This window comes from Rutilus rutilus (genome assembly GCF_951802725.1).
Source record: "Rutilus rutilus genome assembly, chromosome: 2".
NCBI lineage: Eukaryota > Metazoa > Chordata > Actinopteri > Cypriniformes > Leuciscidae > Rutilus > Rutilus rutilus.
This window is the reverse complement of record NC_140210.1, coordinates 11,166,373-11,238,461: the sequence shown is the minus strand read 5'-3', so window position 1 is coordinate 11,238,461 and position 72,089 is coordinate 11,166,373. Positions and strand designations below refer to the sequence as shown.

The following is a 72,089-nucleotide window of genomic DNA, read 5'->3' as shown; positions in this document are numbered from 1 at the left end:
TTCCACATCTACAGAAAGGCCTACAGAAGACTCTGCACAGACAGAGGAGACATAGGCCTACAGGTGGGCAGTGTATAGCCAACTTTTCCTTTTTATTTGTTGCATGAGGCATGTGTCTAATATCTCTTTTTGCAGGCACTTGACCACTGGCTTTTCTTTACAAAGAACAATTGAAATAAAACTCAAGGAACTAAGCATATTTGTCTTTTATTAAACATTTAAAGGAAAGGTTTTTTTTTTTTTTTTTTTGCAATGTTGTGTAATATGGCACATGTAACAATGTCACAGGCCCTGTCAGGTGTGCAACCCTCAGACTTTTCAGACACTGAAATCTTCCCTTTAGTTTGCCAAAGTTCATTTCATTGTGTGCCCTTGTCCTGGCTAGAGCTGCATTGTAACTGGTTTGGGTCAGGGAATGGGGTCATAAAACACCTGTCTGCAGGCAGGAACATGTCATAATCACCTATGAAAAAATGCAGTTCTGTTAGGATCAGCATAAGTGTATGTAATACAGTGAGCTTGATATTTAATTGTGGAACTTTCCTTACCACTTTCAAATAATGTGCATAAATGTGAATCTCTGAAAATTAAGTCATGCACAGATCCTGGCCATTTTGCTTTCACATTTGTGATATGGAAGATTTGTCAACTGCCTTTTTTTTATTTGATATAATATTATTAATCTGGAATATTAAGAATCACAATAGTAACTGGGCTGCACATTTACATTGTGAACCCCCTTTCTGTTCACATAATCCCCTTCATTGAGGCCTTGATGGCAGTCTATGGTCTAGCCTATAAGCCTGAGTGACATATACTGTAATCGGCATGGTCATGCATGATCTTCATAAAAAATTATGATAGCCTAAAAAAAAAAAAACTGCTTAAAAAAAACCGCTTTACAACATTGGGTCTTAAGTGGCTTGCAATGCCACAAAAAAAAAAAAAACTGTTTTTTAAACCTAAAAGCGCCAGGTAAACTCCGAATGACACGACAGACAGCACTTTCCATCAAGTTCTCCGCATCTCCAATAGTGTAAAGGAAAGAGCCACTCGCAAATAATCTTAGGGAAATGCAAACAGTTTGTGCTGTAGTTAAAGCCCGACTCCGACAAGTCGAAAATAAATGTGCGTTTTCCAACAAATTAATAATGTAAACGACAATCTCACGAGTCACGAGAAAAAATATATATCTCAGAAAGTGCACTATCGCGCTGCGCTGGACTTCCCGTATCAGCTCCGCTTATGAAGCCGGGATCTAATCCTGTTTACATGAAATAAGCCTGCTCCCGAGCAGGTTTAAGCTTGCGCACCTGTTGCTATGACAGCAAGTCCAGGATGAGCTTCGAAGAACCAAACAATCCAAGATCATGCCAAATCGTCAACAATCAAATCCAGCTAACTGAGTTAGCGACGTACGAAGAACGGGACCCTGGTTTCACAGACAGGGCTTAGATTAAGCCAGGACTAGACCTTAGTTCAGTTAGGACATTTAAGTAGTTTTTTCTCTTTTTTTTTTCTTCTTTTTTTTTTTCTTTTTTTACATTACTGGTGTGCATCTTGAGAAAAAAAAAGTTGAAAAACAAAATTGTACACCTCCACAAGGCTGGAAAGGGCTACGGGGAAATTGCCAAGCAGCTTGGTGAAAAAAGGTCCACTGTTGGAGCAATCATTAGAAAATGGAAGAAGCTAAACATGACTGTCAATCTCCCTCGGACTGGGGCTCCATGCAATATCTCACCTTGTGGGGTCTTAATGATCCTAAGAAAGGTGAGAAATCAGCCCAGAACTACACGGGAGGAGCTGGTCAATGACCTGAAAAGAGCTGGGACCACCGTTTCCAAGGTTACTGTTGGTAATACACATAGACGTCATGGTTTGAAATCATGCATGGCACGGAAGGTTCCCCTGCTTAAACCAGCACATGTCAAGGCCCGTCTTAAGTTTGCCAATGACCATCTGGATTATCCAGAGGAGTCATGGGAGAAAGTCATGTGGTCAGATGAGACCAAAATAGAACTTTTTGGTCATAATTCCACTAAACGTGTTTGGAGGAAGAAGAATGATGAGTACCATCCCAAGAACACCATCCCTACTGTGAAGCATGGGGGTGGTAGCATCATGCTTTGGGGGTGTTTTTCTGCACATGGGACAGGGCGACTGCACTGTATTAAGGAGAGGATGACCGGGGCCATGTATTGCGAGATTTTGGGGAACAACCTCCTTCCCTCAGTTAGAGAATTGAAGATGGGTTGAGGCTGGGTCTTCCAACATGACAATGACCCGAAGCACACAGCCAGGATAACCAAGGAGTGGCTCTGTAAGAAGCATATCAAGGTTCTGGCGTGGCCTAGCCAGTCTCCAGACCTAAACCCAATAGAGAATCTTTGGAGGGAGCTCAAACTCCGTGTTTCTCAGCAACAGCCCAGAAACCTGACTGATCTAGAGAAGATCTGTGTGGAGGAGTGGGCCAAAATCCCTCCTGCAGTGTGTGCAAACCTGGTGAAAAACTACAGGAAACGTTTGACCTCTGTAATTGCAAACAAAGGCTACTGTACCAAATATTAACATTGATTTTCTCAGGTGTTCAAATACTTATTTGCAGCTGTATCATACAAATAAATAGTTAAAAAATCATACATTGTGATTTCTGGATTTTTTTTTTTTTGATTATGTCTCTCACAGTGGACATGCACCTACGATGACAATTTCAGACCCCTCCATGATTTCTAAGTGGGAGAACTTGCAAAATAGCAGGGTGTTCAAATACTTATTTTCCTCACTGTATGTATATAGCGCAAGTTGCTTTCAGTTAAAACAACTCAAACATGCATTTTAGTCTGGGACTAGGTTTAAGCCTTGTCTGTGAAACCGGGGGATAATCTAATTACAAGTATGTGGCGAGGGGGGCTTGGTTCAGCGAGGTCTGCAGCAGGAGAGAGAGAGGAGACAAGCGGTGTAAGTGGGTCAAGTGCAAAATGACAAACATCTGTGTCTTGTTGCAGTGATTGGCTTAGAAAGAGGATAAAACCACAGAGGAATGGAAAGTGAGCAGAGAGAGATTGGACTGGAGACTCGTGCAGAAGAGCGAGAGACCAACTGTGTTTAGAAACGGAATGCTGATTGCTTTGATCTAAAAAGTTTATACTGTTGATGTGCATACAGCACAGTTTGTTTTTGTTGATTCAATAAACGCACGAGTCCAAGTGTGCCGACCCTGTCTTCTTCCTTCCTTACTCTGGTGCCGAAACCCAGGAAGGAAGAAGAAACGCAGCTGCCGTCATTCATTCGCTTGTGGGACTCCTCCAAGAACACCATCAGGCACGCCCTGACATGAAGGACGATCAGGAGTGACAGTTCCAAGCCTTTGTGCGGGCGCAGCAGGCGGACCGCAAGCTATTCCGGAGCTGGATGGATCGGGAGGTTCGGGCTGGGGGAACTCCAGTCGCTCAGGCCCCGCCCACTCAAAGATGGGTCCTCAGAATGACCCGGAGGCTTTCATCGATCTCTTTGAGAAAGATGCCCCGGGTTTGGCAAATCCCTGCCATCAGTTTCTCTCTCTCTCCCCTCCCCTGTGGTTTTCCACTCTCTCTCTCTCTCCCTCTAAACCTGTTCCTTTCCTTAAGGGTAAATCCCCCTTCTCGAGCCCAACCTTGATGGAGGGATGTCCAGCTTCGGAATCTCCAGCTGGCCAGAGAGGACCACCGATGGGGCTGGCCAGTATGGGCGCAGCGTTCGCTTCCGTTCCTCCACTCTCTCCATGTCAACCCCTTGACCCACTTCCTGGCACTAGGGTGGCATGGAGGTCTGGGCCAGCCTGTTGGCATTGTGGGGACCCGGGACATTTTGTTGACAGGTGTCCAGTGATGGAGGTGGGGACCCTCTTCCGGGTCCCGAACGCACCGCAGGCTGCCCCCGATCTAGCTTGCTTGTACCAAGTACCTGTGAGTATTAAGGGAAAACTTATCAAGCTTTGGTGGATTCAAGATGTAACCAAACCTCAATTCATCAAAGCCTGTTTCAGCCCGAGGCATTGGATAAGAGCTGCATGGTTCAGGTTCGGTGTGTACACAGGGATGTGGTGAAATGTCCAATAATGTCTGCCGTTATTTAATTTCGGGGACAAAAGCATAGAGGTCGCAGTTAGAGGCCTCCGACATCTGCTAATTTTGGGAATGAATTGGCCAGCTTTTAGTCAATTATTAGGGTAGTTGTGGATGTCACTTGTGGGAAGAGAGAGCACAGAAAGAAGGCAGTTGCACAGTTTGGAGAGGCTGAACTTATAAAGGTAATATGATGTCATAAAGAATCGCAGTGGTGTACCCAGTGTATGAGTTACTACGGAGGGTGGACTGATGGTGTGTGTGCCATCAGATGGTGTGTGTGCATGTAAAAGTCCATATTATCAAATATGACTGAAATATGTTGGTGGTGTACAGAAAAGTACACCACTGGGTACACAACATAGCTGTGCAAGACCGGATCCCCACACTACACCTGGATAATGATAGACCGCTGACAGACCTCCTGCACTATGACCTAGGTACGTCTCTCCCAGGGCTGGAGACACAAATGCATATGAGGAGAGAGTTTATTGTCCTAGGAAGCCGGATCCTGACACGTTACCTGGCCGTTTTTTTAACCATTTTCCAAAGTGGTGGTACATCACATACCACACGAGTACTCAGAAGAAATGGCACAACAAAATTGAATTTAAGAATTAAAAACAAAATTCTATTAATGCCTGTATGTGCCACTAATATTGCGTGTTGTAAAATACAATGTTTCATAACATTTCTTCCAATTACAGTACCCATTGGGACAAATTTTCAAAAATGAAAACAAAAGTACAGAGTTGATAGATGTTCTTCGCCACATACAGAACAAGTAAGCATTAATTAGTTTGGCGTAAGCTAGGGGGCCTTACATTAGACCCCCCATTTCCAAACTAAACCGACTACCTTTGAGAGGTCTGACCATGCTCAGCAAGAATGTTAACATTTAAACCGTTAGAGTTTACTACCTGTTGAGGCCTAATGAATAGAATATGTAATATGTTTCATTCTAAGGCCCTCTAGCTCGCAGACAATTTGGCAACACCATCCTTTACTGTTTACATATGAGCTTTTGTAGTATTTGTAAAAAATAATATTTTTTATATTTTATAATACTTTTGTACACAGGAATATTTGTTATTTTCGTGTAATTTATGTACATATATTCCAAAAGGCCCTGAAGGATTGTCCACAATGTTAGTCGGAGGTGACTAACTGAGGCCAATTGCCGAAATTTACAGTGGGCCTTTGCTGACAGGGTCACCAAGGAGAACAGACTGGAAGGGATGGTTAAGTTTGAAGACTGGCATGCCATTAGAGTGTTATTTGAAGTAAGTAATGGAGCACAGTATAATTTCATCCATGAATTGTCAAATTATGAATTTCATTTCCGTTTAATTATTTTACTTGTATTTTATTATTTATAATGAGACAAAACTGTACTGATGTGTACTTAGTTGCTGTGCAGGTAACCATCCTTTTCATTGATTCTATATGTTGTTTTTCTTCTTTTGGCCTTAGATCCACTTCAAGATTTTCTTTAATGATAAGTCTGCAAAGGACCATGGGACACTTTGCACCAACATGTCAAAATTGAGGTACAAATATCTTTTATTGGTTGATACTATAATGACTTTAATGACTATTTGTTAACAGAGATTTAACTCATCTTTGCTGTTTGGCCAACGGACTACTGTCCATACTTTTTTAATGTCCATCATTATTCAACTTGTTAACAATGTTTTTCACAGTTTTTTGGTGATGCTCAAAATCCAGTCAACATGGACATGTCGGGATAACCCATGAATTTATGTTCTCTGTTGTGGGATGGGAAATGCACTCTTGCCGTCATGAAATGCAGAGTCATTTCCAGGGAGGGTATGGTATAGCTTTGTTTTTTTAATAGCTTTTAAACTTAATTAGCTAGTATTTCATATATTTGTGTTGGAACTGTCAGGTGTGATGTGGTGTGAGAGGTTTCAAACAAACTAACGTGTGTGTGCCCCCATGAGGTATAGCTTTGTTTGTATTTTTGCATAGCTTTTAAAGTTAATTCACCAGTATTTCATATTTTTGCTTTAGAACCGTTTTTTTAGATAAAAAAAAAATCCCCTTTGGGAAGGGAAATGAATAAAACCCATCACTGATGTTTGTAAAATATGCTTTTTCTTCCATGTAACTTAGAAATCCCTGATTCATTTGTTCCCGGGGACCTCACTACCGCATCACCTGAAATGAAGAGGGCCTGGTTGCATGAGAAAACATCAGAGGTTGTGGATAAATGCATCATGCTTGGTGATGTCCCAGAAGCTGTGAGCAGCATCCGTGAAGTTCCAGTGACATCTTCTCAAAACAAGCAGTTTCCTTGTCGAGTGGAGGGATGTGGACAGTTGTACACGTACCTCAAGGCAAGAGACAACCACGAACGGAAAAAGCACAACATTGAGATTTCTTCTCAAAAATTGCCTGAGGAAAACACACCCTCAAACAGTGACCACAAAAAAGAGCACACCTTGGCACGGCTCAGCTTTGGGTTCTTTATCTTAATACATGATGGATGCAGTAAAAGAGGGTGATGGTGAGAGACTAATGAGGCTTTACAAGGTTGCCTTGCTTTTTTACAAAGCCTATGTGCACAGCAACTATGCCTACAGCACTTTTCTACTCACACTGCAGGTGAATGCCTCTTTGAGCCCTCGCATGGCTCACAGTGTTACGTGGAACAGGTTTTGGAACAGCAAGGGAGGGAAGGGGAGAAACATCCCCCTAGATCTTCACCTTGAACACATGAACAATTTCCTAAAGTCATTTCTAAAGGGTCTTGGACCAAACCTGTCTGAACAATGACTCTCACTCTCTTTGTACCCCTTGAATTAAACCGTACCATAGTACTGAGACAGCTCTCATTAGAGTAACAAATGATTTGCTCTTATCATCCGATCGTGGTTGTATCTCGCTATTAGTGTTACTCGATCTTAGTGCTGCATTTGACACTATCGACCACAACATTCTTTTAAATAGACTCAAAAATGATGTTCGCATTAGTGGAATTGCATTAGCATGGTTTAAATCTTATCTTAGATTTAAAATGTATCTGACCGTTATCAGTTTGTAGCAGTAAATTAAGAGATGTCTTATCGATCACACGTTCAGTATGGCGTACCACAAGGCTCAGTACTAGGACCACTGCTGTTCACTCTGTACATGCTACCATTAGGAGATATCATTAGGAAGCATGGCATTAGTTTTCACTGTTATGCTGATGATACTCAGTTCTATATTTCTTCACGCCCTGACGAAACTTACCAATTCACAAAATTAACGGAATGCATAGCTGATATAAAAAATTGGATGACTAGTAATTTCCTACTACTTAATTCTGAAAAAACAGAGATTCTAATTATTGGACAAAAAACTTCCTCACGTAATAACCTAGAATACTGTCTAACACTTGATGGCTGCTCTGTTAAGTCTTCATCGTTGGTTAGGAACCTGGGTGTGCTCTTTGATACCAATCTTTCATTTGAAAGTCACGTGTCTAGTATCTGTAAAACCGCATTTTTACATCTTTAAAGTATATCTAAATTATGTCATATGCTCTCATTGACAAATGCGGAACAATTAGTTAATGCGTTCATGACATCAAGGCTAGATTATTGTAATGCTCTAATGGGTGGTTGCCCTGCACGCTTAATAAACAAATTACAGCTGGTCCAAAACGCAGCAGCTCGAGTTCTTACCAGAACCAGGAAGTATGACCATATTAGCCCTGTTCTGTCAACACTGCATTGGCTGCCTATTAAACATTGTATACATTTTCAAATATTGCTGATTACTTACAAAGCACTAAATGGTTTAGCTCCGCAGTACTTGAGTGAGCTCTTAACGCATTATAGTCCTTTACGTCTATTGCGATCTCAAAATTCCGGCCAGTTGATAATACCTAAAATATCAAAATCGACTGCTGGCAGTAGATCCTTCTACTATTTATCACCAAAACTTTGGAACAGTCTTCCTAACATTGTCCGGGAAGCAGACACACTCTGTCAGTTCAAAGCTAGACTAAAAACACATCTCTTTGACTTAGCATACAGATAACACATTATAGACTTCTATAATTCCATATTAGGCCAGCCGGAACCGGGAACACTTCCCATAAATCCTGATGTACTCGTTACATCATAAGAAGAATGGCGTCTACGCTAATATTAGTCTCTCTGTTTATACCGAGGTTTACCGCAGTCCACCGGAAGGACCTGCGCCTGGACACAACGACAACGCAGTACTGAAGTGTCAACCAGTCTCTCCGTTTACTGAAGTGAGGTGGACCCTGGCCGTATCCAGATCAGATGGTGGATCTGCACCTGGACCCATCCATGACGCATCCCTGAAGTGCCAGCCTCATCAGCCCTGTGAAGGCCTCATCAACATGACCAATCTGACTTCTGACCTGTAACGCTGCCTGGATCATAATCATACACTGACTGTTCGCTCGTTGGCCAGAGGAGAACTGGCCCCCGACTGAGCCTGGGTTCTCCCAAGGTTTTTTTCTCCATTCTGTCACCTGATGGAGTTTTGGTTCCTTGCCACTGTTGCCTTGGCTTTTGGCTTGCTTAGTGGGGGACATTTTATATTCAACAATATTATTGATCTGCCTTATCCAAGATCCAAGATCCTAAACGGTGACGAGCGCGTCGGAGCTGTCATGCTGCACGCGGGAACGAACGACATCAGGCTGCGGCAGACGGAGGTTCTGAAGAAGGACTACAGGAGCCTGATCGAGATGGTACGCAGCACATCGCCTGAAACAACGATCATCGTGTCTGGACCGCTTCCCACGTACCGACTAGGACATGAAAGGTTCAGTAGATTATTTGCTCTAAATGAATGGCTAATGACATGGTGTAATGAACAGAGACTGCTCTTTGTAAATAATTGGAATCTGTTCTGGGAGCGACCTAGGCTCTTCCGTGCTGATGGCCTTCACCCAAGCAGAATCGGAGCGGCTCTTCTGTCGGACAACATCTCCAAGGCGTTACACACCATACGACTAGTAAGTCAAAGTCCAAATCACAGTCTTTGCTGTCCCAACTTAATTGATATAAGTACCAATGTAGAACATTATATAGAAACTGTGTCTATTCCTCGTTTAGTGAGGTCAAACATTAAATCTACTGTAGGATCTAGGAAAAATCTAATTGTGATTAAACCAGAAAATCTCAATATTAGTGAACAAAAACAATTTATAAAGCTAGGTCTTCTAAACATTAGATCGCTCACACCTAAGGGGGTTATTGTAAATGAAATGGTCACAGATAATAGTTTCGATGTACTTTGCCTTACTGAAACCTGGCTTAAACCAAATTATTATTTCGGTCTTAATGAGTCTACTCCACCAGGATACTGTTATAAGCATGAGCCCCGTCTGATTAGTCGTGGCGGCGGTGTTGCAACAATCTATAGAGATATTCTTAATGGTACTCAGAAAACAGGTCACAGGTTTAATTTGTTTGAAGTACTTGTGCTAAATATTACGCTCTTAGATGTAAGAAAGAAATCCCTATTATCTCTAGCCTTGGCTACTGTATATAGACCTCCAGGGCCCTATGCTGATTTCCTAAAAGAGTTTGCAGAATTTCTCTCAGATCTATTGGACAATGTCGATAAAGCATTAATTGTTGGAGATTTTAACATACACGTAGATAACACAAATGATGCGTTAGGAGCTGCGTTTACAGATTTATTAAACGTCACTGGTCCCACTCATCGTCTTAATCATACACTAGATTTAATTATATCACATGGAACCAATCCAACCGATATAGATATTATACCGCAAAGTGATGATGTCACTGATCATTACATGGTAACTTGCATACTACGTACTGCTGAAATTTGTCATGTTGCACCACGTTATCGACCAGGCAGAACAATCCCTCCAACCACTATAGATAGATTCTCAAATAGCTTACCTGATCTATCTCAGCTGCTCAGTGAACCCAAACAAACAGATGAACTAGAGGAAATGACTAGCACTATGAGCACCATTTTCTCTAGTACATTAGACATTGTTGCACCAATTAGATTAAAAAAGGTTAGAGAGAAAACTAAAGCACCATGGTATAACAGTGCTACGCATGTTATCAAGAGAGAAACTCGTAATTTAGAGCGTAAATGGAAACAAACTAATTTAGAGGTCTTTAGAATCGCGTGGAAAGACAGTATGTCACATTATAAAAAGGCCCTAAAAGCAGCCAGGGCTGAGCATCTTCGCAAACTAATAGAAAATAACCAAAATAATCCAAGGTTTTTATTTAACAGCGTGGCTAGACTAACAAATAAACAGACATCACCTGAGCAAAATATTCCGTTACAGTGTAGTAGTAATGATTTTATGAATTTCTTCACTGAGAAAATAGAAAGCATCAGAAACACAATTGTAAATGTACAATCTTTAATGATTCAGCCTCAATTATTGCCCCTCAAGAACAACTACACCACTTTACAACTATAGGACAGGAAGAGCTAAATAAACTTATCATTGCATCTAAACCAACAACATGTTTATTAGATCCAATACCCACTAAACTACTGAAAGAAATGTTACCTGTAGTGGAAGAGCCTCTTCTCAATATTATTAACTCGTCTTTATCTTTAGGTCATGTTCCAAGAATATTCAAGTTGGCAGTTATAAAACCTCTCATTAAGAAACCGCAATTATCATAATAACCTAGCAAATTACAGACCCATTTCAAATCTTCCATTTATGTCTAAAATACTAGAAAAAGTTGTGTCCGCTCAATTGTGCTCATTCTTGCAAGAAAATGATATCTATGAAAAATTTCAGTCAGGATTCAGGCCGCATCATAGCACAAAAACTGCGCTCGTTAAAATTACAAATGATTTACTTCTAGCTTCTGACCAAGGCTGTATCTCAATACTAGTTTTACTCGATCTTAGCGCTGCGTTCGACACTATAGATCACAAAATACTCTTAGATCGACTACAAAACTACACTGGTGTTCATGGACAGCCATTGAGCTGGTTTAGATCGTACTTATCAGACCGCTACCATTTTGTCTGTTTAAATGGGGAAAAATCGAAGATAACGTCAGTAAACTATGGAGTGCCGCAAGGATCTGTGTTAGGCCTTCTGCTATTCTCAATATACAGTGGGTACGGAAAGTATTCAGACCCCATAAAATGTTCACTCTTTGTTATATTGCAGCCATTTGCTAAAATCATTTAAGTTCCTTTTTTTTTCCTCATTATTGTACACACAGCACCCCATATTGACAGAAAAACACAGAATTGTTGACATTTTTGCACATTTATTAAAAAAGAAAAACTGAAATATCACATGGTCCTAAGTATTCAGACCCTTTGCTCAGTATTTAGTAGAAGCACCCTTTTGATCTAATACAGCCATGAGTCTTTTTGGGAAAGATGCAACAAGTTTTTCACACCTGGATTTGGGTATCCTCTGCCATTCCTCCTTGCAGATCCTCTCCAGTTCTGTCAGCTTGGATGGTAAACGTTGGTGGACAGCCATTTTCAGGTCTCTCCAGAGATGCTCAATTGGGTTTAAGTCAGGGCTCTGGCTGGGCCATTCAAGAACAGTCACAGAGTTGTTGTGAAGCCACTCCTTCGTTATTTTAGCTGTGTGCTTAGGGTCATTGTCTTCTTGGAAGGTGAACCTTCGGCCCAGTCTGAGGTCCAGAGCACTCTGGAGAAGGTTTTCATCCAGGATATCCCTGTACTTGGCCGCATTCATCTTTCTCTCGATTGCAACCAGTCGTCCTGTCCCTGCAGCTGAAAAACACCCCCACAGCATGATGCTTCCACCACCATGTTTCAGTGTTGAGACTGTATTGGACAGGTGATGAGCAGTGCCTGGTTTTCTCCACACATACCGCTTAGAATTAAGGCCAAAAAGTTCTATCTTGGTCTCATCAGACCAGAGAATCTTATTTATCACCATCTTGGAGTCCTTCAGGTGTGCTTTCATGTGTCTTGCACTGAGGAAAGGCTTCCGTCGGGCCACTCTGCCATAAAGCCCCGACTGGTGGATGGCTGCAGTGATGGTTGACTTACTACAACTTTCTCCCATCTCCCGACTGCATCTCTGGAGCTCAGCCACAGTGATCTTTGGGTTCTTCTTTACCTCTCTCACCAAGGCTCTTCTCCCCCGATAGCTCAGTTTGGCCGGACGGCCAGCTCTAGGAAGGGTTCTGGTCGTCCCAAACGTCTTCCATTTAAGGATTATGGAGGCCACTGTGCTCTTAGGAACCTTAAGTGCAGCAGAATTTTTTTTGTAACCTTGGCCAGATCTGTGCCTTGCCACAATTCTGTCTCTGAGCTCTTCAGGCAGTTCCTTTGACCTCATGATTCTCATTTGCTCTGACATGCACTGTGAGCTGTAAGGTCTTATATAGACAGGTGTGTGGCTTTCCTAATCAAGTCCAATCAGTATAATCAAACACAGCTGGACTCAAATGAAGGTGTAGAACCATCTCAAGGATGATCAGAAGAAATGGACAGCACCTGAGTTAAATATATGAGTGTCACAGCAAAGGGTCTGAATACTTAGGACCATGTGATATTTCAGTTTTTCTTTTTTAATAAATGTGCAAAAATGTCAACAATTCTGTGTTTTTCTGTCAATATGGGGTGCCGTGTGTACAATAATGAGGAAAAAAAATGAACTTAAATGATTTTAGCAAATGGCTGCAATATAACAAAGAGTGAAAAATTTAAGGGGGTCTGAATACTTTCCGTACCCACTGTATATGCTGCCACTTGGTAATATTATAAGAAAACATGGAATTAATTTGCTGATGACACTCAATTATATATTTCATCACGACCAGATGAAAACACTAAATTATCTAAATTGACAGAGTGTGTTAAAGATATAAAATACTGGATGACGTGTAATTTTCTGCTATTAAATTCAGATAAAACGGAGGTATTACTTATTGGCCCAAAAAACTGCCCACAAAACCTCTTACAATACAACTTTAATTTAGAAGGATGTCCTGTTACTTTATCCACTACAGTAAAAGACCTGGGAGTTATATTAGACCGCAACTTGTCTTTCGAAAATCATATTTCATATGTTACAAGAACAGCCTTTTTCCACCTTAGAAACATTGCTAAGCTACGTAACATGCTATCTGTTTCTGATGCAGAAAAGTTAGTTCATGCATTCATGACCTCGAGACTAGATTACTGTAATGCTTTATTAGCTGGTTGTCCTGCATCCTCAATAAACAAGCTACAGTTAAGGCGGACGTACACGGTGCGATTTTTGCTGTTTTTATGAGCTCGCAGATTATTTTTTTCACTCGGGAGAAATCGAGTGGAATCGGTGATGCTCGCATGGTCGCGGCTCGCATATGGCAAGCCGTTTTAACTTTTATTCATTTCCAGGATATGAATCCTTGATATCAACAATTCAATTTTCACTAGTTAAAATGATAATTCTTGATATCAGGAATTAGATTTCTACTAGTAAAAATAACAATTTTTGATATCAGGAATTACATTTCAACTAGTAAAAATGTTCATTCTTGATATCAACAATTGAATTTTAACTAGTAAAAACTATAATTCTTGATATTAACAAATGAATTTCAACTAGTAAAAACTATAATTCTTGATATTAACAATTTATATCCTGGGAATGGCAAAAGGCAAGCCGTTTTGACTTTTAATCATTCACAGGATATGAATCCTTGATATCAACAACTAAATTTTCACTAGTTAAAATGATAGTTATTGATATCATGAATTAGATTTCTACTAGTAACAATGGCTATTTTTGATATCAGAAATTACATTTCCACTAGTAACAATGCTAATTCTTGATATCAGCATTTACATTTTCACTAGTTAAAATGATAATTCTTGATATCAACAATTGAATTTCTACTAGTAAAAACTATAATTGTTGATATCTGTAATTGTATTTTCACTAGTAAAATGTCACCATAGGCTGCCATTCAAAATCAATTGTTGATATCAAGAATTGATTTCTTACTTGTTGAAATTCCAGTTTCACATATCAGAAATACAATTCTTACTAGTAAAAACCTTTATTTTTGATATCAAGAATTCAATTGTCACTAGTTAAAATGTCTATTCTTGATATCAACAATTGAATTGCTACTAGTAACAATGTTCATTTTTTATATCAATAATTCCATTTTCACTAGTGACAATGTTAATTTCTATATAATGAGATTGCACTGAATAGTGAGCTCCACAATGCAGTTGTTACTAGTAGGAATAGCTATTGTAGAGCTCTCTAATTGAATTGTTACTAGTAAGAATTTAATTCGAGAGCTCTATAATTGTAATTCTTACTAGTAACAAATGAATTAGAGAGCTCTCTAATTGAATTGTTACTAGTAATAATTGAATTAAAGAGCTCTGCAATTGCATTCTTACTAGTAAGAATTTAATTAAAGAGCTCTGCAATTGCATTCTTACTAGTAACAACTCAATTGCAGAGCTCTTTAATTCAATTAGAGAGCTCTCTATTTAAATTGTTACTAGTAAGAATGCAATTGCAGAGCTCTTTAATTAAATTCTTACTAGTAAGAATACCAATTAGAGAGCTCTCTAATTCAATTCTTACTAGTAACAACTCAATTGCAGAGCTCTTTAATTCAATTAGAGAGCTCTCTATTTAAATTGTTACTAGTAAGAATGCAATTTCAGAGCTCTTTAATTAAATAATTACTAGTAAGAATACCAATTAGAGAGCTCTCTAATTCAATTATTACTAGTAACAATTCCAATTGGAGAGCTCTCTAATTCAGTTGTTACTAGTAAGAATGCAATTGCAGAGCTCTTTAATTCAATTACAGAGCTCTGCAATTATACATATCTTTAATTCATATTTTTACTAGTAAAAATTCAATTAGAGAGCTCTGTAATTGCATTCTTACTAGTAAGAATTTAATTAGAGAGCTCTCTAATTGTAATTGTTACTAGTAATAATTGAATTAGAGAGCTCTCTAACTGTAATTCTTACTAGTAACAATTCAATTGTAGAGCTCTCTAATTGTAATTCTTACTAGTAACAATTCAATTGTAGAGCTCTCTAATTGTAATTCTTACTAGTAATAATTCAATTGTAGAGCTCCGTAATTAAAAATGAATGGAAGTCAATGGAGACATATGACTAGTAAAAATTCATTTGTAGAGCTCTCTAATTGGAATTGTTACTAGTAAGAACTGAATTAGAGAGCTCTGTAATTGTAATTGTTACTAGTAATAATTGAATTAGAGAGCTCTATAATTGTAATTCTTACTAGTAATAACTGAATTAGAGAGCTCTCTAATTGTAATTGCTACTAGTAAGAATTGAATTGTAGAGCTCTCTAATTGAATTCTTACTAGTAAAAATGCATTTACGACGAGTAACGTTGGGTACAATTAAAGCTAAAACGGCTTGCCATAAATTTCTGATATCATGAATGTGATTGTTACTAGTAAGAAAGCCATTTTAGATATCTGAAATAATATTGATATCAGAAATACATTTTCAGATATCAAAAATTAAAAATTTTACTAGAAGCAATTTAATTGTTACTATCTAAAATAGACATTTTTACTAGTAACGACATAATTCTTGATATCAGGAATTCAAATTTTTACTAGTAACAATGTAATTATTGATATCAACAAAGCAAGTTGATATCTGAAATTGCCCTTGCAACTAGTAAAAATAGAATTACAGATATCTTAAATACTATTTTAACTAGTAAAAATAGTATTACAGATATCTAGAAATGTCATTTTTACAGGTAAGAATAGCTATGGTAATGAATTTATGAATATTAATGAGTAGGGGTGTGACGAGATGTCATGCCACAAGGCAAGCCGTTTTAACTTTTATTCATTTCCAAGATATGAATTCTTGATATCAACAATTCAATTGTTGATATCTGTAATTGTATTTTCACTAGTGAAATGTCACCATAGGCTGCCATTCAAAATCAATTGTTGATATCAAGAATTCATTTCTTTCTAGTAGAAATATAATTTTTGATATGAATAATTACATTGTTACTAGTAAAAAATTTCATTTTTGATATCTGAAAATGTATTTCTGATATCAATATAATATCTAAAATGGCTTTCTTACTAGTAACAATCACATTCATGATATCAGAAATTAACATTGTCACTAGTGACAATTGAATTATTGATATCAGTAATTCGCATTTTTACTAGTAACAATGTAATTATTCATATCAAAAATTATATTTCTACTAGTAAGAAATCAATTCTTGATATCAACAATTGATTTTGAATGGCAGCCTATGGTGACATTTCACTAGTGAAAATATAATTGCAGATATCAAGAATTACATTGTTGATATCAAGAATTACATTTTTGATATCAAGAATTGAATTGTTGATATCAAGAATTACATTGTTGATATCAAGAATTAAATTTTTGATATCAACAATGTAATTCTTGATATCAACAATTTAATTCTTGATATCAACAATTTAATTCTTGATATCAACAATTCAATTCTTGATATCAACAATTCAATTCTTGATATCAACAATAACTGTCAGCGGTTTCCCCATGCTCTCACTTTTCACGCCTGCAAAGCAGTCATTGGAGGAAGATGGAGGAAGAAGCTGCTTCATCAGAGCAGGTAACACTAGATGCGGCAGTTTCTGCCTTTGATAGAATTTTTAATGTCGCAAATAGAGCAAGAATGGAACTTATGCAGAGTTCATCGAACGAGAATTTGCTTGCTGCTACAAGGAGGCTTTTTCGACGGTCTCGAAATCGACATTCAGGTAAGTCTAGGCCTACGTTATATCTTTTGCGAAACATGTTTCTGAGTTTCGAAAAGCTTTTTTTTTTCAGTTACTACCATCAGGGATGCAAACAGAAGTGAGGGACAGAAGAGAAGTCTATTTACATCATTAAATTTAAGTTTACGGAAACTAGTTTTCCCTCCTCTGTGTCTGTCAATCATTCTCCATTCAGTAACGTTATTCAGACAGCGCGCGCGCCTCGTCCGGTTACAGCAGCATACATGCACGGTAAAACTCTCTACAATATGATATATTCACATTATAATACTTGATCTGTAGATAAAAGACTGTGGATTTGCATAAAATTACTTTATTTTGTTGCAGTTTGTTGCTGTTTTTAAACGACTCGCTACCGTGTGCCTGTTAGATCACACACATCACAAGGGCTATGAATCGGCATCTGGAATTTAAAACTGTGAAGAAACAAATTATCAATAAACTGTTGGACAGATATACTCTAGGATTTATCATAGGGATTTGTGCGCTCGACATTTCTTCGCTTTGTGCCGTGAACTTTTAAATGCGCACTTGCAGCGCAGCGCTGCACACGTGACTCCATGTTGCTTTGAGCACATCATTCTGCACCCGCGATGCGCATGTGCATACGCGCTTTGTGCGCTCTGTTTTGAAGCGTTTCATATTATCATTGTTTTGCGCACTGAAAGATTATTTAAAGCCTATATTTTTTTATACCTTGCCAGCACAATACGTTTAAAATAAGCATAATTTAATTGTATATTATTTCTGTGTAGTGTAGTGTAGTGTAGTGTAGGCTATATTAATATATACACTTCTGAATTCTTAACATATAAATATAAAATTGTGAAATGTATGATTGCCTGATTGAATTTTATAAGAGTACTAATAGTAATTTGTTTTTATTAACATATTTATTAAGATTTTATAAAATTACTGTGCAGATTTTTTCAAGAATTACTTTTTGCTGCTGCATACACTCACTCACACGCACAAGTTTAATAAAAATACATAATACAATTATGTAATATTTAAAGGTGTTAACTGTAATCTTACACTGCAAAATGATAACTTACAAAGGATTAAATTCATCACAATTATGTAAGTATCTGGATATTTGCCGCGGGGCAAGGGCTTCGATAACCTCTCTTTTTTGACCATACATGTTTGCATCCCTTTACCATTCATACTCATTTTGATGCATAGCCTAGGGTTTTTTTCCTTTCAATCTCATTACAATTTGATGTTGTTGTTTTTTTGTTGTTGCTGGAGACACTTGAAATAGACCTAAATACTATAATATTAAATGTAGCCTATTATGTCAAGAATTTGGTAATTGATGTGCAAATAAAAATAGTCCCACAATTGTTTGAAAATGATTTTAAAAAATCGGCACGTTGTGAATTCCGAGTGATAGGCTTGACCAGGGGTGCGTTTCCAAAGCATTGCAAAGTTGTACGGGAACACGTCTCATTTCGAAAGCTGTTGCTACGTAGGACGCAGCCTCTGCAGGCTACAGTAAAAGTACAAGTGCCCTGATGAGTCTTCATTGGAGATGATTAGGGCTTTCGAAGCTTCGAACATGCTTCGTGAAGCTTCGAAACCTTTATGAATATTTTTTTTTCAAACAAGTGATTCAGAGCCTGTATCAAACTACCAAAGTCACGTGATTTAAAGGTTGTATCAGTGATTTCAGGCCCAAATATAAATAGTGTTTATGTCGGTGATTGGTTGGAACACTATTTGTTTTGGTTTTGAGTGGTTGGTGAAACCAATTGTTTTTGTGTGCAGATCTCAGAGCCTAGGCTGCCTACAGAGACGCGTTTTTTTTTGACGGCTTGCTTATGGGGCGGGCAGCTACCGGATCGTTTGGAAAGATTAGATGAATGTGATCATTTATGTTTGGGCCTGAAATCGCTGATACAACCTTTAAGTATAAACGATCTCTGAAACCATGAGCCAGTGTCAATTCTATATGATTTTTTTTTATACCTGATCTCGGATTATAAATGTGTAAACATTCGAAGTCAAGACGAAATCTCATTGACCAGTGTTAAACTAAAGAAATAATAATAATTTAAAAAATGAACTGTCTTTCAATTTCTCGTTATTCCTTTTCGAATAAGATATCAAACTGGTAAAATGTACACATTGATCAGAGGGTTCTCTTATTTAATTTATTCAGTCTTTAATGTTCTGTTTTAAAGGTACAGCCGGAAGACGAGAAAACCTTTGTTGGAATGTTTGCCTGTTTTTGCTTCCTGGCCCAACCTTTACAAAGCTACCTACAGTGACAGAACGAAGAAAAATTACACAAACTGGATTTGGTAATGGCACAGTGAATTATGAGATTTTTTTTATTATTATTATTATTTATAACAATTCAGTAATTTTATATCTTTTTCTTTCAAAACATCTTTAGGTAGCCCTGTGGATGACACAGGTAAAGAAAAAGTCTCCCAAATCCAAATGAATTGGAGTTTGGCAGATTTCAAACAATGTATCTGTCAAAGTTTCCCAGATGTCAGCCTGAATTTGATTGGATATGAATTAGCCAAGGCTGACAGAGGAAAGAAATTACAGAAGCTTCTGGTTACTTCTGTCAAAGAATTAAAGCAAGCTCTTGGCCGGAGTAGGCTGTACATTCTGCCATTAGCAGAATTATACCAGGTTTGTAATAATTTTCTTTGATAATGCTTTATGTAAAAGTGTGTTGTGGTGTAAATGACAACAGTTACCCACACAGGAATCACCACCTCCTTTGTGCCAGTCACAAAGTGCACCTGAAGCAGGAGCCAACTCTGAAAATGTGGTGATTGACTCTGAGGAGCCAACTCCATCTGTGGTGATTGACCTTACTGACTTTAGTGGCAACACAGATGACACTGCAGACAGCACAGTGGTAACTAAGAATAGACCTATAACGTTTTAAACCAATATGTACCAGAGTCTGTGTTGATCATTTGTTTCTCATAATATTTAAGTCAGATATTTTTTAATGTGTTTATAGGTCTTGCAGCAGTGGCGATCTTTGCGGCAAGAACAAGACAAAGAATTTGAACAATCTTTAATGGCAGATAGAGAAAAAGTAAGTAACTGTATTATTTTTTTCACTGCAACCCAGCAACCACCTAACATTTTACTTTCTAAATTTGCAAGTTTACATAAAAAAAACATGATAGTAGCATACTGTTAGTCTTGTAATACTTCAGCTAATATGTGTAAATGTCTTTGATTAAGAACATTAAGCTATATATAAACTGCATTACCTGTATGTGTATATATATATATATATATATATATATATATATATATATATATATATAAACTTTTGAATGTTGAGGTCCTCTTTACTAATCTTGGGAAAATCGTGTTTTTGACCAGTTGAGTCCGGTGTGAAAGACATTTTTATTAAGGAAATTTTGATGTATTGTTACATGAACCCATTTAACCTTTAGTACATTTTCTGAATTGACATTAAGGTCTGGATGGTATAAGATGGTTGTAATACAAAAGAAACTATTTATTTGAGAGTATGGACATTAAACTGCTCTGTAATGTTTTTCTATGAACATACTAGTTCGAAGGTATATTAATAGGTGTAATATACATTTCTATTTAAATAGAATCCACAAATTCTTTATATTATAAATAGGAAATGAGACGACAATGTTTAGAGGCACAGGAGAAGAGTCGACTACAGGTAAATGTTATTTTAAAAAATATAACTCATGATTTATTTGTTTGAAGTAAAAAAAAAAAGTACTGCATTCATGTAACCTTGGTTGCATAATAGGCAATTGAAGACAGACGGAAGAGGATTGCGAATTACGAGGAACCCATTGATGCTGTGCCCATCAAATTCAAGTTTCCTAATGGAGTGGAAAAAATTCGAAAATTCATCTTGTCAGACACAATTCAAGTAAATGACTGCTGATTTTTAATAAAAGGATAAACAATAAGCATAGAAAACAGTCATGATTTAAAATGTGTTTGGGAAATAATATAGTAATTAGCCTTGATGAAGAAGGATAATTGTATAATAATGTCACTAAGTGTAATCTACCTATGTTTCATGTACTTCTTTTCAGATCTTATTTGACTTTGTTGGTCAGGATGACCTGTCCAGTGAAGTGTTCTATGTTCAAGATGCGATCTCATCTACACCTCTTGAAAATAACCTTTCAGGAACACTTAATGATTACAACATCCAGGGTCATTCAACTCTTTATGTTGTTTGGGGTTCACCAATGGATGCACACGTGAGTAACCCTTCTATTTATAGTCTCTAAAACTATTTTAGGTGTATATAGTTTTTTTTCTTCTTTTTTTTTAAATATATTTTTTATTTAAAATATTGGTCTGTATGTACAGGAAAGTCAAGATAAACAGAACGAAGCAAGCATTCAAGTGAATTCTGGTGAAGTTCATTTTACCTCGTCCTTTTCCAACCAGTCGCTTGCATCATCATCACATGAACCGATTACTTCTTTGCCACTGAATGATTGTCATTCCCCAACACCCCCAAACTGGTCACCTGCTCCTTCACCTGCACACTGGTCACCTGCTCCTTCACCTTCACACACATATCATCAGTGGTCACCTGAACGCTCTCTTCCCACTCAACCATCCTCTGTAACAACTGACAACTGTGAAATTATTTCAGATCAGTATGTTATGTTATACTTTAAAGGAATTTAAAGAACTAAACTTTTTCAGACACATGAAAGCAAACTTATTTTACCCCTTTGTGTTTTAGAGTTGATCTACAGATGATTTTGAAGAAGCTTCATAGCAGAGTTGATCTCTCATGTTGTCCCACAAGCAATCAAATCAATGTAAGTCGAGACAACATATTACAAGGTAGCCTGCACGCTTTCAAACGAAGGCGCTTCAATCCAGAAGCAAGACTGGATGTGATTTTTGTGGACTCTGATGGGGTTGGAGAAGGAGCTATAGATGATGGTGGACCAACCAGGGAATACCTACGCTTGTTGATGAGGGAAATCCAGATATCAAAAATATCAAATCATTTTCAGCATCATTACTCCAGTATTCAGTGTTACATGATCCTTCAGAAATCACTCTAATATGAGGATTTGATGCTCAAGAAACATTTCTCATTATTATCAATGTTGAAAACAGTTGTGTACAATTTTTTTTTCAAAATTCTTTGATGAATAGAAAGTTCAAAAGAATATAATTTATCTGAAATCTAAAGCTTTTGTAACATTAAACACTACAGTTCAAAAGTTTGGGGTCAGTAAGAATTTTAATTTTATTTTTGGGGGAAAGAAATAAAATAAATCAATACTTTTATTCATCAAGGATGAATTAAACTGATCAAAAGTTACAGTAAAGACATTTATAATGTTAGAAAATATTCTATTTTAAATAAATGCTGTTCTTTTGACCTTTCTATTCATCAAATCATTTTGAAAAAAATTGTACACAACTGTGTTCAACATTGATAATAATAATGAATGTTTCTTGAGCATCAAATCATCATATTAGAATGATTTCTGAAGGATCATGTGACACTGAAGACTGGAGTAATGATGCTAAAAATTCAGCTTTGATCACAGGAATAAATTACAGTTTAAAATATATTAAAATAGAAACCAGTCATTTTAAATTGTCATAATATTTCACATTATTACTGTTTTTTTATTGTTTTTTTTTTATCAAATAAATGCAGGCTTGGTGAGCAGAAGATACTTCTTTGTTTTTCAAGTTTTTGTCTTCTTTTTTAAAAACCATTAAAAATCTTACTGACCCCAAACTTTTGAACGGTAGTGTGTGTGTGTGTATGTAGACCGATGTAGACATACCTGTTCGTATGAGCGGGGCAGTGGTGGAAAGGACTTGCTGATGCCTCGATGTGATGGCTGTTCGTAATACCCGTAGACTGTCAAGGAGATCATTGTATTTTTCCAAATCATCTTGGCTTATTCTCTGTATATTGTTAAGCAACGAGTCGATCACACTTAAATCATAAAGCGTACAGTTCCCACGAATAAAATTTCGTTTGATAGATAAAATCTTTCTTCTGACTGCATTAATCACGGATAACGCCTCCATTTATGTTCTCTGTTCAACGTAATGGGCGCGGCACCGGTTATAAATGCGTGACCTGAGAAAAAAATTCAAAAGTGACGCGAATGCGTCTTTGAAAGAACATAGGTTATACCAGGCAGCAGGCACATACCGGCATAGATATCATATATAAAGGCTAGATGTCTCGTGCGCACTGCTGGCCAATGGAGGTCGACGTCCGCACGTGGCGGCCATCTTGCCACAGTGTACTCGCTCACTACTTCAATGGTGCATGTACTTTTAAATAACCATAACTTGCTCATTTTTCTACCGATTTTCAAACGGTTTGGTTTGTTATAAACGTCAGAGATGTAGTTATGACACTGCATACATACACTGCATACATATGAAAAATTATAACATACATGTTCAAGCATTCGGAATTATAGCCACGTTAATAACGTTTGTAAGAAACCAAACCGTTTGTAAATCCGTCAAGATTTCAGCGAGATAAGAGGATCATTCACCTTAATGCACAGAGCACTGTCACAAGATGGCCGAACGATGATGCCGGAAGTGACTGCGCCATAACACATCTAGTGTTTATATATGATATCTATGCATACCGGTATATGTTTTCCAATTAAAAACATGGTTGAAGATGTTGGCTCCTATCCCTCAATAAAGTAGGCTACATCTCAGTCGTCATCATAATGTAACAGTAATATGAATGCAATTTTTTATATAATATGGTAATATCTAACCACGCCTAAAAGGGCTTTTATTTTGAAAAGTAGGAAATGGGTGTAATCTGTTTTGCATCTAATGAATACAAGTTTTTACTAGTAATAATTGCATTAAAGAGCTCTCTAATTGTAATTCTTACTAAGAATTGAATTGTAGAGCTCTCTAATTCAGTTTTTACTACGATGTAATTGAATTAGAGAGCTCTGCAATTGCATTCTTACTAGTAACAATTCAATTAGAGAGCTCTTTAATGCAATTATTACTAGTAAAAACTGATTTAGAGAGCTCTCTAATTGAATTACTACTAGTAAGAATGCAATTTCAGAGCTCTGTAATTACATTAGAGAGCTCTGCAATTGCATTCTTACTAGTAACAATTCAATTAGAGAGCTCTCTAATTGTAATTCTTACTAGTAAAAACTGATTTAGAGAGCTCTCTAATTGAATACTTACTAGTAAGAATGCAATTGCAGAGCTCTCTAATGTAATTACAGAGCTCTACAATTGCATTCTTACTAGTAATAATTGAATTAGAGAGCTCTATAATTGTAATTCTTACTAGTAGTAATTGAATTAGAGAGCTCTCTAATTGTAATTGCTACTAGTAAGAATAGAATTGTAGAGCTCTCTAATTGAATTCTTACTAGTAAAAATGCAATTACGACGAGTAACGCTGGGTACAATTAAAGCTAAAACGGCTTGCCATACTATGGTGAGATTTCACTAGTGAAAATATAATTACAGATATCAAGAATTCAATTGTTGATATCAAAAATTAAATTGTTGATATCAAGAATTACATTTTTGATATCAAAAAATGTAATTGTTGATATCAAAAATGTAATTCTTGATATCAACAATTCATATCCTGGAAATGAATAAAAGTTAAAACGGCTTGCCATAGCTCGCAGCGTGTGAGAGGAATTACGAGCCGAGCCGAGCCGAGCACGTTATGAGCACCTCCCCGACCTTCCGATAATTTTTAAACATGTTTAAAAAATTCGGGGAGTCGGTCCGATTTTCACCAGCTGTCCCCTATTGCCAAATCATACACAACCACGTCGATGGGGCTATATCAGTGGCAGCAACCATACAGCGTGCGCATACACTGTCTCTCTCTCTCTCTCTCACACACACACACACACACATACCTCTCTCTCTCTCTCTCTCTCTCTCTCTCTCTCTCTCAAGTTTTTATGTTGAAAGGAATGGCTGTTCTCTGCTTTTCAACAAATCATTTGCACACACATTTCTGTCATTTACTGTCACTCCTCCCTTACTGCAGCTGCCTATTCTCGCCTAAATTTCAGGCGAGGAGCATCTCAAACGAGCCTAATGTCACGCTAACCAAAGGACGCCTAAATAGCGACGTAGTCAGACCGTACCATGTTTGCTGGGTAATTACATGCACGCGGTCACCATCCCTCTCGTTATACTCTGCGTGGTCCTTTCTGATTGTCAAGTTATTTAGAGGGTCAGGGGGAGAGTAGGCTAGTCTGAGGAAACGCTGCACAGATCCAACAGGGATAAAACACTTAAGCGTAACGTTGTGGTTATGTGAAACATATCCTTGCGTTTAGAAGGAAATGTGCGCTAAATTAAGTCATCTGGAGTTCTGATGGATTAACTTGTCAAGAGACGAAAGGACTTTCTCTCGATTTTCTCTTTACGAATAACTTGCGAAGGGTACCAATATTGCAACCAATATTATCGTGAAGAGACTATTGCCATTGGTTTATTAAAGCCTCTGTAATTCTAGGACCAGACCTTTGGCTACCTGTCAATCTAATGATTAAATTAATAACAGTTTTACCATAGTGTGTATTTACCATAGGCTACATTTCATATAAACGATGGACACGAGATGCGTTGTTTGTTTGCTCATTCTCCTGTCTGGACACCTCGTCTTAATAAGTGCTCAAGGGAAGGATTTTAATCAGAGGCAATTTTCCACGGGACCCGTGTCTCCAACTCTCAAATCTGCACTTGGAAAAGACAATGTGGTCAATGAGTCCATGCCTCGACGACCAAGAGTTTTACCGCCTATGTGCACTGGTCCCACGGAAATCAGGGATACTTTCAAGTATATTAACACCGTGGCTTCATGCCTTGTGTTTGTTGTTGGGATAATCGGAAACTCTACGCTGCTCAGAATCATTTATAAAAATAAATGCATGCGTAACGGTCCTAATATCCTCATTGCAAGTCTTGCGCTCGGGGACCTGTTGCATATCGTGATAGACATACCCATCAACGTGTATAAGGTAAGCACAGTTTGCAGGACAGCTTTTATTTATTTAGTCTTTCATTAAAAAAAAACACCTTTCGTTTTCTCTTTTAAAACCCTTTTTCCATTTTATGACAGATGTTAACTTGTAAACTCAGTTTACTTGGTTGCAACGTTAATAAACGGTACCTCACAGTTTTGAAATCTGAAACAGGTCAATGACATTTTATGAGCACTGCAATATTCAACCAATTATGTAGATAAATTCACACATCCTTCTAATTTAACTTTGGGAAGGCTTGAGACATGGGTCCACAATGTAAAAAAAAAAAAAAAAACTATGTACAATTCAAATAGCAGTTTCTAACAACAGTCTATTTAATTTAAAATGTCATTGTCAAGACAGCTAAATGTTGATTTACATTTAACAATGAACTACAATTTGTTGTGCTTTCATCTTTATGTAGATGTTCAAACCCTTCTATATGAAATTTGCATTATTTGCCTTTTAAAGGGGAACATATACATCTGAAAGTTGAAATGAGATCCTACTGTACCTGTCAAAAGTTTGGAAACATTACTATTTGTATGTTTTTGAGTCGCTTCTGCTCACCAAGGTGGCATTTATTTGATCAACAATGCATGCAGAATTTGTTTTTACTATTGTGAAATATTCAATAATCCAGTTTAAAATAATGGTTTTCTATTTTAATATAGGCCTACTTTAAAAAAACAATTTATTTATGTTAAGCAAAGCTGAATTTTCAGCATCATTACTCCTGTCTTCAGTGTCACATGATCTTTCAGAAATATGCTGATGTATTATCAATGTTGGAAACAGTTGTTCTGCTTTTTTTTTTTTTTTTTTATATATATATATAACAATATTTTTTTAGGATTCTTTGATTAATAAAAAAGTAAAAAAAAGAAAAAAAAAACAGCATTTATTTAAAATAGAAATATTTCGTAACAATATATGGGCCGTTCTACAGAATTGGAGCAAACTGCTGTCCCACAACCAAAAAAAAAAAAAAAAAAACATTTAAAAAGCAAGTATTCAAATTGTAGATGTTTAACCTTCTATTATCTATTGAATCCCACAATAATATTTCAAATATCAGTAAGCTTAATATAAAATCATAATGTATTGGGTACTTTCAATTGGGAGGTGGCTGTCCCGAACCCTAACCCCTAAATTTCAACTTGTGAAAATGATAATGATATTGAAAAAAGTATCTAAAATTGTCACTACCGATACAGTCACTACCGAAACGTGGTAAAGTTCGAGTGTTATTCGATACAATTTAGTTTTTGTGTGTGTACAACTGTTCAGAACTGTACTAGTTAACCATGTGCTGACTACCATCTTTGAGTTAGGCTCAAAAGTATCTAAAATTGTCACTACCAAAACAGTCATGACCGAAACATGTCATCATTGTTTTGGTAGTGACAAAAGGGAACACATAATCATTTATTTGGGGGAAATAATCAACATTTTAGTACAGTTATGCAAATCATTAGTATCTTAGTATGTTTTAGTTGTGTTTTAGTATGCGAGTTAAAATTCTGTAATGTGATGTGGCCGCTACCAAAACATTACTGTCACTACCGAAAATGTGCCTTCACGAACGAAACATGCATTCGTGCAAAATAAAGTTTAGTTGCATTATCAACTAAGATGTTATTATAGTGTTTGGTTCAATGTATATTCAAACTAATGAATCCTTAACTTTGAAATCAGTATGATTACCTTAATGCCTTTTACAAAGAAAGATTGGATTCAAAATACAACAAATCTTATAAATTACACTGGAATTATTGTTAAAATTGTATTGATTTACCTGTGATTTTTTTTTTTTTTTTTTATGGCAAAAAAAATATTAATAGGTCAATAAAAGCCTTCTTATTAAATTATTTATTATTGTGTTTCGGTAGTGACAAATTTGGGGAGAGGAAAAAAAAAACTTTATGAAAATACAATATGATAATTAACTGCACAGTTACTAGAAATGTGTACCTTGGATATCATACAATTTGCATACATACAAAATTTGTGGAAAAAGACCAAAAAAATCAAGACGTTTCCAACTTATAATACCTAATAACTGGGTATCAAATCAGCATATTAGAATTAGTTCTGAAGGATCATGTGACACTGAAGACTGGAGTAATGCAAATTCAGCTTTGCATCACAGAAATAAATTATATTGTAAAGTATATTAAAATAGAAACCCATTATTTTAAATTGTAATAATATTTCACAATATTACTGTTTTTTTTCTATATTTTTGATCAAATAAATGCAGGCTTGAAGAGCATAAGATACCCCTTTTAAAAACATTAAAAATAGTAATCTGTCCACACTTTTGACTGTTCCTGTACATCTCAAGACAAAAATCGAACATGCTGTTGATCAACAAATGTGATGCAGCATTAAAAAGGGAGAATATAAGATTAATATAAAGATTAAATCGAATTTCATATTTAACAATAAAAAAGAACGGTTATGCTTTACTTAATGCCTTTATTTATAATGCATTATAATGGTATCCATAATGTATGTTATAATGCATTATATCTTTTCATAAATAACTGTAACCAAAGTTAAAATGCATTCAATTTGCACATTCCTTGTTACATCTGAAATTGTTTGTCTGTCATGTGTTTCAATGCAATATACTTTCTAAAGGTGTGTTCAATTAATAGATAAGTATTATAATGTATTATAACTGTGGTTACAATTATTCATGAGACCATACAATGCATTATAAGGTGCATTACAAAGTCAAGTCAAGTCATCTTCATTTACAGCGCTCTTAACAATGTAGATTGTTTCAAAGCAGCTTTACAGAGATAAGCGTATAATTTAAGGTAACAGAGATTGTTTTGGCTTTATAGCGGTTCTTTAATAAAGTTATTTTCCAGCTAAAGTTAGTTTTGATTGATTCGCTTCCGTCGCAACGATCAGTAAATTAGGGGCCGCTAAGACGACACCATTCTCTCTACACAGACTTTAAACGCGAACCTGTGATAAACGCTGATGGCGTTCACATGCGCATTAAGAATTGGTTCTATTAGGGCTCGAGACCGTTTTTCTATGGTCTCGGACTTGTCTCGGACTCGCTGGTATTCGGACTCGGACGTCTCGGTCTCGGCCACTGGTCTTGCCAAATATGGCTTTTGGTCTCGACCGAGTCCAGGTTTCTTTATTATGTTCCCAGTAAGCACACATACAAAAAAAAAAAACGTTTTAACTTGCTGAAAGTCCACCGCTAGTGCAACGTGAATATTCACATTTTTAATTGTCCATAACAACCCGAAAACTTGCCTGCTTGCCTTGCACATCTAATTAATGGGCGGCGTCCTCCAATAGTGCTGACAGCTGGGCTCATAGCTTGCAGGTTTGCTTAGTGGCAAACTTTTTTTATTTGATTGGTTCAACTGCCACCCGCCCGAATTTAATTAAAATATTATTTTTCGTCATGTCATCCGCCCGATCCGCGGTTTATCCGCATCTCTAGTGTCTGTTTGTATGTTTGTGTGTGAGTTGGCTCGGCCCTCCCTCATGCAGTTTAATTGGTTGACATCGCGTGTATGACTGACAGGAACAGAATGTGAGGCTGATCAGACATTCGAAACGAATGTATGTGCGCCTTTAGGCCTATATATATATATATATATATATATATATATATATATATATATATATATATATATATATATATATATATTTTTTGTTCTTTGAATTAGTCAGTTATTTTAAATAAAATGAAAATCATTCATTATTTCATTATTACATAATGATTTAATTTCTATTGGCTATATTTTCTAAAAATAGAGTCGACTCTTTGACACTGTTTTTGCTTTTAGATCAACAAATAATAGCCCAAAATGATTGTCTTGATAATGTCATGCATAAGACTTTTTTTTTCCTGTACTGGACTCGGTCTTGACTCGGACTCGAACCTTTTTGGACTCGGTCTTGTCTTGGACTCGAACCTCTTTGGACTTGGTCTTGACTTGGACTTGACTAGTCCTGGTCTTGGACTCGACAAAGGTGGTCTTGACTACAGCCCTAGGTTCTATAGTTATGTGCGTTTGAATATATGTGCGCAGGTTTGTAATTCCCTACAAACCAAGCCTAAACAAAGTACTGGTCTTTCCTTATAAATTTTGATACAGAACTTTATTTTATTTTGTCACTTCGGGGTAGGTACGCGAAACGAATTTTCCCGACAACGCTTTATCTGTAGAGTGGTAAAGGGATCCTCCATAGGGAGAGACTAGTTGGCACTTCAGCACTGCGTTGTCACCGGGTCCAGGCGAAGGTCCTTTGTCAGATCTGGATACAGCCCGGATCCGGCAGGCTGCAGGAAAACCTTGGCATAAACAAAGACACTAAAATTAGCGTAGATGCCATTCTTCTTATGATCAGGATTCATCAGGATTTATGGGAAGTGTTCCCGGTTCCGGCTGACCTAATCTATGCAGCCTAACATTGAATTATAGAAGTCTATAATGTATTATGTGAATGCTAGGTCAAAGAGATGTGTCTTTAATCTAGCTTTGAACTGACAGAGTGTGTCTGCTTCCCAGACAATGTTAGGAAGACGGAATCCCAGAATTTTGAGATCGCAATAGACGTGAAGGATTATAATGCGTTAAGAGCTCGCTCAACAGGGTTTTTCCTGGCTCAAAATGAGGCGGAGGTGGTAAAATCCTAATAATGAATTTTAATAATAAGGTAATTAAATGTTTTTTGTTTTTTTTTGCATAGATCATCATATAGCCTAATGTGTTTCCGACATTATTTTTGTGGGTGGAGTCTTGTACCTCTAGGGGTGTTTTTGTACATTTTAAAGATAAATTCATTAATCTGGTGCACTTTGAGTCACCCGAATCCACTGTTAAAAAAAAAATAATCCACCAGCAAACCGCCCATATTCTTTGATTTAGATATCTGCATCTGATCATCACATTACAATTATTCAAATTCTCAGTGTTAAGCATGATAATATGGTAACATATCACACTGAGGTTGGCTAATTAAAAATTAACATTTATTTAAAATAAAAGTTCTTCTTTTGGCAAAATTACATTTCCTTAATAGCCTTAACAGAGGCTTTACTCCCTTCAAACTTAACTTGTCAATGTTTCATTACATCACTGTTTGAAAACACTCAGAATAATTTTTTGTACCTTTTATAAAGGGCATTTTTTCCCTTATTTTATTAAATGTTTGCTCCATCTTTCATTTCAAATTCTTAAATTTGATCAATATATTCAATTAAAATAATAAGACACTTGGCTGTTACCAATCAAATTAAATAATTTACATTGAAAAATTATAACTGTATTAAATGAGATTATTTTAAATATTTTTGAATATACAAATAAGGAATGTTGAAAAGAATGATACTTTGAAACTAAACCGCCAGTAGGAGGCGGCAGGCGGCCGTCTTAATGAGCGAGTCATTGAGTCATTCATTCAAACGATTCGTTCAAAAGGCTGATTCATTCAGAATGAGGCAGTTTATGAATAGGTAATTGAATCTTTGACTCAACCAACCGATTCGATCAAAACGCTGAATCATTCATTAATGAAACATGGCTGAGTGTTGCTGTGAGATGCGCTATGGTTCTGCTGTGATCATTGTGTGGAACTATTTTCGCTGTACAAACAGAACAAAAACAGTCATGCGTCTAAAATGTCAGACTGATCTCATGAAATGGCGTATGTATGACACGCCAATTCATATTTCCATTTTTGGCGTGCTATCAACACGCATAATCGCTTTTCAGCGTGTTTATCAACGCCGTTGACTTAATGTTACATTACTCTCTATATAAATATAGATGACTTACCCCAACCCCGTCCCTAAACCTACCCGTCACTGGGGTTAATACCATTTATGAGTCTTCCCCTACCATCCTAGTAAAAAAATATCGCTCCCAAGATGTAGATATACATTTTGCTTCGTTTCGCTCGGACATTTAACGGCGTAGACATACACGCGGAATCACTCGGACATTTAACGCGTAGACATACACGCGGAAGATGACGGCGTGGACATACACGCGGATAGCTCAAAATGCGTATAGATAACACGCCACTTTCCAGTCAAGTTTGTTTACGCAAAGTCATGATGTCATGTTGAAAATGTAAGTGATTTAATTTTAACTATTTGTTTATTGAACTGTTATGAAATCAGTCTCGGTTTCAATCTTGATGGCATTCAGGAAAACAGGTCTTGTCACAGTGTCTGGTTTGTGTTCCCTGGTTACCACTAGATGTCCTCCTTCCCCACGGTGTCTGTCACATTCTGAACTACATTCCCCACGATCCTTGTTTCCTCATTGCACTCAGCTGTCCCTTGTCACTAATCATTGCACTCAGCCTATTCTCCATTAGCATTGTCATTTCCCTGTGTATATAAGCCTGTCTGTTTTAATGTTTGTCACAGAGTCGTTATTATATGTCACAACACTTCTGTTCTGCGTTTCTGGTCTGTTCTTGTTTGTTTCTTTTGTATTTGGACTGCTATGATGGATTTTGACCCTTGCATGGACGACTATGAGTTGGATTGCCCTGATATTAAAAATACTGTTCATGGATCTCTCTGTTTCCCAAGTGTGTTCCGTGACAGGTCTCTGGTCATGTGTAGCCTAGGTTATATTTTGTTTCTTAACTATAATATGTTATAAATAACAGCGCGAGCCTCAACAGCGCAACTTTGTTACCGTCAGTACATTAGGTAGGCCTATATTATTATCAACTATAGGCTATAAATCGCCACTTACATTAAATGAAATAAAACAGAATCATCCTCACGTTGTCGGTGATTCCCTAGTTTTTTATTTTTATATTAAAAATAGTTTTAATCAGGGCATTTGTCTGGATGGGCTACAATTCATTTTCACTTTTCCCTTCAAAAAAACCCACACAAAAAAAAACCCACACACGTGTCCCGGACACAGTATATGGTCCCAGACAAGCGTTATTGTCGAGTCCTGATATGTTTTCCTTGATTGGTTTTCCCTGAAGAGAATAGGCCTACGTTGTTGAAAACGAAAGTAGAGTGACGCACGTTCATTGCGTTTTACCGTGATGAGAGTTCCGTGTCTTTATTAAACTCAACACATTATAATGATTTATCTGTCATCCACCCTCGATTAATTGGAATGGAATGTTTGTATTACTTGACCCGCCTGACCCGCGGATTATCCGTGCAGCACTATACGGATTGAGAATGGACACAAGCGGTAACAGCAACAGAACCGTCACGATGGAAAAAGTGTATCTGACCATGTGAGAGCTGGAGGCGGCACGAAATTTGACGGAGGCCGCCTCATAATTCTCTATGCAGGAAAAACCCTGCTCAAGTACTGCGGAGCTAAACCATTTAGTGCTTTGTAAGTAATCAGCAATATTTTAAAATTGATGCGATGTTTAATAGGCAGCCAATGCAGTGTTGACAGAACCGGGCTAATATGGTCATACTTCCTGGTTCTGCTAAGAACTTGAGCTGCTGCATTTTGAACTAGCTGTAGTTTGTTTATTAAGCGTGCAGGGCAACCACGCAGTAGAGCATTACAATAATCGAGCCTTGAGGTCATGAACGCATGAACTAATTGTTCCGTATTTGTCAATAAGAGCATATGGCGTAATTTAGATATATTTTTAAGATGTAAAAATGCGGTTTTACAGATACTAGACACGTGATTTTCAAATGAAAGATTGGTATCAAAGAGCACACCCAGGTTCCTAACCGACGACGAAGACTTAACAGAGCAGCCATCAAGTGTTAGACAGTATTCTAGGTTATTACGTGTGGGAGTTTTTTGTCCAATAATTAGAATCTCTGTTTTTTTCAGAATTTAGAAGTAGGAAATTACTAGTCATCCAATTTTTTATATCAGCTATGCATTCCGTTAATTTTGTGAATTGGTAAGTTTCGTTAGGTTTTGAAGAAATATACAGCTGAGTATCGTCAGCATAACAGTGAAAGCTAATTCCATGTTTCCTAATGATATCTCCTAACGGTAGCATGTACAGAGTGAACAGCAGCGGTCCTAGTACTGAGCCTTGTGGTACGCCATACTGAACTTGTAATCGATATGTCATCTCTTCATTTACTGCTACAAACTGATAACGGTCAGATAAGTATGATTTAAACCATGCTAGTGCAATTCCACAAATGCCAACATAATGTTCGAGTCTATTTAAAAGAATGTTGTGGTCAATGGTGTCAAATGCAGCACTAAGATCAAGTAACACTAATAGAGAGATACAACCACGATCAGATGATAAGAGCAAATCATTTGTGACTCTAACGAGAGCTGTCTCGGTACTATGGTACGGTCTAAATCCAGACTGAAAATCCTCGCAGATATAATTTCTTTCAAGAAAGGAACACAGTTGTGAAGATACTGCTTTTTCTAATATCTTTGACAGAAAAGGCAGATTCGAGATCGGCCTGTAATTGACTAATTCTGTAGGATCAAGTTGCGTTTTTTTAACAAGCGGTTTAATCATAGCCAGCTTAAAGGTTTTTGGTACGTATCCTAGAGACAAAGACAAATGAATGAAAGTAAGAAGAGGATCTATGACCACTGGGAGCATCTCTTTCAGTAGGTTAGTCGGTATAGGGTCTAACATACATGTTGTCGATTTAGATGAATTAACGAGTTTGCAAAATTCTTCCTCTCCTATAGCAATAAATGAATCAAATTTTTCCTCAGGGAGACTAAAATGCACTGCCTGATGTGATACTGTAGTAGACGGTTGCATAGTTATAATTTTGTCACTGATATTATCAATCTTATAAGTGAAGAAGTTCATAAAGTCATTACTGCTGTGTTGCTTGGAAACTTCTGGGCTTGAAGCTTTCTTTTTAGTTAGTTTAGCCACTGTTTCAAATAAATACCTAGGATTATGTTTATTTTCTTCTAATAGGGTTGAAAAATAAGCAGATCTAGCAGCTTTTAAAGCCTCTCTGTAAGTAATCGAGCTCTCCTTCCATGAAATCCGAAATACCTCTAGTTTTGTTTTCTTCCAGTTGTGCTCCATTTTTCTGGCTGCTCTCTTAAGGGCCCGAGTGTGCTTGTTGTACCACGGCGTTGGTACCCGGACCTTACAGAATAACCGACCACATCATGAGCTGGGAGCTCACTGGACAGATCGCGGCTAGAGACAAAGACAAATTAATGCTATTTTCCCGGGATAGCCACGATCTGTTCCAATTCACCTGGGGTTTTGTTCCTCTGGCAGCCTCCTGCTCGCTGAGCGATGAATCGATCAAGGCGTGTTTCCGGATTGGGACCAAGGTGGTCGATCCGAGGGAGCTTCCAGATCTCTCCGGTCTGGACTGGAGAGATGCACTCTCCAGTTGTCTGGAGAGCTTCCTCCCGTGGCACGCCATGTCACCGTCTGCACTTCACGCCAGTCCAGCCGAGCCTGCACTTCACGCCAGTCCAGCCGAGCCTGCACTTCACGCCATTCCAGCCGCGCTTGCACTTCACGCCAGTCCAGCCGAGCCTGCACTTCACGCCAGTCCAGCCGCGCTTGCACTTCACGCCAGTCCAGCCGAGCCTGCACTTCACGCCAGTCCAGCCGAGCCTGCACTTAACGTCAGATCTGCCGAAGCCAAGGCAGTTCGCATCATGCCCGCCGAGTCTGAGACTGAGAGCGTCATGTCCGCCGATCCAGAGCCAGTCGTTGGCCCAGAAGGGCCAGATCCAGTTCCGAGTCTAGCCGAGCCCGCACTTCACGCCAGATCTGCCGAAGCCAAGGCAGTTCGTGTCATGCCCGCCGAGCCTGAGACTGAGAGTGTCATGTCCGCCGATCCAGAGCCAGTCGTTGCCCAGAAGGGCCAGATCCAGTTCCGAGTCCAGCCGAGCCCGCACTTCACGCTAGATCTGCCGAAGCCAAGGCAGTTCGCGTCATGCCCGCCGCGCCTGAGACTGAGAGCGTCATGCCCGCCGAGCCTGAGCCAATTGTTGGCCCAGAGCAGCCAGATCCAGTTTCCGAGTCCAGTTCCGAGTCCAGCCGAGCCCGCACTTCACGCCAGATCTGCCGACGCCAAGGCAGTTCGCGTCATGCCCGCCGCGCCTGAGACTGAGAGCGTCATGCCCGCCGAGCCTGAGCCAGTTGTTGGCCCAGAGCAGCCAGATCCAGTTCCGAGTCCAGCCGAGCCCGCACTTCACGCCAGATCTGCCGAAGCCAAGGCAGTTCGCGTCATGCCCGCCGAGCCTGAGACAGTTGTTGGCCCAGAGGAGCCAGATCCAGTTCCAAGTCCAGTTCCGAGTCCAGTTCCGAGTCCAGAAGTTGCCTGCCCTGTCGAGCGAGAGCCAGTCTTCGAGCAAGAGCCAGAGCCAGTCTTCCCAAAGGCGTTTTCACCGCTGGTCCCGTCCAGCTCAGAGCCCTCTTATGCGCTGGTCCTGCCCAGCTCAGAGCCCTCAGAGCCGCTGATCCTGCCCAGTTCAGAACCCTCTTCGCCGCTGGTCCTGCCCAGCTCAAAGACTTCTTCACCCCTGGTCCTGTCCAGCCCAGTGCCGCCTTCGCCCCCCGTCTCATCCAGCCTTGAACCAGAGCCTGATAATTTCCCCAAGAAAATTTGGGGGGGGGGCTATAAATCCTCTGGGGGGACCGTGGAGGCCTCACCGACACGGTTCCCAATGCCGTCCTGGCCACCTGTAGGGTCTTCTCCGCCATGGCCGCCCGAAGGGTCCTCACCGCCATGGTCACCTGAAGGGTCTTCACCGCCATGGCCGCCCGAAGGGTCCTCACCGCCAGGGTCACCTGAAGGGTCTTCACCGCCATGGCCGTCCGAAGGGCCTGCTTCGCCATGGCCACCTCCTCGTCCTGCACCACCGTGGCGGCGATACCATCCTGGAGTCTCCTGTCTGTCATCTCTCTGTTCACCCTTCGGTCACAGACTCCAGGATGCCCACCCCCCCTCCCGTATTCTGCCTTCTACGGCGTGGGTCGCGCCTAGCGGGAGGGGGGAGTAATGTCACATTCACCGTCTGTCTTTGTCCTGTTGTCTCCACACCTGAACTCACTCCCTCAATTACCCACCTGCTCATCGTTACCATCATCTGCATCACCTGTCTTGTGTTCATCTGTGTGTGTATTTAAGTTCCTGGTCTTCACTCATTTTGTGTCGGTTATTGTTTGTGCACCAGCACACTGTTTCTTGTTTGTTTTGAGTTATCTCCTATAAATAAACCTTTGTTATTTTTGTACTTCGCTTGGCTGGTCTTCTTCCTCAACCCGGACCTTACACTTCTAAGCTATCCGGGATGCTGAGATGATGAAACTGATTAGGAAGATTATTGATAAAGCAATCTTTAGTGGCAGAAGTGATAGGTCTAACATATTTATAACACGGAGTCGGCTTTGCAGCCTTGGCTAAATGTAATTTACATGAGACTAGATAATGATCTGAGATGTCATCGCTCTGCTGCAGAATTTCAATGGCATCAACATCTATTCCATGTGATAATATTAGATCTAGAGTATGATTACGAAAATGAGTAGGTCCTGTCTAACTCCAATTGAGTTTACAATGTCTTTAAATGCCAATCCCAATGCATCTTTTTCATTATCTATGTGTATATTAAAATCACCAACAATTAGTACTTTATCTGCAGTCAATATTAATTCTGATAGAAAGTCCGCAAATTCTTTGATAAAATCTTTATGGTGCCCTGGTGGCCTGTATACAGTAGCCAGCACAAATCTCAAACGTGATTTATCGTTTACACTATATATTTTTACATTAAGCACCAACACTTCAAAAGAAGTATATTTAAAACTAGATTTCTTAGTGGTTTTGAAAATATTACTATAAATTACAGCAACACCTCCCCCTTTGCGTTTCAGACGAGGTTCATGTTTATAACTGTAATCTTGTGGGGTTGACTCATTTAAAGTAATGTAATCGTTTGGTTTTAGCCAGGTTTCTGTCAAACATAGCACATCTAGGTTATTATCTGAAATCATATCATTAAGTATCATGTATGTTTTATATAACCTGTGGAGTTCTTTCTGTGTGTTTAACTTTTATTACAGCCTATTCGTAGGGTTTTCTACCTCAGTTATAGGAACTAATCACCAGAAGTTGCCTCATACATGTGTATCCTCTGTATTATGTATGCTTTATATTACTCAAGTTAATTTTGTGTGTTAAACACTTATCACAGCTAAATCCTTATTTACTTCCACCTGAACTATGGGAAATATATGAATTTTGGTACCTACTTGATGGGTAAATGATTTCTAGAATTTTGATATAAAGTAGATGTGTGTAGGATGCACCATATTTAAACTATTAAGTTGGCTTATTAAAGCGTTTAACTAAACTCTCAGGAGTATGGGCACACGCACGTGGACATTACGCTAATGACATGCAAGAACCGGAGAATGGGGCGTAGGTCCCGCCCAAGACGATATCTGATTGGCTGTCACACTCGGAAGGACGGGTCGAATGGACACGCTTATAACCCAATGACAAGCAGCTATGCGTTGCTTTTTGCCTTGCTTTTGCAGTGACTTTTGCTCTTGCTTATGTTTGTGCTGACATTTCCATCGTCCAGCGTGTATGCTTACATACTCTTCAAACCACCAAGAGCTCACTCAAAACTCATCAACTCTTCCGTAAGATCCTTCTTTGAACTTCGTCAAAGAAAACCCTCTCAGAAGGTGTGTTCGACATCGGCTGCGGCTGGATGCAACCGATCGGCGAGAGTAGCCGCGTGCAGGCGGGGAGGAGCTGCAAACGGAGACGTGAAGTCGGACACTTTCTGGTTCCCGTAGTGACCGCTCACGTGGTGTTTGCATACTTTACCACAGCTGAAGTGAAATAAATGCAATATTTGCCTAATAATGCACAGATGTTTCAGAGACATTTTCATTCAATACTTTATGTACTGCTTCATACAGCGTCTGTTTGAACAAGAATAAAGTTCAACATAAGCTACTATCAATGAAGTGGAGTCTACGTTTTTTAATCAGTTTTAATTTGATAAACATGACACAATATAACATCGCAACTACATGAAAAGAGTGTTTACTGTTATAAAAAACTGATTTGTGAGCTTTAGAGGAACCAAAGGTGTTCGAAAAAACACGAAACACACGTGATCGTTGTCATGCGGTGAATCCGGCCAATCATGGAACAGCTGTGTCGTCATCAGAGCTCGAGCAGCCGCTCTTGAGAAGCTGTGCTGGCTGAGTTCTCCGGCTACTCTCAAATCGCTCTCGCGGTACTTTGATGGCACACGTCACAGTCACGTGGCGTCGTCGCTGCATCAAGTCGGACAACATTTCTAACCGGCATTCACTGCTTCAAGTCAGCCGCCGATCGGTCTGCGCAGAGCTGCATGAATTCGAACAAGCCTAAAGCAATCAAAATAAACAAAATTCATCATCAAAATCAGAAACAACGCAGAATACATCGACAGAAATGACAGAAATAAAGTGGCACACTTTACCACCAATTCAAAAAGCATCCACAATGCTAAATTATTTTGCTCACAACACGCGTACACACACACACACACACACACACACATATAGAGGAATACATTTTTGATGGTTCAGTACAAAAAAATGCTAAACTTTGACAAAAATATTTTATTTTTGTTATAATTGTGATTTTATAATATTTAGATATGAATCCAACTGAATCCAACTTGTGAAAAGATATCTTTCAGGTAGTCAAATAGCAAATAGCATATAGTGGAGCTCTATAGCCATCTAGTGGTTAAAGTGATTTTTTTTTTTTTTAAACGGCATTTTCCAAAAAATGGGCATAAATGTTACATTAAACCATTTAAAATAATCCATGTTATCCCCATGAATGAAAGTTAGAAAACTGGGTCTTTTATAAAGTGAATTTTACATCAAATGCTGTTTTTTTGTAAAAAGCTTATTTAAATAAATATTTATTTATTTATTTATAGAAATTTAAAATATATCATAAATTCTCCAAAAACTGCACAAATGTTGAGTAAAAACATTAACAAACAGAATAAAATTACATTTGTAAAAAAAAAAAAACTATTATCTTGTTACAAAATTAAATGTTATTGTCTGGGGTCTCTGGAGACCCCAAAGACCACGAGTGTAGACAAAAATAAAGACCATCAGAGGGTTGAGAAAACGAACTAAGATTAAAGTGCTAGTAGATTGATTCTCTCAGGTTGCGGTCAAGAAATAGTGTCGAACGCTAGATATTCGGGACTCCATTCACCCTCCGTTAATAACATCACTTTTCTCTATCACTGTTTGAATAAATGTTTGTGTGTTTTCGTTAGTTTAGTGTGTGTGTATTAGAGTAGTTCAATAAAGTTTTGGTTGATTTTACATACAAGCGACTTGTGCTGTGTGCTTACAAGTTACTGCCTTAAACTGTAGATTTTGTTACCTTGCTCATAATCAGTTATCATCATTTTATGATATTATTACCGTAGGCCACGGGATAATATTCTGTCCAGAATTGATAAAATACCCTAATCTCAATTTATAGGTGGACGAATAGTTGATAAAGTGTTAAATATTAATTCTGAATAATTTGCATATTCGGTTCGATTATTCACTGTAATTCAGTCCCCTTTGAGTTATTTTGATCTTAATTCCCTTAGTAATCTTACAGAATCACCGATTACTAGGGCACAATCAACAGAATTCTCAGTGGGTGTTTCACTGAGCGGGGAAAATCGATTTGTTATGGTAATCGGAATGGAAGAGTGTTTTTTTGATCTGCGACTAGAGCGATCCCTCACTGTCACCCATTTGCCTTGCTGCGCAGGCACTAATTCAGCCAGAACCGAATCATGTAAAGAGTTCACTATGCTAGGCGCATCCAAAATAGTATCTAAAACTCTAGCACTCTTACTATCCTCAATTAAAGTTTGGATGCGTGTCTCTAGTTCTGAAATCTTCTCCGTCAGCCTAGCTGTCTCCTTGCATTTATCACATATAAATCCTAATATTGCCGACAGAGAAGGCTATGATAAACATGTGTCATGAAGTGCAGGTGACAATAACAGGACAAGACATTACTCACCTTGTTTGTTGACTGATTCTTATTCACCTGGGGCCCGTTCTTCGTACGTCGCTAACTCAGTTAGCTGGATTTGATTGTTGGCGATTTGGCATGATCTTGGATTGTTTGGTTCTTCAACGCTCATCCTGGACTTGCTGTCATAGCAACATGTGCGCAAACTTAAACCTGCTCGGGAGCAGGCTTATTTCATGTTAACAGGATTAGATCCCGGCTTCATAAGCGGAGCTGATACGGGAAGTCCAGCGCAGCGCGATAGTGCACTTTCTTTCTGAGATATATATTTTTTCTCGTGATTCGTGAGATTGTCGGTTTTTGTCGCTTTTATGTTTAAAAAACAGTTTTAGTTTTTTTTGTGTGGCATTTCCAAGCCACTTAAGACCCAATGTTGGAGGCTAAAGCAGTTTTTTTTTTTTTTTTTTTTTTTGGCTATCATAATTTTTTATGAAGATCATACAATCATGACCATGCCGATTAAAGATATGTCACTCAGGCTTCACTAACGTGATTGGTAGGCTACCATAGACTATAGGCTACCATAGACTGCCATCAAGGCCTCAATGAAGGGGATTATGTGAACAGAAAGGGGATTCACAATGTAAATGTGCAGCCCAGTTACACTGAAAAAATATTTTCATTCATCCAATTAAAAATTTTTAGGGTAATGGTTCACATCTATATTTTATAACTTGAGCCAATGAAAAATAAATAACTTGCCCTTACCAATATTTTCTATGTCAATGAAAACTATTTTATAACACTTGGCACAAAGCATATTTTTCTTGTTGAAAAAAATCAATTAATTTAAATTCTATTTTTGATCTAAACAAAAATATATCGATTTAATCAAAACAAAAATTGTCATTTAATAAATATGTATTAGAAATTATTTGTTTTCTCCAATTAAATAGATATTGATTTAATAATACAATTATTTCTCATTTTTAAAAATACAAGTTAATAGAAATTATTTATTTTAAACAAACAAAAAGATATGGATCCAATAAAACATATTTCCCATTAAGGAACATTAATTAATCTTGTCCAAAATCAAATAAAAAAGACACATAATTTTTATTAAATCGATATTTATTGAATTATTATATACAGTACATTACTTCCACACATCCACAATTTCGTGTCAGATTTTCAACATTTGCGACAGACAGCAAGTCCCTCAGAACCTCTTGACCCTCAAGTATGATTCCACTGTTTGTGGGTATACAGCTTGTGCATCTCTGATGACAAAGATTTCCATGGTTTCTGCTGAAGAGTTTTTCAGCCTTTTCCTTCTCCAACACCTGGAAAAGAATTTAGGAAGGAGAAAAGAAAAAGAAAAAAAGAATAAGGAATCAATACATCTTGGGTTTCCCCCAAATTAGTTTACATAATACTAATACTTCTAACTAATTATAAAATTTACTCCAATTTGTTGTTGACATAAATATAAGTTGCACAAACTTTCCAGCACATGGGACTCTGATTTTAGCTGAAAGTAATTGTTTCTATATTTGAAATTAGCCTTCAGACTGTTTTCAGACATATATCTGAACATAGTCTGATGGCTAATTTTGAAGTGGACAGCCATATCTAGCGTTTTCACATCTCTAAAGTAATCTGGCCTTACCAGGAAATCTTTGATGAGGGTCCTCCACTGTTTCTCCCATGTAAAGGATGAGATATTTAAGTGCTCTTTGTAGCGGTGTCAGTATCCTGCATCAAGATAGTACAAATTTGGCATGAGGGTACATTATGGTCAACAAACTTTAGCACAATATATGTTATCAGTTGATATAATAATCATTACAATATATGATTCAATAGTGTGTCAATCCTATTACTAACGCCACGAAAAAATGTCTGCCCCCCAGTGTCCTCTGGCTAGTACTACACTTTTTTGAAAACCAACTGACATCAACCGATTGGCGCCAATGCAGCAATACTTCCATACATAAAAAGCATACAATCCATAAATAAATGACCATTGTGAGTGTCGACAGTCATAAGTTTTAGTTAACGTTACCATTAATCACAAGTGAACGCCAGTCCTTTTACATGTAAGTAAACGTTAGCTCCTTAGTTGTTGATCAGGTTTCTACGGTTTTAACCAGAGAACGTCATTCTTATGACGCTGCATCGAGATAACGTTATGTTCAATGATTAAACGTTCACGTTAATTACCATTGTAAAATCAAAATAAGCCAGGGGTAAACGTATATGTTCCCTTTTACAATCGGTCAGGAATTGATTAACGTCGACACATTAACGTTAACTTGCCTAGTGTAAACTAAGCTAGCTAACACATTTTTAAACTAATGTAAGTTACATAACGATATCTACCAGATAAATTCGGCAGAGCAACATGTCTTGTACAGGCTACTAAATATACAGCAGCACATTTAAATGGTTGTTTGTTTCACTTACTTCAGTTTATCCGCGATGAAATCTGATTCTCTCTGGAGCAGCAAAGTGACCCACGGAACGTAGAAGAGCGGTTACATCGGTCTGCTGACTGGTCGTGGTCGTCGAGAAGATTTGTGTTTAATGCCCATGCGCAAACCTGTGTGTAACCTTGAAATTGTACATTCGTCGAAACAAATATTTCTTATTTGAGCTCTTAATGAAAAATATTTATATTTAACTATGTTTTGAACGAAAAAAATATTATTTGAAAAGTAAAACAAATAATGGTAAACTGAATTGAAAGACAAATTATTAATTGGATGAAATACTGCTTGAAAACCTTTTTACAGTGTACTATTGTGATTCTTAATATTCCAGATTAGTAATATTATATCAAATAAAAAAAAAGGCAGTTGACTAAAATCTTCCATATCACAAATGTGAAAGCAAAATGGCCAGGATCTGTGCATGACTTAAGAATTTTCAGAGATTCACATTTATGCACATTATTTGAAAGTGGTAAGAAAAGTTCCACAATTAAATATCAAGCTCATTGTATTACACTTATGCTGATCTTAACAGAACTGCATTTTTTCATAGGTGATTATGACATGTTCCTGCCTGCAGACAGGTGTTTTATGACCCCATTCCCTGACCCAAACCAGTTACAATGCAGCTCCAGGACAAGGGCACACAATGAAATGAACTTTGGCTAACTAAAGGGAAGATTTCAGTGTCTGAAAAGTCTGAGGATTGCACACCTGACAGGGCCTGTGACATTGTTGCATGTGCCATATTACCAACATTGCCAAAAAAAAACACTTTTCATTAAATGTTTAATAAAAGACAAATATGCTTAGTTCCTTGAGTTTTATTTCAATTGTTCGTTGTAAAGAAAAGCCAGTGGTCAAGTGATATTAGACACATGCCTCATGCAACAAATAAAAAGGAAAAGTTGGCTATACACTGCCCACCTGTAGGCCTATGTCTCCTCTGTCTGTGCAGACTCTTCTGTAGGCCTTTCTGTAGATGTGGAATCCTGCAACTTATATTGCAGCCATAAAGCATACAAGTATAAATTAAGTAAAGTTATTTATGCACTTGCAGGTAGGCTAGTTCCTCCATATGACAGTTATCTGAGAGGGTTTATTCACTGTCCAGTGCAATGGAAACAAATGGACATTACAAGGTCTTATACTTTCTTTCTTTTAGAAAGTTAGAAAATGTCCACTTACTGCACATATTTCAGCCACCACTTTCTTGGGAACAGATACAAATGTTGGTGTATTATGTAAAAGTGCACAAAAGAGGAAGACACAATGTCATTACAATGAACTACACTCGGGAAAAATGTGATCAATAACTCATGGCAAAATATTTTTACATTAACATAAGTTTATCAGTTTTCACTTTCACAAGTCAAAGCAATTCATCATTACTCAAGATTTAACAGTTGAAATGACTATACAGCCTTAATTTAATGCAGCAAAAATTATTTTACAGTGTAGGCTACTAAGATCTTTTCTTTTTTTTTCTCAGCCTTTTTCTTGGTTGCTTTTATAAACAGACAACCATTTATTTAACAGTGCCTTTTATAAAAGAGACTATATAACTAAAAATTACCATTATGTAGAATATTTTTGTACTTCACTTTTATTTGTTCCCATGTTCTAGTGTGGTGACTCTGACATTACAATGAACAAAGTAATTATGCAATTATTAAAATACAAAAATATAGGCTAATAAGTGATAAAAACATCTAACATGGCCACTTCTAACGGATTTAAATTGTCTGCTACTTTTTGCCAGCCCTCTCTCCTGGCTTTTGCAGACTTTGAGGTGTTCCCTGGCGTTTTGATTAAACATTAAAATTCCGAATAAACTTCGACTATTAGTTCTTGCTGAGGAGAAAAACTGTGCGCGCTCTTTGGCCACGCTGAGCAGCCAATAGCAGCGTTGCTGATCAATGTTTCTACTATCGATACATATCCCCTTTTAAACTTCGCATGAACGCGCAATTATCTCAGATAACTCAATTCAGCTATACTAATCATATCCGGCAAGTGTGTTCGAAGAACCTAATTAGCCAGATCATGATTAGCACGATGATATCATCTTGGATGTCTCATTTGGGGCCTATACCATGAAGCCGGTTTAGGTGGCTAGCCAGCTATGTTTCAGTTTAGTTTCCGCCAACCCTGGGTTTTAGGTACTATGAAAGTAGCTTGGCTTTAATCGGTGTTCGTCGCCATGGTATCTTACGCTGCACGGCTAACCTGCTCCGGGGCAGGTTATGTTCTGGATTCGAGATCTCAGACTGAAGTTTGACCAATCAGCTGAGAGCAAAGAAACATATAGGTGACGTAACTTATTCCCAGTGTCTGTTGCAATGACTTCACCTTTTCTTCCAAATCCTGTGACATCTCAGCGCAAATTATTAGACGAGCACTTCGTAAAGAAAGAGTTTTTAGCATGACAAAATCCCCTTGCCTTTCCTGATAGTTATTTGTATGAAAGATACAGATTTTCCGCGGAAGGAATGTCTTATCTTTGCGAACTTCTTGAGCCGCACATAAAGAATTTAACACGTCGAATTCCGGTACCGCAAATATTGCGTTGCGTTTTTTTGCAAGTGGTACATACTTGCACGGTGGGTGACGCACAGAAGCTAGGGGAAAACATATGTTTGTCGAACCATTCGCAAGGTGGTCCTCGCTCTGCAGGAGTACAGAATAGTTTAATTAATAGAGTTCCCCGGACATTTATCGACCATGTCCATAAAAGAGGGCTTTTATAAAATTGCCGGTAAGATATATTGATAGGGTGACATCACATGAACACTTTAAAAAAAAAAGAAGCAAATTTCACAAATGTATTATACAATACATGTTAAGAATTATTTTAAATCTTTTTTATTATTATTCTGTTAATCTTATGATATGATTCCCTAGAGTCATTGCAACATGTATGCAGTCTATTGCAGTTCAGCTAGAGATGATGTGAATATGTGAGATGATTATTTTCTGTGAGATGAATCTTTAAATTAATAGTAACATTAACAGATATAACAATGATCTACTAAACATTTCATCTACAGACGACTTGTGGTGGTCATGAACGTATGATCACAAGTTTGTATGCCAAATGGCCTGGCTCCAGTGCTTGACTCACGAATTTTCTGTGAGTCTTTGTTGTGTCAGCGCTTTGAGGAAAGCAAGTTAAATTTGGTACAGTACAAAACACTTAATTTGAACTGAGATAGAAAAACCTACACAATAACCCCCTATCATGACCCTCAGACAGGGCCACAGCACTGCTTCAATGTGGCCCTCAGTAAAACCAGAGTGAAGATAGAGATGACCTTTGGCCTCCTAAAGGCACGTTTCAACTGTGTTCGGCGCTTCAGAGTCACCAGAGCGGACCACCCAGCTGGTGCAGATGTAGATGCAATCACCATGCAATATTACACTTAATAAAAGCACATTGAAACTGCAGATAGGTCTCAAACTGTTTTATTGGTTTTGTGGGGAGGGAGAAAGAGAGCAAGACAAATTTGCATTAATAAATATTCATACTAAAGTGTTACTTGGTTAAATAAGTTCACATAGTGAGATCCGTTTTATCCAGCTGTTTGATCTCCAATTTTTTTTTTTTTTTTTTTTTGGAGCCTCCTCAGCTCACAGTCCAGCTCCTTTAGTGAACAGTCTAGTTCAAGTCTCCTTTAGTGAACAGTCTAGTTCAAGTCTCCTTTAGTGTGCAGTCTAGTTCAAGACTCCTTTTGTACAGGGCCCTGACTGAGTCTGTTTCCACCTGAAACATAATTCCACCACAAACATGATCATTACAAGTTTTCTGGAGGCTCATCAGATCACAAAAAGTTCCTTGACTTCCTACAAACACAGGACTGACTGTAATTTATGTCAAGGGTTTTAAATCCTTACACATTTCTTCTGAAGCCCATTGAGGTAGAGGCCTCAGTTTCTGGGGCAGGTTGTGAAAAATCCTACAATAAAAGAGATGTGTAAGGGCCAGTCCCTTTTTTATGCCACAAATTCAAATGTTTGCCATAATAAAAAGCCCAGTGCATTCACATCAGCAACTGTCTGAGAACACACAGACAGAGTGTCTTCATCATTTCCTCCACCCTAATAAATAAAAATAGGCCAATGTAAAGCATAACTGTTGTAAAGCAGGTTATGTTTGGTGTTCTGTCTGCTGCATACTGACCTCTGTGTGGGAGACTGTGTGTATGTGTGCTGGCTTCAACAGGGACACTGTCCCTCTACTGCAGAACATACAGTCAGCCTGGCCAGATTTAAAACTTAAAAAAGTAGTAATGTATTGCACACGTACCCAGTGTTACTTGCTTTAACGGAGCCAGCACCAGGGTCAGATTGTACAGCACCTGTAATCACATCCATAATCGGTCCTCCCTTATTGCCCACTCAGAGCCAACTCCTCCGCCAGTGTATTCTGGTTTTCTGAATTTAACTCTTTATTTCTGTTTGCTGCAAACAAGTGTTTGTGATAAAACGTTCACAAAAATAATAAAAGGTTGTGGTAAATACTCATCACTTTGAATTATATTTTTATATTTTGTCTTTATCTGCTGCCAAGCACATTTGGAGTTGGGGTTGCATCTAAAAATCATTGAATATTAATCTTTCTTAGTACATGCACATTTTTATATATTATAAAAGTAGGCTATAGGTTATATTACACGTATAGGCTACACATACATATATACATAATTTTACATAAATATAGAACGTATTAGTTTAACTTACACATTAACAATCAGCAATCTTTCTCCAACAGTCTTCTCTTGCTTTGGCAGCAGAGACCGTATTGTTTCGAGCTTGAAATACATATTTAAATTCATCGTAATTCGGAATGATTATCTCTTGCTCCTCCGCGGAAAAATATATCGCTCTCGCTCTACCCGCGATTGGTTGTTCAGTGTCGACATCACTCTTTTATGTGCACGCGCGCGTGGAGTAATCATAGCTTAAGGATCAAAGCCTGAGTTGACAGAGAAAGTTTATGAGCTGCATCATGGTACCAATAAAGCCTGATTGCATCGGTTTGGTTTTGTCAACTCAAAACTAATCCTGTAACCCAGAGTTTGTTCAGCTACCTTCATGGTACAGGCCCCTGATCTCGGATGTTTTAAGCAACGTACGAAGAACGGGCCCCTGGGCTTTTTATGAACTCAAAGGCGCGGGCGCGCGTGAAAAATTAAAAGAAAAAAATAACTGAGCGCACGGGTGGCGCGTTAACAGGCTAGCGAATTACTAGCGCGTTGTGCTAATAATAACGGAAGCTAGCGATGTCAGGTTAATCTGAGATGTTGGGTAAGCTGTATTTAGTAATATAAACAACTAGAAATGATAGTAAATGATGGTTCAAAACAGAAAGAAATACGAGGCTAAGAGGGAGCTTACAGCACCGAAGCAAACAAACGCAGCAGGCAGCGAGGCAGACAGGAGCAATCGATCAGCGATCCAAGCAATCAGCAAAAGCCCATAATTATGCATTTTTTATGGGCTTTTAATTATGCACAACAAAGCATAATTATGCATTAAAAATGCTTTTCTAACCGGTCCTACTTGAACCGGCGTCTCCGCCATGGTAGGCGTGCGCCCTAACAAGGACGCTAAAGAAAGTAGTCTCTAGCGTCGGCCATTATTGTGCCTCTTGAGGCCAGGGGAGTGAGGTTTACATGCACAGCTCTTACTAGCTTGCTTCTGTTACACTTTTATAATGCATTATATATAAAGGCTTTAAGTAGTGTTACCAAAAATAACCCACCAAAGTCCACCAATATTTTCTCTTATGGGTTGTGGCCCAGCTTTTAAGCCCTTTATAAAGTATGTAGAACAATCTGAGAAAAAATGACAGCTCCAGCTCATCAAAACATCCATGATCTAACTCCATGAAACACAAAAAGATTTTTTACAAACTAGGAAGTCCCACATCCTCTTCAACACTGGGCTTTTAACAATTGGCTCACTAAAAACAAGGTATAATTGTGTAGTCATAACAGCTCTTCTGGAAATATTTGGTTGAATTTTTTTTCTCCCCTGTGTAATTTTCTGTTGGCACTTATTGACACAAAAGTAACTGTCTTTCAGCTTCTGGCGGAAGATTGGCCATTTGGTGTTGGACTTTGCAAACTGGTTCCTTTTATACAAAAGGCGTCAGTTGGCATCACAGTGCTGAGTTTGTGTGCACTGAGCATAGACAGGTATCTGTATTTTGTTGTATTTGTTTGCTCTTAGCTCTTAGATAATATCTAGTAACACTAATTAATTTTGCTTCTGGCACTGATCATTGTCCCAAGGTTTCGAGCAGTGGCATCATGGAACCGCATTAAAGGCATCGGTGTCCCCAAATGGACCGCTATTGAAATAATTCTGATATGGATGCTGTCCATTATACTTGCAGTGCCAGAGGCCATTGGCTTTGATATGATCACAATGAACTACAAAGGAGAGTTGCTTAGAATTTGCTTGCTCCACCCTTTGCAGAAAAACGAGTTCATGCAGGTCAGTTTGCATGTCATACAATAAGTTGGATCAACTATATTTTGGACATGACACATAATAATTGGACAACCTTGAATATGATAATAATTACTTGTCAGTGGTAATTTGTATATTTGTTCATTTCCAGTTTTATAAGTCAGCCAAAGATTGGTGGCTTTTTAGTTTCTACTTCTGCATGCCGCTGATGTGTACTGCCATCTTCTACACTCTTATGACCTGTGAAATGCTTCGAAAGAAGAATGGAGTCCAAATTGCACTTAATGATCACCTAAAACAGGTCAGAGCACTCTGTCCTCTATGACTTTTGAAAGTGCACTGTATATTCTTTTAAGAGAGACCATACACTCCCTATACAAAATAAAGACGTAATTTTATACTGCCAATGGGACGTAAAAAGCTTGTTCACTTTAATAAATTGTCCCAAAGTTTGTTACTCTGGGGATAGTTTACTTGTCATTATGTCTTAATCCACTATGATTGTCTCTAAATCAAAATAAATAGGCAAAAGACATGATTGTGCTCTACAGAGGCGTGAGGTGGCTAAAACCGTGTTCTGTCTGGTGCTAGTCTTTGCACTGTGCTGGCTTCCACTGCACCTCAGCCGTATTCTAAAGCTTACCATTTATGACGAAAGAGACCCTAATCGCTGTGAGCTTTTGAGGTAAGATCACATCAACTATCTTCAAAGGCTTCTCTTGTTAAAACACTGCAATGTTTTTCTAAACATTTAAATTTGGCTTTCAGAAGACAACAGTTCTGCCATGTAATCTAGAAACAAATAATCTCTCTATTTTTGGTAAATCATAGTCTTAATAATAATGAGCCTGTTTGTTTGTTTGTTTGTTTGTTTGTTTGTTTGTTTGTTTGTTTGTTTGTTTGTTTGTTTGTGTTTTTGTTTACCTGTAGTTTCTTCCTGGTTCTTGATCATATTGGGATCAACATGGCATCAGTGAACTCATGCATAAACCCAATCGCTTTGTACATGGTTAGCAAACGCTTCAAGAGCTGCTTCAGAGTAAGAACAGACTGACAGACAATGATGTACTGCTATGATGTAAAAATATAAAAAATATAGTAATAATATATTGGCAAATTTAGGTCAAATAAAAACTCCTATGGCCATGTACTAAATAATGTAGATATATGGCTACCATTTATATGTTGTCAGTGAAAACAAAAATATAAAAATTTCTCATCACTGAAATGAAAGTCTCTGCATATGATAATAATGTGATAATATCTGCATATGATAATACAAATGTTTAATACATAGGGCCACTTCCCACAGAACTTGTTTTTGCATCCCTCTGCACTACTTTTTGTTTTTCTGTATAATATGCATTAGATGGGTGTCTTGCTAGCTTTCAACATGAAATGTTGTTTTGAAACATTCATTGCGTGTGAAAGCCACATTTTATGATGCCATGTCATGTTATAAAATGTTTAACGTAAAAAAAAAACATGTTTTAAGATTGTGCATTCATTATTTTCAGTGTAAACGATTTTCAAAGATTTCAATATTTAGTTTGTTCACCTGTATATTTCAAGGCCTTATTCAGTTAATCTTAATTTTCTTGCAAGTGTGAGCTATAGACATCATTCAGTAATTTATATGATAAATAATACTTTTCTTCCTCTGTTCCCTTACAGTCATGTCTGTGTTGCTGGTGCCTGCCTCCTGAAATGTTAGCTATGGATGACAAGCAGTCCTGCATGAAGCTTAAGGTGACAGAGCGAGGATCCGAACAAAGCAACAGCCGTGCCTCCAACAAATACACGTCAACTTAGGCACTGATCTGCATACAGGTATCGGTGGCCGACCAATTGCATTTAACATTTAGCTAATACCATGAAACCTAACTCTGAGTCAGCTGGAGGGATACTCATAACAAGTGAATGTGGTGCTACAGTATGAAAGTTCTATAAAATCTAGTTTTTTTTTTTTTGTTAGAGAAGGTAAAAAGGTATTGTAATGTATCTTTAAGTCCCAGTTAAATGTATCTTTAAGTCCCAGTTTTTACTCACTCCTGATTGGCATAATTTTACATGTAGTGTTTGGAACTGCTTTAAGTTTTATTTAACATTGGCATCCAGAATTTTTTATATTATGATAATGTTTAAGATGCTGTAAAAAAAAAGAGAAAAAAAAAAAGGTCAAATTCAACTGACTGATTTAACACTGATTCAAAATCTCAGCATTGACACTGTCACACACTCTGAACAACACTGCTCACAAGTTTTGCCCAACCTTCATATATTCATGCTTCACAGAAATATTAAGACCAAACTCGAATGTGACTTCACATGCTATCTGTAGTTCCCTGTACATTTAAAGATTTTCCAAATGTTATAAAGCAATTGATTGTAAGAACAAGGGTGGGTTTGTTTTTGGTGCACATGTTTTTGTATGGAATTCCCCTGCAGCCTTTTTCATGGCAGAAATTTAATTAACCCTAATGCAGAAGAGTATATTACTAATGTTACTGATATTATTATTAGCTTTGAAATGTTATACTTTTGTGTGTGTGTGTGTGGGGTGGGGTGGGGGGGACATGTGATGTGGTTTCACAATTCATTATGTATCTTTAAGTATAGTGTATTTGTCAGTGTTTGTCAATTTTGTACATGCTTGCAAATTTAGACTGTGATTATCTCATCTGTTTTATAATGGAAACGCAAGATTCACATTAGATCTAGAGTTTTCTTTGAACCTTTACACAGGTTGTATGATTAATATCCAACATGACCCAAGGCCTCAAACATTTTACTAATCACTTCATCATATTATAATTCCTGCTGTCTCTGTTCACTTCCTGTTTTTTTGTAGTTCTTCTTTCTAATGTTTATGTATTTCTTTGTTGTATTGTCCATCTATTAGGTAAGACATTTTTTCTTAAATTTATTGCTATGCAAATCTTAAGACAATAAAGACATTTGCAGTTGACTGTGGTATCAATGTGCAATAAAGTCGGAGTAGTTAAAATTAGCAATAGAAGTTTACTAATATTAACCAATGAAAGTGTTCCCTTAATTATTTTGCTAAGGCAGATGAACTCAGGGCTTTAAAATCACATCAAGTCAGTGGAGCACAATCTTTCTCCTCAAGGTATTTGTTCGAAAAGTAAAACACGTCTACAAGCTTGTCAATTTTTATTTTAACGATAGCCTGCACCATTAGTACACTGAATTATTAACATCATGGAGACAAGACATCAGGAATAGGAAGTCAACTAAATAGTGATCAAAAACGTATGCGTTTGGACATGTCCTTGTCTGCAATGTTGGAAAATAATGGGTACACTGTAAACAACAAAATGTGAAATCTACAGTAATTTACTGTGTTTGTGCACAGGAAATTACTGTATACCCGTTCACAGTAGAATACTCTGAAAAAATCACAGTAACTTCAAATGTACTGTAGAACACACAATAATTAATTATGTCCTGTAGAAAATTACAGTAACCAACAATGTGCTGAAGAACACAAAATAATCAATGATTCCCTGTAGAAAATCACAGTAACTTCCAACTGTAGAAAACACAATAATCAATTATGTACTGTAGAAAATTACAGTAACCAAAATGCACTGTAGAACACACAATAATCAATAATGTACTGTAGAAAATCGCAGTAACCAACAATCTGCTGTAGAAAATCACAGTAAACAATGATGTACTATATAGAGAAGGCAAACACAGTACACTGGCAGCTAGGTTGCCAGCCAATTACTGCATTTAAACTGACCTTATTGTAATTCAATATATATATATAATTTTTTTTTTTTTTTTTTTTACTGTGAATAGAGAATACAGGACACTAATATATTCTTTAATAAAACTTCAAAAGATGTCAAAAATCACAGAGGGTTTTCAACTACATTAGCCATGTTGCCCTTATCTTGTGACCTACCAGCGTCGGTTACGTTGCTTCACTGCCATTCACAAATCCTCTCCTGTGGCCTCATGAGATAATAAAGTGTCCATCGTATGCACTCTTCAGAATCTTGTCAGAAGAAGTAGGTCATCCGGGTACTTTTTGCCTACTCTTTTATGAGTAATGTGAATTTGGACATACTTCTTTTGTCACTGTTTTTTGCCTACTCTATAGTAGGGAAGTATGTGGTTCCGGCTGAAGCTAAAGTCAACAAATAATGACAGGGTAAATAGGAACAGAACCAAACCAAAACAGAATATACACATTACTGTTTTTTGCCTACTTTATAGTAGGGAAGTATGTGATTTCGGCTGCAGCCAAAGTAAATTTTTCTAATTTTGCTGTTGTAGAACATGGACAGTACCAGCTAAATGTTTAAACCAACCCTTACATTCACTTGAATGAGAAAGTGTGTCCAACTTTTCACTGGTACAGTACATTATGTAATGGGCACATAGTGGTGGTTATGTTTATGATTATTTGTGTATGAAAATAAAGAATAGCATAATAATCATAGCAGCATGATTTAAAGTGAGGCATGACTTTCCAGCAAGGAAAGACTTAAAGGGGTCATATAATGCCATTTTTGTACAAGCTAATATGATTCTTTAGGGTCTAAATTAAAAGTTTGCAATATACTTTAATTAAAAATTCTCATTAGTATTGTAAGAAAACACTCATTTTACCTGGTCAAAAACAGCTCTGTTTTCAGCACGCCGTTTAAGTGCATGTGTCTTTAAATGATAATGAGCTTTGCTCACCCCGCCCCTCTGTTCTGTGCGTACACAGTTTGTAACACAATAACACAATAACCATAACGCGTTGTTCATTATAAACGTGGGATTATGAATTATATTGAGAACGTCGTACATAGAAAACATGCTGCAACATAATGTACCCTGAGTGTAAACCTTAGCTGCATTCATCGTGAAGCGTGCTAGCGATTTGCAAAGATTAATATAAATATTAATATAAAGGTTAATAAAATGTTACACTCACTTCAGTTCTTCTGGAGGTGCAGCAGGAACACGGATAGTTGGTACCGATCCTTTTTTCAGGAGCAGCTTCTTAGCAAAACCAGCTTTATACTGACCCTCGTTTATAAAGCAGTCTGGTGTGTGAAATGATTCTCGCAAACATGAAAGCATTGACATTGATCGTGGGGAATATTCCCTTCGAAAACAAAACTCAGCCACTGCGTCTTCAGCAGTTCGGATTTAGGAAAATCAAAATGACTGCTGTGTTCCTTATTACACCCAAGAACAGAACACCACAATTGCTTAGACGCCATTCTGCTCATAGACAGTGCTCCAGCGTATCAACAATGACCGCACGGACTATGATTGACAGCTCACTCACGAGCAAGGGCGGGTCTGTGTTGAAACGCTGCTGTCAATCAACAATCGTGGGAGGGGCGCCGATTTTGTGACGATTACACCCAAGAACAGAACACCACAATTGCTTAGACGCCATTCTGCTCATAGACAGTGCTCCAGCGTATCAACAATGACCGCACGGACTATGATTGACAGCTCACTCACGAGCAAGGGCGGGTCTGTGTTGAAACGCTGCTGTCAATCAACAATCGTGGGAGGGGCGCCGATTTTGTGACGTCACAAAATCGAACGGCTTGATTTGAGACAGGGGAAAACATATAAAAAGATTTTTTTAAAAACCCTGGATGGATTTTTATAATTTTATGATGGTTGTGTACAGGCACTGCCAACACACATTTCAGTACAATCAACTTGTAAAAGTGCATGTACCATTATATGACCCCTTTAACACCTACTTCAGTATTGCTGTAAAGCTGCAATACTTCATTGCATGAGGCAAATTGACCTATACTTACACAAGTTGTTGGTCAAAATGAATATCCTACTGGCCAAGCAAATTGATTAATCAGTCAGTATTTATGCCCTCCTGCCCACTCAGACTGAGCCAACTCAGGACTGAGTATTATGTCTCTGGGGGAGAGTACATAGCTTGCCCTGCTGTTTATTAGGCTTGCTAATGCTAATGCTACCAGCAGCTCTGTGTGAGAGGAATAAGCTGAGGCTACAGTTAGCCAGTGCTCTGATATTTATAATTGGCCTGTTAGCTGTTATGAATTATACCTCTGAGTCTAGCCTATAATGTCACAAATAGGGAGGGGCAGAGAATTTGGCTGAACAGTATTTTCAAATCCAAGCTGACAGATTACACTTTGGATTGTGGTGCTATGATATTAGGTTTTAGTTTGAATAAACATAAGTAATCACAAATGTAACCACTAGTATGTGCCCATTGCATATGTTTAACAATATCCTACAGCAGCAAAATGAGAAACAATGGTTTGTCTATGCTCAGCTGCAACACAAAGTGTTACATTTTATTCATAAACTTCCTAGCCTCAATAGGAGTAGGTCTCGGCTGGGAGAAAACATCAATCCTGAGTACTTCCACCTGCTCACCTTCCAAACATGGAACCACCCACAGCTGTGGCCAATGATAGCCTATGAAGATCACTATAAAACCAGGAACCCTGTTGCTCTCAAGGTTGGTATGTTCTAGGAACAGATGGCCTAGGCCTAGTATGACCTCTGTGAAGTTGGCACACCATAAAACAAAATAATTTCCAAAACTATGCCATTCGTTTGTGCTGAGTTGTGCCGCAAAAACGAACGTTTGTACTGGTTTGGTGTTTGAGATATTGAACATAATTTTTTTGCTTGTGTGACGTCACTCTCCACCCCATGTTGTTCAAATCGCTCCAAACCGGTGTCATTCGTTTGTGCTCGGTTTGTGCCGTTAAAACAAACACTTTCCTTTCGCAGATATAACTAATTTAATTCGGGAGCTGCGACGTCACTCTCCACCCCATTTCGTCTAAATCGCACAAAAACTGTGTCGTTCGTTTGTGCTCGATTTGTGCCGTTAAAAATAGCATTGTATCTATATCACCTCTTTTAGAAATAACAAATATAATTCGGGGCAGAGATGTCACTCTCCACCCCATCTCATCTAAATCGCACCAAACCAGTGTTTGTGCCGATTTGTGCCGGTTTGTGCCGTTGAAAGAAACATTGCAACTACGATCCCCTCTTAAACATAAAAAAAAAAAACTTTTTAAGTACAGTTACGGTCCACCCCATATGGTCCAAATCATTGCAAAACTGTGCCGCTCGTTTGTGCTCGATTTGTGCCGGTTTGTGTCGTAGAAAGAACCATCATAAATTATTCCATTCTTTAGACATCACAAAATCTTTGGAGGAGTAGTGACGTCACACAAGCAAGCCGCGCTCTCCATCTATCTCGTCAACAAACCTGTCTGGTTTGTTTGTGCTCGCACAGGGCCGCTGCTGTCATTGTTCTTTTCTTTAGATATGGGAATGTTTTATTTTAGATTTGTGCTAGATATTGACAATTGGTCTTTATATAATCACCAATGCACTATGATATGTAATGTAGCCTACTATGATATGTAATGTACTGTCACTACTCTGGCTGTAAGCTACGTGTGACTGATGCTTAATTTTGTATTAAAATAAAATAACCAATAAAACAAATTTGTAGTGTCTTAAGTTTTCTGAATAACAGAACACAGAAAACAACAGAAAAATAACAGAAAACAGCTTACAGTCATTTAAAGTCAATCTGCCCCCTTAAAAATATTTGTTTACCCTAAGCACTGCATAGTGGGAAAACAAAACAGGAAAGGGCATCTGGCTGTGAAAAAGGTAAGCATGTGCTCTGAGATAAAATACTAAAGTACTAAAATCATGTGTGCAGGTCAATACAATTTACAGGATCATTTTAACAAATAAGAAATTGATAGACACGTCAAAGATGTGAAACTTTTTATTAATTTTGGGCATTTAGGTAAATGTATCATGTCCAAATGATCGTCCATTGGTCACATTAATAAGAGTAGACCTTCTTATGCCATGCCATAAAATACATTAAGTTATTAGTTTTGTACAGCAATGTACATTTCATGGCAAAAAGCTTGAAATGCAATGCAGAGGAAATGACAGAAAGCAATATACAAGTGGAATATGTGTTCCATTTAATCCTCTGAAGTCATATAATTAACTTTACAATGTGAACAGACTAAAATTTAACTAATTCACAGAAAATATTGTCACCCATCCTGTACTGGCCAAGTTCAGTTATTGCTACTTTTCTTATAACTGGAAAATGTGTTGTCTTTTCGAGCTCTTTTGTAATGAATTAGTTGATTTAGTTCACAAAAGGATTCTTAGTAAATCTTAATCTGACTCATATATTTGTTTATTTTTTTCTGAAATCATTGACTTGGTGATCCATATCACTGGAATGAAAGATTAACAGAAAACAATGACTTTGAGATGAGATTTTTACTGAAATATTGAAAATTCAGTCTGTTCTTTTAAGCCACCAAATGACGGATTCTCTAGTCATAAAAAAGTAGCAATATCTAAACACGGCCAATATAGGATGGATGACAAGATTTTCTGAGGTAAATCTAACTGAATGACCACAGAACAATTGGACTATAGTGCATATAAGTTGTATAGCCCACATGCTTTTATTTCAGCCATCATTTACTTGAACTGATTTGGAAAAAAAATATGCAGTTTAAGTGAATGGCGACTAAGTATATCACTCCCTATAATTTTGCCCAACATCTCGATTCCATGGAAGAAAGTATGTATATATATACATATACACACACACACACACGCTCGTTACCAACAGGTTACATGCTTATTCAAACCACAATTATATATATAACCATGGTATGAATAAGCCTGTAACCTGTTGGTAACGAGTTAATTCATTTGGCTCAACTACTTTATTAAAAACTACATTAAAAATAATTCCTGTTTTGACCAGATGCCTAGGAAACCAGCCTGTGGACGTGATGACATCATCAAAGTCATCAGTGCTGCAAAGGAACAGATTATGACAGGAACAAACATAGCAGTTCCCACAGAAAAGGTGTGGGCAGATTTAAGCAAACAACTAAATAACAAAGTTTCACCAAAGAACCTTTATACTATTGTGAAGACAAACAGGCACAATATATGGCAAATCCTTGAGCTATGCAAAATAGACACAGATATCCAAGATCAAGGTCCAAACAGTGACAGCTCACAAGAAAGCTCAGCTGATTTTCATTCAGCAGTGTCAAAGGCAGACACAAATCAGCAAAGTCAATGCTATGACATTAAATTTGAGATCAGTCTCTCTCATCAGAGATGGGTAGAAATCTGGCCTGAAAAGGTTGATTACAATGACAAATCACTCAACACATGTAAAAGAGAATACACCATCCTGAAACGTGGTGCATGGACACACGTCCTGTATGAGGAGATATGGAAAATTATCAAGACCTCATGCACTCTTAGATTCAGGAGGGCAACATTTTTTCCAAATGTTGCATCTCAGGGCACTGCACAGAGTGTGACGCACAATTGTCTATAACAGCAACTGGCAAAGCAAAACGGAAGTTATCAGGGGATCTAAAGAACTCTGTGAAGGCCGAAAACCAGCACATGTATGGCGAGCAACTGAGGCTTACAAAATGATGGATGTTGGTGACCCAGAGCCTAGCCACCTGCCAAATCTGGCAACATTAAGAAAAGCCAAACAAGAGATGGGTGACAAAGAGCTCGGAGACAAAGACCCAATCATGTCATTGCATCTACTAATATACAGTGTACCCCACAATGGAAGCATTCATGACATAGGCCTTGATAAGTTTTTTTGCCATTACTGGACCCCATCTCAGATGCAAGTTTATCAAATGAAATCCAAGTACTCTGGCTCATTTGTGAATTTTGATGCAACAGGTACAGTTGTGAAAAGACTGAGAAGACACTGTGGCAATTCTGGACATGTCTTCATGTATCAACGAGTTTTGTGTTCACAGGGAGATCATATTCCAGTACTGCAAGTGCTATCAGAGAGCCAGACCATCAATTCTATTGCCAACTGGCTCACTGAATGGCAACGAGCAGGTGCTGCTGTGCCCAAAGAGGCGGTCTGTGATTTCTCCTTGGCTTTGCAGGTCAATGCGGATTGCAATGTTGCTAACATTATCGCATCAACAATGAAACAAATGCCAAGTGCAACACTTACAGCTCAGTGCTCTTCTCCATACTGCAGCCGAAATACAAAATCTTCAAGGACCATCTATCTCCCACCAGTCAACGTAGATATTCTACAAACTGGTGGACTGAAAAGCCTCCAAGCAGCACTGGAAGATGGGCTACACCTCAACAGGTCCAAGTGTCTGAAGCCACTTAAATCACCCCAAGAGTGTCCAGATAACTGGAAAATTAAGGATGATCCATCAATGAAATTCCTCTGCAATAGCTCTGTCACACACATATGCATACCTGGACAACTATTGTGTATTGAAACAAGTGTGGATAATAACCATCCACTGTCTGAAATCCCTGTCGACATGGAGCTGGACAATCAGCTGTTCACTTTGCGAGGGGTTGTTGCATTCATTCCAGGACCAACAAGGGAATCTCTTGGACATTATGTGGCTTACTGCAGAAGAAACTCTTTTACCTGGGAGAAATACGATAACCTGTGTGACCATGTCACAACAGTCTCAGCAAAAACCAAAATACAACCCCATGTTATGTTGTTCACAAAGGAGGACTAAAACCATTGATAAATGAATTTCTTGGACTGGTCTCTGCAGAAATTAGTTAATAATCAATAAGAGAATAGTCTATATTGTTTTTCTATTGTTGTTAAAGGGTTAGTTCACCCAAAAATGAAAATTCTGTCAGTAATTACTCACCCTCATGTTGTTCCAACCATGTAAGTCTTTCGTTCATCTTCGGAACACAAATTAAGATATTTTTGATGAAATCTGACAGAATTTTGACTCCTCCATAGGCTTCCAGTGTGACCGAAACTCACCGGCCCAGAATAGTTATTAAAACATCGTTAAAATAGTCCAAGTAACTACAGTGGCACTACATTAAGTTTATCATGCGACGAGAATACTTTTTGTGCACAAAAACAAACAAAAATAACGACTTTATTCCACTTTTCATTTCCTTCTCTCTGGGCCTCGTAGTGTTTTTGCGCTGCGCGTCTGTGTTGCACGTCATCACGCAACACACACATGACCGGCGTCGACCAATAGTGAGCCTACGTGGTGACGTGTAACACAGACGCGCTGCGCAAAAACACTACGCGAACCAACTAGAGGTCGAGAGAGAAGGAAATGAATAGTGGAATAAAGTCGTTATTTTTGTTTGTTTTTGCGCACAAAAAGTATTCTCGTCGCTTGATATACTTAAGATTGAGCCACTGGAGTCACTTGGACTATATTAACGATCTCTTTAATAACTTTTCTGGGCCAGCAAGTTTCGGTCACATAGAAGCCTATGGAGGAGTGAAACATGGCTCAGATTTCATCAAAAATAGCTTAATTTGTGTTCCGAAGATGAACGAAGGTCTTACGCGGTTGGAACAACATGAGGGTGAGTAATTACTGACAGAATTTTAATTTTTGGGTGAACTAACCCTTTAATCTACATTATTCACTTTATGCCTTTTTTAACAGTTCCATTATTTTTTTAAGAGAAGTTCTATTTTTATTTAGTAATTGTTCTGTTCTGTTATTTGTACCCAGATCTATTCATTTGAACACTTCTCTTACATGAAGTCAACATTTTTTTGTAGTTATCTTATTTTATGGTTCTTTAAAAAAATATTTGTAAATTCTCCACAGAAATTGCTCTGTTATTTTTACATTTATCTTTGCATTTAAAAGGAAACAAGTTTGGGATATGTTGTCTGTTCAGCTGAGAGAGAGTGAGAGAGAGAAAAACTTTAACCAGGTGGTTTGCTGGTCTTAAAGGAATACTTCACCCAACAATGAATAAAATCTTTATGACTTTCTTTGTTTGGACAAGAACGAAATGACAGAATCCTAAACTGGTCAAAAGTGGGAAGACCAAGCTAAGAACAGCAAACTTAACAAGTTACAGTCCTCAATTAGTTGCTTTAAAAATATTTTAAACAAACAGAAACACTGCTCACCTGTCCTTGGTTCACTTTCTCCTTCAGAGAAAGATAAAATGCTCAGATTATTTTATCATCTAATATAAGCCTATATAATGCAATAGCCTGCACATTTAAAACAAACTACACAGCAGCCTAAACTTTCATTTGATAAATTAACCTCGATTTGAATAAAAAACATAATAATAAAAAAGGAGATTAGGCGATGGACAAGAACACAAACAAACGACGGGCGTGCGTCGCAATGTTCCGACATGCTACAAAGTTTTCAAAAAGCTATTTTTATATATACACACAACCTGAATTTTTAAACAAGTGATAGGCTACGCTTCAATCAATCACATACCGTTTTTTTTTGTTTTTTTTACCTGGAGCTTGATGAAGTCACTGGCAATAAAACATTCCCATATCTAAAGAAAAGAACAATGACAGCAGCGGCCCTGTGCGAGCACAAACGAACCAGACAGGTTTGTAGACGAGATAGATGGAGAGCGCGGCCTGCTTGCGTGACGTCACTACTCCTCCAAAGATTTTGTGATGTCTAAAGAATAGAATAATTTATGATGGTTCTTTCTACGGCACAAAACAGCACAAACCTATGGAAGGCCAAAAGGGCCAAAACGTGTGAAACTGTCGTGTAAACACGTAATTACGCGTTAACGCGCAATTTACGTGTTAACACGTCATTACGTGTTAATGCGTAAATGACATGTTAACAAGTAAATTGCGTGTTAACGCGTAAATTGCGTGTTAACGCGTAAATTGCATGCTGGCACATTGGAAACCATGGAACTTTACTGGCTGGTATGGCTAAGCACAAATAACAAACAAATCCTGTAAATTGCTGGATTAAATCTAAAATAAAATTTGAACAATGTCTTTAAAAATGAACAACACACAACATTTAAAACAATACATATCCTAACACAATAAAAAGCATGCAACTGTGTGAATCAGAAAGTGGGAGGGGGGTTAATACCACTTACTGATATTTAGTTTTTCCTCAATCAAACTTCTTTAAATGAATAGTTGCTTTAAAATCAATTAACACAACATACAAAAAACACCCTTCTGTTGATGAAACAGTTCAGTATTCACTGCACAATGAAGCACTGCAGTCTATTAATGCATTTATTAAAAGCAGCCTAAATGTATATCATCAGAGCTATTCTCTTTGATTTTATAACATATTCAGCTATAGACACACAAATACACTAATGAAATACATGTTTTTATATTTTTAATAATTAATAGTGCATATTGTTTTTCTAAATGGAACCATCCCTACACCCAAAGAGCACAAAGAGGTACACCCCGTGCAGCACTTTTTGCATTCCTTGTATTAATGAAAATGCATGTTGTGAGAAAGCCCTGAGTGTTTGGTATTATACAGCGATCAGCCAGGTGTGGACATGCAAAATCGGCAGCTAAGTTACAAATCAGACCGACTGGTCTGTTATCCAACCACGTATATGTTTTTTCTCAGTGCGTAATGAATAGGGGTGAGTTTTTCGTATATATTTCGCCTTTGTTATTGATATTGTTCTGAATGTCGAGATTTGCTCGTAAAATGAACGCATTTTAAACTGCGTCACAAAGTGAAACCAAACCGTTTTCATATCAGACTTTGAGCTCGAAAATGATTGTAATTAGATTAGATTATAAGATATTCTCTACCTAGTTTCAGATCAACTGGTGTGTTCAATATTGTTTGAAAATGTTGAATTTAATGACATTTTATGTTTGCTACTGTAATATTGAGCATATTTGCGATCGTGCAACGTTGCGATCGTGCAATCTGCATGTCATTGTTTACTTTATTATGTTAATAATATAATCACGCCGCACGCGGTTTACCCAAGTATGTTAATTTATATAGGCCTATTACTTAATAATTGAATGTTTGTATCATTTACTGATATGCTTAACTGCATGTTTGCATAATTTACTGATATACTTATACAACTGTTTTCTTTGTTTATATTCTGTTTATTGCAGACCACACATTTGTGAATTAACATATACAAACTCCTTTGAATAAATAAGTTCAACTGGGATTCCCTCTCGTGTTTCTCTTACCGGAAACACACACCACCATCTCAACTGCATTAATCCTGAACCCTTGAGCGTCCCATATGCTCGAATACATGTTTTTCATAAAGTTTTTCAATTAAGGGTTTTTGTTATAAGTTTAACCCCTCTACCCCAAAGAATAACATAGCCAATTATTCCATTCTTTAGACATCACAAATAGTCAGTGTATTTAATTATCTTGTAAATACCAAATGTCATCTCTAAAAAAAAAAAAAAAAAAAGAGAAATGGGTTAAGACACGACATTTACTTAGCCAAATGTAACATAGCTATAACTCTCTGTTAATAGACATGGGGGGATAATTCGAAGTCGAAGATAATTCATAACTCTGAAACAACATTCCAACTGCAACGGTATTTTGATTTATTGCATATAATGGCAGGCTTTCGCGCTAATCGCGAAGCAACAAACTCATGACAAACTTAAATAAAGTAAAAAACAACTATTTTCAACATATACAACCCACCGTGATAAGTTTAACAGTGTTTATTAAAACCGAAAGTAGCTTTGTGCTGTTTGTTTTCACGTCTGCGCATCACGGGCGCGCACCCAACTGAAGATGCCAGGTGACGTAGGCTCATCGTATCCATTAGGTAAGCGCTCCTTCACAATCTCATGAATAAATACAATACAACGAAGGTGTGCATCACCACATTAATAGTCATGAGAATGATTACAAACAGTTACGACAGGCAGTGTCAACGTGACACAACACCTTTATTTTATTTGAATTATTCATGATAGAGTGACGCAAGCACTACGCTGAGCATACCTCATCAGCCATCATCAGCCATCATAAGACAACGACAGTGACGGAAGGGTAACTTGCAGGAAACTCGAGTGTAATCTCCAAATCTATCCAACATATTGGCGAGAATATAGCATAATCTCTTGTTCTGTGTAGTATTCTTACTATATATTTTAATAATTGTTGGTCTTATATTCACTGATTTCACATTTGAATATGCATTGTAAAATGCCATTTTACGGCAGGAGTTCTGTCTCATTTCAATTATTAATAATTCTAGCCACTCTTGTTTTAGATTATTATTATGACATACGAATGTGTGTGTGTGTGTGTGTGTGTGTGTGTGTGTGTGTGTAATGTAGTATAATGTGTAAAGTGTAGTGTGCGTGTTCTAATATAAATAACTTTGTGATATATGTTTGTGTGTGTAATGTAATATAATGTGTAAAGTGTAGTGTGTGTGTTGTAATATAAATAACTTTGTAATATATTCACTTCGAAAAACACTGCAAAACAATGCACTATCTCAGATTCATAAGGCTTAATAGAAGGGCCTCTCTAACAAATAATGCATAGAGGTTAAATTATAAAAAGATGCTTTAGAAATATGCTACAGTATAAGTGTACATGAAAATACTGTTTGGAGAAATGTGTTATTATCCTTACACAATTTCTATTGTGATTGTGAAAACGGTCATGACTTTCAGGGCTTAATTAGTTATAGTTAACTGTCTAAATATGCCCATTTAAAATGTAGTTGTAGCCTATATTCTGAAAAGACATTGTTCAACATGTATTTTCACATTAAAAACTGCTTTTTCCAAGCCTAATCTAATTAGGTTCTGTGTGTTTGAGTAAGAGCACCAAACCAGTAGGTGGTGCTAATGTCCAATATTTTACGTGTTAACACGTAAATTGCGCGTTAACGCGTAACTACGTGTTTACACGACAGTTTCACATATTTGGCCCTTTTGGCCTTCCATACAAACCGAGCACAAACGAACGACACAGTTTTTGTGCGATTTAGACGAAATGGGGTGGAGAGTGACGTCACAGCTCCCGAATTAAATGTGTTATATCTGCGAAAGGAAAATAGATACAGTGTTTGTTTTAACGGCACAAACCAGCACAAACCGAGCACAAACGAATGACACCGGTTTGAAGCGATTTGAACTACATGGGGTGGAGAGTGACGTCACACAACCAAAAAAATAATGTTCAATATCTCAAACACCAAACCAGCACAAACGTTCGTTTTTGCGGCACAAATCAGCACAAACGAATGGCATAGTTTTGGAGATTATTTCGATTTAAGGGGTGCCAACTTCACGGAGGTCCTAGACCGAGGTGGTGAAGATGAGGATGGCTCAGAGTGTGACTGACTGAAGAGAGTGAAGCCTATGTAAACCTATGAATGACTTCCTTCTCACGTTTTTTGTCTAAATTAAAGATTTTTGTTAACCATATTCTGCCATCTCTAGTGGTATTGTTTTGAGGCAACTTCTTTGCCTTGGAGGTGTGTCACTCCCCATAGCCTACTGTGTGTGGCAGCCAGGGTATGCTGCTCACCCATTAACAAGAAAAATGCTGTCTGTCTTTACTTATTGTTGAATCCTAAAATGGTTTAAGAAAATCTGTAGTTTTTTTGTTAGTTACATTACTGGCACTGTAACCTAAAAATAGAGAATGAAACTTTCTAGTTTACATTAAAAATCAGTGTGAAAAAAACTGGTTAGTGATAATGGAAAATTTGTGTGTTTTACTTTACAGTAACGTGGTTGCTACTGTAAATGAAAACAGCAAAAAATAATGTTTTTCTATTCCTGTCTAATTACTGTGAATATTTTGCAGTGTTACTTGTCACTTGCTACCAGTTAATTACTGTGAATTTCACAGTATATTTCTTACAGTGTAGGTTCCTGATTGGCAGATGCTTTTATCCAAAGTGAATTGCAATGTGCTGTAATTCACTTTTAAAGTCCCAGTTAGCACAGTACTCGAAGCAAAGTTTTTTTTTTTTTTAGATGCGTCTTCAGCAGTTTCTTGAAAATGGCTCAGCAGCTCGGGTTGAGCTAGGCAGGTCATTCAAGGTGCAGAGCCAGTGGTTGTTCTGTAGGCAAACATCAGTGCCTTAAATTTGATGCGATCAGCAATTGGCAACCAATGCAATTTTATGAGGAGAGGTGTGACGTGCACTCTCTTTGGCTCCTTAAAGACCACTCTTGCTTCTGCATTCTGGATCAGTTGCAGAGGTTTAACAGTAAATGCTGGAAGCCCTGCCAAGAAACCAGTGCAATAGTCCACTCTGGATAGAACAAAAGCTTTGACAAGGAGTTGTGTAGCATGCTCCGATAGGAAGGGCCTGATCCTCCTAATGTTGTATAAGGCAGTTTTAGCAATGTGGTCTGTGAAGTTTAACTGACCATAAATCACTATTCCAAGGTTCCTGGCCATCCTGGATGGAGTTATGCAGCAGCTCTGTCTGTTAGATTAGACCCTCATTCTAAGTCTTGTCCATTATTTAGTTGGCTGTATTTTATAATTACTTGTTGCATTCTGGTCATGTGTGGTATTAAGTAAATAGTCTCTCATGTCTCAGATAACAGTTAAACTTGAACACTTTCTTGAAGGGTAATTTTCATTTTCATAATTTTAATTCTTCACGGCTACCCTTTACCAATTAAAACCAAACATGGCAATATCAGAAATGTAGGAATGAACCTAAATGACAATAGTAGTTTTGTGTATAGCCTCCTCTAAAACAAGATCACATGGTACATAAGAGCATGACTAAAGGACATCATGTGAGATGTTCTGAGGAACCTTTTTCTCATGACCAGCTCCCCCTTCTTTAAATGATCATAATGCGTGGCAAATTATGCCATGAAAGAGTCTCTCTGTTTAATTTCCAACAGGATCCCTCCTCCTTCAGTCACTGTGAAATCTACAACAACAGCACCTCTAAGAATCATCACATGAGGGGCTTCCCATCTAATCTTCACAAAAAATATATTTCCATATCAATTGTCCTTGTTGTATCAGGATGCCCCTTGGCCTCAGAAAGTCAAAATGGTCACTCTCTGAGGCGTTTCAGCTTTGGATGAGATTCATGGTGCAGCAAAACCAGAATGGTTTGTTCAGGTGCTTTTTTTTGCCTTTTCTTTTTAGACACACCAAACTAATGAGTCTGATCAGTATTAATGCATAATGACTTGATGTTTGGCATGGGGTAAACAGGAGTATACCATTTAATGAAATGGGTTACTCAATATAAAGGTAGGGCAATAAAAGAAAAAGGAACAACTCCACTCAAAAGTGTTTATTGTACAGTGCCAAAGTGACAAGGTGAAAAGAAAACAATATTTACAAAGGAACAAATAACACAACAAATAACAATACCAAAAACAAGGTGGGAAGGCGAACACGAGAGATGCCAAATCAAATAAATAAATAAAACAAAATGAAGCTACCTAGGTTTAATCAGCTAAATTAACTGTCCAAAGAAAACGCAGAAAGAAAAAGACTTTAGCGTCAAGACTCCCTAACTAAACTATGCTGACAAACTAGACTAACTTACAGGGGGTGGCATTCTCTCCTAAACCTAGAGTGTTTAATACAAAACAGGACGTCCTACGTGGTGCGCAATTGTGTTGTGCGACTTATGCTGAGTTCACATTGCACAATTTTCAAAGTCGTCAGATCACTGTTCTTTTCACACTGAATGACTATCTGGGGTAGCATTCAGTTGCTGCTGTGTGCACATTGCACGATGGATCGGCAACAGGGGGTTACACATTGCATGACTTTACAATAGAAAGAATTGCCAACAACTCAGAAACTACGTTTCACAACTAAACACACGCTAGAAGTGATAAGGGAGTTCTCGCACGAGACTGGAATTGTTATTAAAAATGATAGCTAAATTAAAATAAGAACCTTGCAATCCAAATTGTCTGTGTGCTGATTTCCAGCGAAAAGGAGAAAAAGAAAAAAAGATGGAAGAAATGGTTGGAGAGATGCTGGGAGCAAGGATTCTGCAAAAAGAGTAGGAGGTTAATACATCATTTTGCAATGTGCTGCGGTTGCTGCTGGTTAAGCAAATGTTTGTGCTTTGTTTCTGTTTGATATAATTGTAAAACTTATATGTAATAATGATATTCTGGTCTATAACTCCTCTCCGAACTTCCCGCTGCCCTGTATCTTGCTCTCTCATTGGCTGTAGGTCATCACCAATGTAATTTTCAGTCAAACACATTTTACACAGCAGGGTTTTGAATCACAGACAGGTCCAGATATTTAGCATGCCAAATATCTCACGAACGTCAGCGACGCATCGCCGATTCTCTCAAGCTGCGTTCACACTACAAGCGACTTTGTCGCTGCATGCCGCCAGTGGCTTGCGGTGAGGTTGCTAGTGGACCTTCCCATTACTGGTTGCCTAGGTAATGTTTGTGGGTGACATTCACGGATGTTACTCCATGTTGTAGACAACAAATCCGTTTTTTTGCTGCTACAAACAAACGTTTTGTAAGGAAAAGTCTAAATATAAATGAAATTAGTACATAAAATGCATAATATTATAGATGAACGAGAAACAGCGAGTGCTCTTTGCCATCGCGGCTATTTAACTGCAACAAACGGGCAAATGCCGGTCTATCTGGGTTCACGAAACCATTCAGTCTCGGAGTCAGCATGACGAGTACCACTGTATGTACACAGAGACCTATCATAAATTATAGGACCGTTTCTGACTGCTAAAATGAGCTTCTCATTCAACTTGCCTTGGTCGGACTCGGCACCGAAGAGTGACGGATCACGTGTGCTCCACTGACTTCACTCCTATTGGTTGTCGCTCCCGAAAGTCGCTCTTCATTTGCATAAAGTTGAACAGATCCCAACTTTGTCGCGTCGCCAGACACGCCCCATCCGGTCCAACGGTCGCTGTCGCACGTGTCGCCGGAAATCGCCCGCTCCCCATTGAAATGAATGGTATCGTGTCGATTTGTCGCTTGTAGTGTGAACGGGGCTTCAGATCGCGTCTTTGATAATGCACAATGCGTGATTGTCACTTGAATGAGCACCGATTTGCCTCAGATTTTGGCCATTTAGATTCGCAAAATCTGCCGTTGAAAATCTGGACTAAAATCATGCAGTGTGAACTCGGCATTACTTACCTGGGGGAACAACTTGAAACATTTGTTGTGTTGAGCTATTTCAATTACTTTTGTTTGATTTGTACATTTTGCCAGTAAACCTGATTTGCAATAGGGGTTGAATCATTTTAATTACAACTGTGTGTGTGTATATATATATATATATATATATATATATATTTCACAAGTTCACCCTTACATCAATTAAACAGAGTAAAGATTATGCGTATTTGGCGTGCTGTCCGGGGGAGGGCTCCGAGGTCGTAAATTTTGCCCCAACCCAGAGTACTCCCCCGTTGTTGTAAGAGTATTTAGGACTAGAAGTGAGGAGATGGGGTGGTGGAGGGATGCTGTTAAACTGTCAACGAACGGAGGTAAGTTTGCAGTATATATAAATACACCTCTTACCTCGTTGATTGGGTTGATTAACAGAGTGTGGTCCACTCGTGTCTAATTAGGTTTGATTGTCTGAATGTGCTCCACGTGTGTTTAATTAGGTTTAATTATCTGAACGTGCTCCTCCCAAACTTTGCTAATAAAACATCATATATATATAGGAACACTATATATAAAAACCGGAAAACACACTAGGGCTGTCAAAATGGCTGAAAAACTAAATTCGATTTTTATTTTTAAATATTACTAATATCCAAATTATATTTGAATTTAAAGGCATAATTTCAGTTGGGAGGAAAAAACTTTTGGCTTGTCTCCTGAAGCCACAAGAGGGCGCAATAAGCAAAATATGAATGTACCACATTTAATTATTTATTCAAAGCAATGAAATAACATGACTGACTGTACAAAAGATTAAACCAATGGGAAGAACAGACTGAGCCGATGGAGATGGAGATCAAGGCAGAGATGAGACCACGTGACAAAGATGGTGAAGGAGAACAAGGCCGAGCCGAGCAGCGATGAACATCCAAGGTGGAGGCTGGGTGGGAGCATCGTCAATGACATAGACTTGGTGCTGGGTAACGACAGGCTTTGCGCTGGGTGACGAAAAATGCTTGGTGCTGGGCTGAACCAGTAGCAATGAAGAAGACTTGGAAGGGATGGCGGCCTCTTCTGCCACTGTAAAAGAAGACCCATTCAACCACTGAGTGATGTTAATGTACTGTGCCAAGGTCCAGCAGGGATGCCCTCTTGGCATCCGTAAGGGAAAAAGGCCAATTTAGCTGAAAGGGAATTATGAATAAATTTAATAAGCAATTTTGAAAGTGTCAATTTATGGCCGAACAAATTAATCGTCTGCAGCGTAACACAAGACACTTCTCTTTAAATACAAACAAGACTTTATTGATTATTCTAACAGATAAAACTAATATCTAACACATAACCACACCACACATACAAGAGTTGCAGGAAGAAAGAAAGTGAGAAAAGAATGAGTTTTAAGAGAGTGAAATGATGAAATCCAAAGTTTCTAGCAATATATGCACTTTATAAGACCTAACCATCAATCATTAATTTAATCATTCTATTGTTTCTTAGGCATAGTTATTCAATTTGATATTAATGCACCAGTTCGGTTAGGATCTGGTGGAGTTACATGCATCTGTTTTTTGTGTCTTTGATGGGGATTCCCTTCTGTGGTGTCCTTGCTGAAAGGGGTTCCCTATCAGTCAGTCAAGTTTGCCTTTACATTGACAGACTGATGTAGTGGGATCTCACTTGGGAGCCCAATCACCTTCAAGTGGTAACAAAACAAGCCAATGGAGATTCACGAGTGAGATTTGCATGGCAAGCCACTTCCACAGACATACAGTTATATAAGCTCACATTCAACTCACTCATTCATCTTTTTGTTTCAGAGAAGAGCAGTTGATTTTCAGCACTCTGCCAATCTGCCTGCGAGAAAGCTGACAAAGAAAAGGAGATGTTCTGAGTTGGAATGTGTTTTCAGGTGTGTGTGTTTTGCAGAAAGGGCAAACGTCCACAGTTAACTGCAGCGATCGCACCCCTGTGAGCTGCAACAAACAAAAGAGCAGTTTCCCTAAAAGAGAAAGCGCAGGTGACGTTGCGTCTTTTTAAAGATGGCATTCCACCCTTGTGTTTCTGGATGCTGTTGTTTCCTGCATATTTGCGTTTGTGCTCTGGAGAGTGTCAGGTGTTTCTATTTACGTGTGTTTACAGTGTTTAACAGTGTAGCCGTTGAACTGATGAACTGAGATGAGTGATGGGCTCAGTGCATTTGAAATTATAAAGGGAGCACTCTGCCAG

The 72,089-nt window shown here is 37.9% G+C and overlaps 2 protein-coding genes and 1 long non-coding RNA gene across 3 annotated transcripts; all 3 read left to right on the top strand.

Annotated features, from left to right (window-relative positions):
• The first annotated feature begins 5,586 nt into the window (after window positions 1–5,586).
• On the top strand, window positions 5,587–6,295 carry LOC311286560. The gene is made up of 3 exons (XR_014626581.1): window positions 5,587–5,653; window positions 5,807–5,933; window positions 6,240–6,295. It is a non-coding gene; the product is annotated as an uncharacterized lncRNA (long non-coding RNA).
• Window positions 6,296–16,683: 10,388 nt separating this feature from the next.
• LOC311286476 (uncharacterized protein) lies at window positions 16,684–21,973 on the top strand (the record flags this gene model as incomplete). The annotated part of the gene is made up of 10 exons (XM_084402691.1): window positions 16,684–16,886; window positions 19,091–19,210; window positions 19,306–19,553; window positions 19,630–19,785; window positions 19,894–19,971; window positions 20,539–20,586; window positions 20,680–20,805; window positions 20,975–21,145; window positions 21,339–21,553; window positions 21,643–21,973. The coding sequence occupies exons 1-10, from the start codon at window positions 16,709–16,711 to the stop codon at window positions 21,971–21,973; spliced, it is 1,671 nt and encodes a 556-aa protein (XP_084258817.1). The 5' UTR covers window positions 16,684–16,708.
• A 3,001-nt stretch (window positions 21,974–24,974) lies between these two features.
• On the top strand, window positions 24,975–52,869 carry ednrba (endothelin receptor Ba). The gene is made up of 7 exons (XM_084401572.1): window positions 24,975–25,930; window positions 49,502–49,614; window positions 49,711–49,915; window positions 50,043–50,192; window positions 50,443–50,576; window positions 50,822–50,930; window positions 51,566–52,869. The coding sequence occupies exons 1-7, from the start codon at window positions 25,520–25,522 to the stop codon at window positions 51,701–51,703; spliced, it is 1,260 nt and encodes a 419-aa protein (XP_084257698.1). The 5' UTR covers window positions 24,975–25,519; the 3' UTR covers window positions 51,704–52,869.
• The last annotated feature ends 19,220 nt before the right edge of the window (window positions 52,870–72,089 follow it).

Bases quoted from the DNA above. Each gene is read 5' to 3' on its own strand.
- ednrba (XM_084401572.1), top strand. From the start codon at position 25,520: ATGGACACGAGATGCGTTGTTTGTTTGCTCATTCTCCTGTCTGGACAC. The intron at 25,931-49,501 runs GTAAGCACAGTT...ACTGTCTTTCAG, and splicing joins TACCCATCAACGTGTATAAG to CTTCTGGCGGAAGATTGGCC. The intron at 49,615-49,710 runs GTATCTGTATTT...CATTGTCCCAAG, and splicing joins TGTGCACTGAGCATAGACAG to GTTTCGAGCAGTGGCATCAT.